General features: G+C 43.9%; 2 protein-coding genes and 1 pseudogene across 3 annotated transcripts; 2 read left to right on the top strand and 1 right to left on the bottom strand.

The window, feature by feature from the left end:
* Window positions 1-2,642: 2,642 nt before the first annotated feature.
* Window positions 2,643-17,927, bottom strand: LOC131193530 (zinc finger protein 850-like). Its single transcript, XM_058173786.1, has 3 exons — window positions 17,793-17,927; window positions 14,571-16,231; window positions 2,643-3,908 (listed from the first exon to the last, which is right to left on the bottom strand). The coding sequence occupies exons 2-3, from the start codon at window positions 15,766-15,768 to the stop codon at window positions 2,875-2,877; spliced, it is 2,232 nt and encodes a 743-aa protein (XP_058029769.1). The 5' UTR covers window positions 15,769-16,231; window positions 17,793-17,927; the 3' UTR covers window positions 2,643-2,874.
* An 8,368-nt stretch (window positions 17,928-26,295) lies between these two features.
* LOC131193536 (zinc finger protein 850-like) lies at window positions 26,296-42,852 on the top strand (annotated as a pseudogene).
* Window positions 35,504-50,989, top strand: LOC131193499 (zinc finger protein OZF-like). 2 transcript variants are annotated; one of them, XM_058173736.1, is made up of 3 exons: window positions 35,504-35,589; window positions 36,375-36,474; window positions 47,808-50,989. In XM_058173736.1, exon 3 carries the CDS (start codon window positions 48,392-48,394, stop codon window positions 49,697-49,699), a length of 1,308 nt encoding a protein of 435 aa, XP_058029719.1. In that variant the 5' UTR covers window positions 35,504-35,589; window positions 36,375-36,474; window positions 47,808-48,391; the 3' UTR covers window positions 49,700-50,989. The 2 variants fall into 2 exon arrangements, with proteins under 2 accessions (XP_058029719.1, XP_058029718.1); XM_058173735.1 differs by lacking the exons at window positions 35,504-35,589; window positions 36,375-36,474 and adding an exon at window positions 46,819-46,918.
* Window positions 50,990-60,933: the final 9,944 nt, after the last annotated feature.

Genomic DNA, 60,933 nt, shown 5'->3' with positions numbered 1-60,933 from the left:
CAGGCCTGGGGACCACCCACTTGCCCGTAGCTCTTACCTGCTGGCCTGCTTGCCTGGGACTCTTCCCACTTTCAAATCACATGAGGTCCTCACTTAATGACCCACAGGGTGCTAGAATAGCCATGGCCACTGGAACTGCCAGGATTGCCCTCACTATGTAGCAATTTAGTCCCATGCTGTCATTTTTTATAACCTCATTGCATAGCAATGGAAATTCTGGCACCAATTGCTGGCACAACCCGAGAAATACCCATATTTCTATTCCCAGCTCAAGAGAGGGCTGGAAGAGTCATTTTCCCCCTTCTGGACACTTGGCATCGTGTCCGGCTTGATACCTTCAACAGCAGTTTCTTATGCATAAGACAAACATGAAGGGTTTTCCTGCCAGATGAAACCCAAGGAGTTCGAGGCATTTCTGCAGATTAAAATCTTTTGTAAGTGCAGCTGAAGAGGGCAATGAAAGGCTGGCAGCCTGGGACTTCAACTCACCCTCTGCTTCTAGCTCTGACTTTGACACCCGGAGAAAGGGCTGTGAAAGAGGAGAAAGTCGCCTGGGCCCTTCTCAGACTGGGTTCATGTCAGAATATTCATGAACTGGGATAGACACAATGGCAACAGGTCAGCCATTGGGGACTGGCTAGAATAAGACATAGTAACAAAGTCAGCCAATGAATAGGCATGGCAACAGATCAGCCAATGGAAGCTGAATTGGAAACTGAAACTGGAAGGAGTCTGGGCATGGCTCTGCAGATCTGGATCTGTGCTGAGAACTAAACAAGTCTGGGCTTATCTGCTCTGCTGAATTGAACTATTCTCTCCTCTGCTGGTAACTCTCTACCACGTTGGAAGAATCTGCTGTTGGTATTATAAATTTACTTCATATGTTATTTATATAAAGAAGTTAATGAATCCTGCTGAATCAGTTTATCTGTGTGTGCTTTTTTTGGATTTGATTTTGCCACAAACTCTTGACAGTTCAGGGAACATCAGCAAAACGCCATTGGTTGCAATGCTCATGGACTTTTGGAGGGTTTGAGATAGACAGGATACGACCATTATGTCGACCAGCTTTTCAGGACTGGAAATAGGGGGGCACTTTATTACAGTGGTTCTACTTCTGCCTCCATGGCTGGTTCCATTGTGGGTAGAAGAGGCAAAGTCTTTTTCTCACAACCATTGCAGCATCCCCATTGTCACACAATCAAAATTCAGAAACGTGGCAACCGAGTCATACCGTACTTGTGATAGTTTCCCTGTCCTGGGATCATGTGATCACAATAGGGACTGAGCTGATGCGCAAACTGTGGGTCCTCCTAGACTCATGGCTCCTGCTTGAGAACATCATGACTGGGGGAGGGAGAGGGGTGAAATGCTCCCGGTTCAGACTGGATTGCCCAATCCAGTAGTGAAGGCGGTGGGTGGTTCGGAAAACTGGTAACAAAACTCCCTGCCACCCCCGCATGCCCAGCTGAGCCACGCGATCATCAGAGGTTTTTTTTTTAACTTTTAAAAGCATTTTTTCTTTGGCCGAAAAAATGCTTTTAAAAATAAAAAAAAAAAGCCTCTGATGATCGCGCAGCTCAGCTGGGATCGTCAGAATCCTTTAAAAGCATTTTTTCTACAACCTCTTCAGCCAAAGAGGTTTTAAACAAAAAAAGCTTTTAAAAGGCTCCTCTGGAGGGAGAAGGAAGGTGTAGGGTGGAGGGAGGAGTGGATGTAGATAAGAGAAGGATAAGAGAAGGAGAGGAAGGTTTGGAAAGTAAAAGAAGGTAGAAGAGGGAAGAGTGTTAAAAAGGGTGGTGGTGACTGGGCAAGCCCGACTAATTGTATATAACTGTACATTGGATGAATTATTTGATATGATTGTAAAAATAAAACTTTTTATAAAAAAAAAAAAAAAAGGCTCCTCTGGCGATCCCAGCGGAGTTGCCTGATCTCCAGAACCTTTTAAAAGCATTTTTTTACAACCTCTTCCGAAGAGGTTGTAGAAAAAATGCTTTTAAAAGTTAAAAAAAAAAAGTTGGCCACGCCCACCGTATCACATTACACCCACCCCCACCAAGCCACGCCCACAGGAACAAATTTTACATTTCACCCCTGGGGAGGGGCCTTGCACTACTGTCTGATGTATCAGATCTGGTGTACTATCTATCTGGTGTACCACTATCTGGTACACCAATTATGCCATTTCCTGGACCAGGGAACCCTTGCACAGTGGGTCACTCTTGCCTTGGTCACCTCCTGTTTGGATTCCTACCCTGGGCCATCCAGAAACTTCAACTGGCCCATAACGCAGCACCGCACAGAGTAATAGGTATCCCTAGATTGCCCAGCTAACATCTTTGTAGTGGAGCTGCATTGGATTCGTTTCTTTAAGGGGCAATTCAACATGCTCGTCATCCCCTTTTAAGCTCTGTATTTAGAAGGCAAGTACACTTTAATTGCAGAGGCTTTGCATTTTGCCACCTGCTACATACGAGGGTTTATTGGTTTCTGTAATAAGGTTTTATTGTTGTAAACGATGTGGAGTCATATGAGCTGGCTTGGCAGATATATTTTGTTACTGAATAAAAATACATAAATACATACGTATCCTTATCCCCATTTATTATATGCAGAAATAACTCAAGGTGGCAAACGTACCTAATCACCCTACCCCACCCCACCCCTCATGTTTGATACTGAGATCTGTTTCACTAAACAGAACCATGCAAGAAATTAAATGCCCAGCTTGGTTACAAATGAGAGACAAGAATCAAAATTGAAGATTCCTCTATATCCATCAAGTTTTGCCTCAACTGCAATTTCTTGTGTGTGATAAGGGAGCAATGTTGTACAAAACAATAATTGTCTGCAATCTGGGTAGTTGAATGATTACTCCCCTATGTGTAACCTTACATGATTTATAAGACTAGACTTAACATTGAAATCTTTCCCACAATCCGGACATTCATACGGTCTCTCTCCTGTGTGAGTCCTCTGGTGTATCACCAAATTGGAATTCCGACTGAAAGTTTTACCACATTCAAGACATTCAAATGGTTTTTCTCCTGTGTGAGTCCTCTGATGTCTCAGCAGATGGGAATTCTGACTGAAACTTTTCCTACAATCCGAACACTCATATGGTTTCTCTCCTGTGTGAGTCCTCGAATGTCTCACCAGGTTGGAATTCAGATTGAAACTTTTCTCACATTCAAGACACTCAAATGGTTTTTCTCCTGTGTGAGTCCTCTGATGATCCACCAGGCTAGAAATATAAAAGAAACCTTTCCCACAATCACAACACTTATATGGTTTCTCTCCTGTGTGAGCCCTCTGATGTTCCAACAGGTTGGAATTCCTACTGAAACTTTTCCCACAATCTGGACATTCATATGGTTTCTGTCGTTTGTGAATCCTCTGGTGCATGAACAGGCTAGAATTCCGAGAGAAACATTTCCCACAATCACAACACTTATATGGTTTCTCTCCTGTGTGAGTCCTCTGATGATCCACCAGGTTGTCATTCTGACTGAAACTTTTCCCACAATCTGGACATTCATACGGTTTTTCTCCTGTGTGAGTCCTCTGATGTTTCACCAGGTGGGAATTCTGATTGAAAGTTTTCCCACAATCCGGACACTCATATGGTTTCTCTCTTGTGTGAATCCTCCGATGTCTCATCAGGTTGGAATTCAGATTGAAACTTTTCTCACATTCGGGACACTCATATGGTTTCTCTCCCGTGTGAGTCCTCTGATGTTTCACCAAGCTGTCATTCTGACTGAAACTTTTCCCACAATCTGAACACACATATGGTTTCTCTCCTGTGTGAGTCCTCTGATGATCCACCAGGTGGGAATTCCGCTGGAAACTTTTCTCACAATTTGGACACTCATATGGTTTCTCTCCTGTGTGAGTCCTCTGGTGTTTCACTAGCTGAGAATTCCAAGTGAAAGTTTTCCCACAATCCGGACATCCAAAGTGTTTCTCCCCAGTGCGAGTCCTCTTGTGTCTCCCCATTTTGGCTGTCCAAGGAACCTTTTCCTTCCTGCTGACTGCCAGTTATTTCCACTTTTTCGTTATTCCGATCTTATCCCCCTTGACCTCTTAGGTAATGTTTGCTTCAGTTCCACATACTCTTATTTTTTCCAGACCAAAACTTTGTTCTTGTTGTTCTCTCCCTTGTCTCTCATCTGTTGAGGAAGGAGAAGAGTTTTTACACTTTCTTGTAACATTTTGCAATATTCGTGGTTTCGGGACTTGTTCTTAAACACTAGGGGGCGCTTAACACGTAACTTTGAACGTTCGCTAAGGAAACACTCATAACCTCGGGACTATCTGTAAAATTAGTCCTCCACTTACAACCGTTCTTTCAGTCATTGTTTGAAGTTATTAACAGCACTAAAAAAGTAACTTATAACCCGTTTTTTCCCACCTATGAGTCTTTCAACATCCCCATGGTCATGTGATGGAAATTCAGTCGCTTGGCAATTGACTCATATTTATGACTCATATTTATATTACACCGGGGTGAAATGCTCCCGGTTTGAACCGGCTCGCCCGATCCGCTAGCGATGGCGGCTGGTGGTTCGGAGAACCAGTAGCAAAAATCCCTACCCCACCCATGCCCAGCTCAGCTGCGTGATCATCAGAGGTTTTTTTTTTCTTTTAAAAACATTTTTTCTTCAGCAGAAAACATGCCTTTAAAAGTAAAAAAAAAAAGCCTTTGATGATCCCACGGCTCAGTCAGAGCCTTTAAACTCTTTTTTTTAACAACCACTTCGGGCCGTAAAAAAAAAAGGTTTTAAAAGGCTCCTCTGGCGATCCCAGCTGAGTTCCTCATCACCAGAACCTTAAAAAACATTTTTTCTACAAGCTCTTTTGTAGAAAAAAAAATTAACCACAGTTAAGATTGTCAGCTTGGAAGGTGCTTTTAATTTAGAGATAGAAAACCTGGTTACTAATAGTACTTTTTTTTTTTAAATTATGCGTACATTTTCAGCGGCTGACCTTCTTGTCCTGCGAGATTCCCCTCTCTCGCGGGTTTGGCCCTCTACATTATCGAGGGTCCACCTTGAGGATGGGTTTTGGAATCCCGAGAGGTGGCATGCCAAAAATAGGAGGCTTAGGGGATTTTTAATTAATTGTTTTAAATGATTTTTTAAGGGGAGTTTTAAGGGGAATTTTAAGGGGAGGGTGGGAACTGACAGGTTTGGGTTGGAGGGTGGGAGGGGAAACCCGTCGGGGAGGGAGCCAGTCCTTGCAATCGCTCGCGGCGATACTTTATTAGGTTCGGAGGTGAAGGGGGAGCCTCATTTTCCAATTCTAGAGGGTTGTTCCATCAGCACGGTAAGTGGGAGGGGCAGATATGGCGGAAGCAGGGGGCCGTATCATGTTCAGGGAGTGCACACTCGCTGTTTAAGAGCGATTGCGCGCTCCGGCCCTTCAGACTTTTCCCGTGTTCCGAGTGGTCAGTATCTCCAGGGCTTGGACCTTCGGCTGATGTTATGCAATGCAAGGTCTGTAGTGAACAAAGCCCCCCTGATTTATGATCTTATACGGGGAGGGGCTGCGGACCTTATGGGCATTTCGGAGACTTGGTTGGGCACTGAATGTTCCCCTTGTAGATATGTGCCCACCAGGTTTCCGAGCATTTCATCAGCTGAGGGCCCAAGGTAGGGGTGGAGAGGTGGCGGTTGTTATTAAGGAGAGTCTAGAGCCAAGGGAGGCCACTGTACCTCAGATAGCCGGTTGTGAATCCTTTTACGTGAAGTGGGGGCGTAGGATGCAGGTGGGCTTGTTGATCACGTACCTGGCTCCTTGCTGCGTGACAACAGCCCTGCCCGAGCTGCTTGAGGTGATAGCCGGGATGGCGGTTGATACCCCTAGGCTTATGGTCATGGAGGACTTCAACTTGCCATCGGCCGGCGTGTCATCAACGGCAGCCCGGGAGTTCATGGCCTCCATGACGGCCATGGACCTGACCCAACTAGTTGACGGCCCCACCCACGTTGGGGGAAGCACACTGGATCTGATTTTTGTCTCTGGACAGTGGCTGAATGATCTGGAAGTAGGAGAATTAGTCATCGAAACTTTGTCATGGTCAGATCATTCTCTCCTTCGTCTGGACTTTCGGACCGCCACTCAACACCGCAGGGAGACGGGGCCAATGCGTTGGTTCCGTCCCAGGCAACTGATGGACCCGGAGAGGTTCCTGATGGAGCTTGGGCCGCTCCCTGGTGATCTGGCCCATGGCTCGGCTGAGGAGCTTGTCGCGACCTGGGAACGGGCCGCGGCGGGCGCTTTGGACTGTCGTGCCTTTGAGGCCTCTGACCCAGCGTAGGTCTCAACCGGCTCCCTGGTTTTCCGAGGAGCTGAGGGAAATGAAACACCAGAAAAGACGCCTAGAGAGTGTTTGGAGAGCCAGCCGTTCTGAAGCTGACCGAACACTAGTTAGGTCTTATATTCAGACCTACCTAGTGGCATTGAGGGAGGCCAAGCGGGCCTATGTTTCTACCCTCATTGCGTCGGCAGATAACCGTCCGGCCTCCCTGTTTAGGGTGACTCGCTCTCTCCTTCATCAGGAGGTGCGCAATGATCCCTTACAGGGTTGTGCTGAGGATTTTAGTAAGTATCTGTACGATAAAATCGCTCAGCTCCGGGATGGTTTGGACCAAAATTGGGTAGTTTCAGGCGAGGTGACGGAGGCTAGTCTTGTTGAGACCATCTGGGAGGAGTTTGATCCTGTGGCTCCTGAGGACATGGACAGGCTGCTGGGGCGGCTGAATGCCACTACATGTTTATTGGACCCGTGTCCCTCCTGGTTGGTGCTGGCCACTCAGGAGGTTACACGAGGCTGGCTCCAGGGAATTGTTAACACTTCCTTGAGGGAGGGTGTTGTTCCCACCACCTTGAAAGAGGCGGTGGTGAGGCCCCTCCTCAAGAAGCTCTCCCTGGACCCAGCTGTTTTGGGAAAATACCGTCGAGTCTCCAACCTTCGCTTTGTGGCGAAGGTTGTTGAGAGTGTGGTGGCACGTCAGTTACCCCAGTACCTGGATGAATCTGTTCCAGTCCGGTTTCCGACCCGGGTACAGCACGGAGACAGCTTTGGTCACGTTGGTAGATGACCTCTGGAGGGCTCGGGACAGGGGTTATTCCTCTGCCCTGGTCCTCCTAGATCTCTCAGCAGCTTTTGATATCATCGACCATGGTATCCTGCTGCGATGGTTGGGGAGTTTAGGAGTGGGAGGCACCGTTTTTTGGTGCTTCTCGTCCTACCTCTCCGACCGATTGCAGACGGTGTTGGCAGGGGGGCAGAGATCGACCGCAAGGCGCCTCCTGTGAGAGGTGCCACAGGGGTCGGTTCTCTCGCCTCTCCTGTTCAACATCTATATGAAGCCGCGGGTGAGGTGGTTTTGGGGTGAGTTATCAACTGTACGCTGTACGCTGATGACACCCAGCTGTACATTTCCACCCCTGACCACCCCGATGAAGCTGTCGAAGTGCTGTCTCGGTGTCTGGAGGCCGTGTGGGTCTGGATGAGGAGAAACAGGCTCAAGCTCAACCCCTCCAAGACTGAGTGGCTGTGGATGCCGGCATCCCGGTACAGTCAGCTGCAACCGCTGCTGACTGTTGGGGGCGAATCATTGGCCCCAATGGAGAGGGTGCGCAATCTAGACGTTCTCCTGGATGGACGGTTGTCTTTCGAAGATCATTTGGCGACCGTCTCCAGGAGAGCTTTTTACTAGGTACGCCTGGTTCGCCAGTTGCGCCCCTTTCTAGACCGGGATTCCCTATGCACGGTCACTCATGCCCTCGTCTCTTCTCGCCTGGACTACTGCAATGCTCTCTACATGGGGCTTCCCTTGAGAAGCACCCGGAGGCTCCAGTTGGTCCAGAATGCAGCTGCGCGGGTGATAGAGGGAGCCACTCGTGGCTCTCATATAACATCTCTCCTGCGCAAGCTGCACTGGCTACCTGTGGTCTTCCGGGTGCACTTCAAGGTGCTGGTTATCACCTTTAAAGCGCTCCATGGCATAGGATCCGGATATCTTTGGGACCGCCTTCTGTTACCATATGCCTCCCACCGACCGGTGCGCTCCCATAGAGAGGGTCTCCTCAGGGTGCCGTCGGCCAAACAAAGTCAGCTGGCGACCCCCAGGGGGAGAGCCTTCTCTGTGGGGGCACCTACCCTCTGGAATGAGCTTCCTCCTGGACTCCGTCAACTTCCTGACCTCCGGACCTTTCGCCGCGAGCTGAAGACCTATTTATTCTTTCGAGCAGGACTCGCATAAAATGGGTTTTAAATTGGATTTTAAATGGGGTTTTATACTATGTATTTTATAATTTTAAATTATTAGCCATATCAAATAAGTCTTTTAATTGGGTTTATTGTATTGTACTGTATTGTATTTTATCTGGCTATTAACTGCCCTGAGTCCTTCAGGAGAAGGGCGGTATAAAAATATAATAATAATAATAATAATAATAATAATAATAATAATAATAATAATAATAATAATAATAATAATAATTTATTTATTTATTTTTTGCATTTTTATACCACCCTATCTCCCTAGGGACTCAGGGCGGTTTACAGCCAGAATAAAACATACATATAAATACAAGATAAAACAACAATTAAAAAACTTATTAAATAAGGCCGAATATTTAAAATAGAAATACAAATAATAAAACCCCATTAAAACCAAATTCAAAATTTAAAAATTCTAGTCCAGTCCTGCGCAAATAAATAGATGTGTCTTAAGCTCGCGGCGGAAGGTTCGAAGGTCAGGAAGTTGGTGAAGTCCTGGGGGAAGTTTGTTCCAGAGGGTGGGAGCCCCCACAGAAAAGGCCCTTCCCCTGGGTGTCGCCAGTTGGCACTGCCTGGCCGACGGCACCCTGAGGAGTCCCTCCCTGTGAGAGAATTATTATTATTACTTCTCCTTCTCCTGGGGTGGAGCACAGAGCAGGGCACACAGGCAGCCTGCCCTGTGGAGCACCAGCTGGCCTTGCCCAGTCTTCCCTACCAGGAAGGAAACCGCTGCCTCCCGCATGGCCCTTTCCATCCTTCCTGCAGCTGTAGCCCCTCTTGGGCCCTGCAAGGCCACCAATCTCTATGCGGGCCCTGTGCAGATGGGGAGCCAAGAATACAGTTGGGGCTGCAGTTAGGCCTGCAGTGCCCTGATGCTGGCGATGGCCATAATAGCCTCTTCCCTCATGCTTCTGCTCCCGTTCTATCGTTGGTAGCCCTGGCAGGGACACCCTTGGTTTGCTTTAGTCCTGCAATGGGAAAGAGGCAAGAAAACCTCTGACTAGGTGGCTCAGTGGCTAAGACACTGAGCTTGTCGATCAGAAAGGTCGGCAGTTCGGCGGTTCAGATCCCTAGTACAGGTCTCCTGCGTGAGTAGGGGGGTTGGATTAGATGACCTCCAAGGTCCCTTCCAACTCTGTTACTTATATTGGAAACCGTAAGTGTGAGAGGGACCTTGGAGTCGTAGTGGATGATCATTTGAATATGAGCCAGCAACATGCAGCAAAAGAAATAAAAAAAGCTAGTAGAATCCTGGGTTGTATAAACAGAGGTATAGAATCAAGATCATGTGAAATGTTAGTGCCGCTTTACAAGACCCTAGTAAGACCACACCTGGAAAACTGCAACCAATTTGGCTCACCACACTACTTAAAAGATGATGAGACTTTGGAAAAAGTTCAGAGAGGAGCAACTAAGATGATCAAAGAGCTAGAAACTAAACCATATAAAGAACGGATGCAGGTTTTGGATCTGGCTAGTCTAAAGAAAAGCAGAATTAGGGGTGATATCAGTATTTCTGTATTTGAGGGGCTGCAACAAAGAAGAGGGGGTCAAATTATTCTCCAAGGCACCAGGGGGCAGGACAAGAATTAATGGTTGGAAACTAATGAAAGAGAGAAGCAACCTGGAATTAAGGAGAAACTTCCGATCAGCGTCTATTCTATCCCCAATTCTATTCCTGTTCATGGAAGTAAAAGAAAGTAAAATCCCAGAAGAGACCAATGGCAGATCAGTCCCATAATGTTGCCAAGAAAAGAACATGCCTATAAAATACCCAAGGAATTCGTTTTAATTTGAAGGAGACTTTTTAAATCTTCCAACCAGCAGAAAATTGGGGGCATCAGTTTAAAGGACTGCAGCACCGGCGGAATAAGACCCGGGGTGGGAAGGAATATGTCAAAGCCTAGTTGTTACTCTGCCTTTACACAGCGGAGGAAACTAGGCGGCCCCAACTTATCCGACCTGACCACAACTCACCTTCCAGCTGCTGCTTGGACCCTGGGAAAAGCCACCCTCCACTCCGCCCATCGCCTCTGGGAAACGAAAGAGGAAGTTCCCCTCCCCATCTCCGCTTTTCTGGTCTAGAGCCTTTCTAGCAATATTCCGTGGTTTTAACTCTATCACTCCCGTTAGATGTGGGATCAGCCACCACCAATGTCGCTCTTAGAGTGGAGGATTTCCAGAGTGGTGTGGTGTTAGAGCTCCGTCTAGTGACAAAGGATGCTCATTCCGTCCCTATCTGATGCTTTTAAGATTTTTTTTTAATGAAGTGCCTTTTTCCACTGTTAAGCAACCACATCAGGGGTGAAATGTAAAATTTGTTACTACTGGTTCTGTGGGCGTGGCTTGGTGGGGGTGTGTAATGTGACTGGGTGGGCGTGGCCAACTTTTCTTTTCTTTTACTTTTAAAAGCATTTTTTCTACAACTTCTTTGGCCAGAGGTTGTAGAAAAAATGCTTTTAAAAGCTCTGACGATCCCAGCTGAGCCGCACGATCATCAGAGGCTTTTTTTTACTTTTAAAAGCATTTTTTCAGCCAAAGAAAAAATGCCTTTAAAAGCTCTGACGATCCCAGCTGAGCTGCATGATCATCAGAGGCTTTTTTTTTACTTTTAAAAGCATTTTTTTAGCCGAAGAAAAAATGCTTTTAAAAGTAAAAAACAACAACCAACCTCTGATAATCACGCGGCTGAGCCGGGCATTGGCGAGGCAGGGATTTTTGCTATTGGTTTTCTGAAATACCCGCCACCATTGCTACCGGATCAGGCAATCCAGTCCGAACCAGGAACATTTCACCCCTGGACTACATCCTTAATTTTTCTCCAGGACGATCTAGCCCTAGTATGTCCTTCAGGGTATCGCAGGGACGTCCTCATTGTCACTGCAACTGAGCCTGGAGCTTTCTTTGCAAGAACTTAACCAAGGGAAAGCATCCATGGGGGGAACATGATTGGCCATCAGGCAACAAGAAAGCGCACCTCCCTACAGGATCGGCGAAGACTATTCCAGCCAGTTCTCTGTCTTGGAGGTGCAGGAAAACTCCCCAAAACTAACTTTGCAACTGAGGGAAGCTTGAAAAGCGAAACTTGATCCTACTTAGCTTCGCAAGTTTACCAGGCACTGATTTAAATGTTTGCTAATTTCATCCCATTAATAAAAGAATAAAATATGGGACAAAACGCTGAATCTCCCCCACCCCATGTTGCTTCCAACCACATCTAGATGGGAGATACTATCACAGAAGGCCCGGACGAGAGCTTTGCATCGGAGGCAGACGTGGGGCCAGGGCCTTCTGGGAGTTATGCGCAGACTCCAGAGCCTCCAGAGTTGAACAGCAGAGAGGCAGAGGAACAGGAGGAGCCTGTGCCTAGTCCGCACATGTGCAGAGCTGCCAGAAGGGAAGAACAGCTAAAACAAAAGGGACCACTCGGGAGTAAGGCCTGGAGATGATTGGCCCCTCAAATAAGCCTTAAAAGAGGAGCAAAGACAGGTCGGCCCTTTGCAGGAAAGCGACATTGTTAATTCTGTTCCCAGTCAGCATCTCTGTTTGATTCTGGACACCGGGTGGCTTTGCCAAGTATTATTTATTTATTTTTATTTATTTTTATTTATTTGATTTTTATACTGCCCTTCTCCCGAAGGACTCAGGGCGGTGTACAGGCAAGATAAAACCAACAATACAATATACAGGTTAAAATACAATTTAAAAAACTTATTTAAATTAGCCTGAAAATTAAAATTTGCCATAAACTAAAAACCCCGTTTAAAAATTAATAAAATTTAACATTAAAAATTCCAATTTAAGCCAGCCCCGCGCGGATAAAGAGATGTGTCTTCAATTCGCGACGGAATGTCCGAAGGTCAGGTATTTGGCGTAAACCCGGGGGAAGCTCGTTCCAGAGTGTAGGAGCCCCCACAGAGAAGGCCCTTCCCCTGGGGGCCGCCAGCCGGCATTGTTTGGCGGACGGCACCCTGAGAAGTCCCTCTCTATGGGAGCGTACGGGTCGGTGGGAGGCATGAGGTAACAGCAGGCGGTCCCGTAAGTACCCAGGTCCTAAGCCATGGAGCACTTTAAAGGTCGTAACCAACACCTTAAAGTGCACTCGGAAGGCCACAGGCAGCCAGTGCAGTCTGCGCAGGAGCGGTGTTACATGGGAGCTACGCAGGTCTTTGGCAGCGTGTCAAGGGAGATAAAGGTTGGCGATTATCCCAAAGGACTTTTTGCAACTAATTGCGACTCGCTGTGAATGAAAGTAATTCACAGCTGTTGCAATAAAAGAGGTTTTTGGGACTACTCCTGTGTCTTAATGACTCAGTGAGCCTAGGTCACAACAACACTTTCCGCTAACTCTCACCTGCTGGCCTGCTTTCCTTGGATTCCTTCCCACATCCAAATCACATGAGGTCCTCACTTAATGACCCACTGGAACTGCCAGGATTGCCCTCACTAAACAATGTGGTCATGTGATGTCATTTTTTACAACCACATTGCGTAACAATGGAAATTCTGGCACCAATTGCTGTCACAACCGGAGAACTACCCATATTTGTTTTACAAACTCAAGAGAGGGCTGGAAGAGTCATTTCCCCCCTTCTGGTCAGTTGGCATGCTGGCCAGCTTTATACCTCCAACAGCAGTTTGCGTAAGAAACTCACGAGAGGTTTTTGTGGCGGCGGAGTTCAAAGCTTTGCTGAAGATGAAGATTTTTTCTAACTGACAGCTGAAGAGGGCACTGAAAGGCTGGCAGCCTGGGACTCCAGCTCACCCTCTGCTTGCAGCTCTGACTTTGCCCCTCGAAGAAAGGGCTGTGAAGGAGGAGAAAGGCACCTGGGCCCTTCTCAGTCTGGGTGCACATCACAAAAATGCCACTGGTTCCAATTCTCATGGACTTTGGGGGGTTTCAGATAGACGGGATGCAACCATTACGTCCCTCCTAGATCTCCCATCAGGTTTCATACCATCGATCAGGATATCCTTCTGGACCAGCTTCTCAGGACTGAAAATGGGAGGAACTTTATTACAGTGGCTCTATTTCTGCCTCCATGGCTGGTTCCAGTGTGGGTAGAAGAGGCCACGTCTGGGCCCTGAAATTTGGGAGGCCCCAGGGCTCAAGCCTGTTCCTGTTGCTTTTTAACATCTTTCACATGGAACGGCCGGGAAGGCTATCCAGCCTATAATACCGAATTATGTACAAGTAATCTGCCACTTATAAGATTTCATTTAGTGACCATGTGATGGCTAAGTATTGGGGATGGAATTGGGATATTCAAAGAAATGAGTGGTATAATGAAATTTGGAGTATGGCCACAAATGATAAATTAACAACAGAAATTAAATTTAAAAAAGGGATAATTAAAGTAAACAATTATAATGAAATACGGGGGGGTGGAATGCAAAGGGAATAAACCTACTCAAGAATATACGTTGTTTGGGAGTGGATAAAGGCACAATTGAAATATATTGTATATCTTTTAGTTGTTATAGAAGAAATATAACAAGTATAAGGAAAAAAATTCTCCAGAGGGCGTGTGCACTGGAATATTTGTATTTTTTTCCTCTTTTTTTTTTTTGTATTTAAGAGTTACAGTAGAACCTCTGGTCACGACCATAATTTGTTCCATAACTTTGGTCACAACCCAATTTGGTCGTGACCAAAATTAATGCAAAATTAATGCAGCGACCACACGTGGGTCACTGTTGTCTGTAAACAAACAGGAAATTTGGTGGTGGTCAGAAGCGTTCGTGACCAGAGGTTCTACTGTACATGTATTATGTCTGTATTATTTGTATGCAAAATAAAAAAGTCTTGGCCCTGAAATTTGGGATGCCCTCGGACTTAAGCCTGTTCCTGTTGCTTTTTCACATCTACATGGAAAGGCCAGGGAGGCCATGCACTCTATGATACTGAATTATGTAGAGGTAGCCTGGGACTTATAACATTTCATTTAGCAACCATGTGAAGTTAAAACAGCACTGAAAAAAATGACTTATGACCATTTTTATCATATCATTGCAGCATCCCCATTGTCACACGTTCAAAATTCAGAAATTCCATTCTATTCCAAAAAGAATCATACAAGAAATTAAATGATAAATTGCTCAGCTGGGATGCAAATGAGAGTCAAGAACCAAAATTCAAGATTCTTCTAGGCACATCAAATTTTGCCTCAAAGTGCAATTTCTTGTGTGTGATAAAGGAGGAATTTTGTACAAAACAATCTTTGTCTACAATCTGGGTAGTTGAATGGTTACTCCCCTATGTGTAATCTTACATGATTTATAAGGCTAGACCTATTACTGAAATCTTTCCCACAATCCGGACATTCATAGGGTTTCTCTCCTGTGTGAGTCCTCCGGTGTATCACCAAATGGGAATTCTGATTGAAACTTTTCCCACATTCAAGACACTCGTATGGTTTTTCTCCTGTGTGAGTCCTCCGATGTTCCACTAGGTGGGAATTCTGACTGAAACATTTCCTACAATCTGGACACTCATATGGTTTCTCTCCTGTATGAGTCCTCTGGTGAATCACCAGGTTGGAATTATCCTGGAAACTTTTCCCACAATCCAAACACTCATATGGTTTATCTCCTGTGTGAGTCCTCCGATGTCTCACCAGGTAGGAATTCCAACTGAAACATTTCCTACAATCTGGACACTCATATGGTTTCTCTCCCGTATGAGTCCTCTGGTGAATCACCAGGTTGGAATTATTCTGGAAACTTTTCCCACAATCCGAACACTTATATGGTTTTTCTACTGTGTGAGTCCTCCGATGTCTCACCAGGTGGAAATTCCGACTGAAACATTTCCTACAATCTGGACACTCATATGGTTTCTCTCCCATATGAGTCCTCTGGTGAATCACCAGGTTGAAATTATCCTGGAAACTTTTTCCACAATCCAAACACTTATATGGTTTTTCTATTGTGTGAGTCATCTGATGTCTCACCATGTGGGAATTCTGACTGAAACTTTTCCCACAATCTGGACACTCATATGGTTTCTCTCCTGTGTGAGTCCTCTGGTGAATCACCAGGTTGGAATTCTTACTGAAACTTTTTCCACATTCTGGACACTCATATGGTTTCACTCCCGTGTGAGTCCTCTGGTGAATTACCAGGTTGGAATTCTGACTGAAAGTTTTCTCACAATCTGGACACTTGTATGGTTTCTCTCCTGTGTGAGTCCTCTGGTGTTCCACCAGACTCGAATTCTGAGAGAAACCTTTCCCACAATCATAGCACTTATATGGTTTCTTTCCTGAATGAATCCTCTGATGAACCACCAGATGGGAATTCTGACTGAAACTTTTCCCACAATCTGAACACTCATATGGTTTCTCTCCTGTGTGAGTCCTTTTGTGTATCACCAGGTCAGAATTCTTAGTGAAACTTTTCGCACAAGAGGGACATTCAAAGAGTTTGTCCCCAGTTTGAGTCTTCTTGTGTCTCACCAGATTGGTCTGCATGCTAAATCTTTTGCCACACTGGAAGCACTAGTACATACTTCTCTTCGGTATGGGTGCTTCCATGAATCATGTGGAAGTTTTTTTCAGTAAAGCTTTCGCCATACTCCAAGTATTTGTATGGGTTTTCACTGGGTGGATCCTCTCGTCCATAATAGGCAGTCTGTAGGGGTTTTCCCCCACTGATATTCTTGGACTCTTGAGGAGGCCAAAAATATTTCTGATCTATTACTTGGAGTTTTTTTATTCAAGCCAGTCTTTCCTTCGTGAAAGACTTTCATTAATATCTGTCCATTTTGGCTGTCCAAGGAACCTTTTTGTTCCCACTGACTTCCAGTTATTTCCACTTTTTCTTTATTTGGATCTTCCCCCTTGACTTCTTAGGTAATGTTTGCTTCAGTTCCACATACCCTTATTTCTTCCAGGTCAAAACTTTGGTCTTGTTATTCTCTCCCTTGTTTCTCATCTGCTGAGGAAGGAGAAGAGTTTTTAAACTTTCTGAAGGATTCTCCCCTCAGAAGCTCCATTTCATCCTGCAACATGCCAGGAACAACCAGTGGAGAACTGAATGGAGCTCTGGAGGGGCTGATTCACATGCAAAATGCAGCTGGCAACATGCAGGACGAATGTTGCAGAGCCTCTGCAGTTGTTCCTAAGGGCAAACAACTGCCATGGTGCTGCAAGATTCGTGGTTTCGGGACTTGGTAAATGCTAGGGGGCACTTATTATGTAGCTTTGAACGTTCGCTAGGGGAATGCTCATAACCTGGGGACAACCAGTACAGGTAGTCCTCCACTTAAAACAGTTCTTTCAGTGACTGTTTGAAGTTATAACAGCACTAAACAAGTAACTTTTAACCAGGTTTTTTCACACCTACCAATGTTGCAGCATCCCCATGGTCATGTGATGAAAATTCAGTCGCTTGGCAATTGACTCATATTTATGACTCATATTTATCATATTTTTCAGAGTATAAGACACACTTTTTTCTCCTCTAAAAGTGGGTGAAAATTGTGGTGCGTCTTATACTGCGAATGTTGCCGAAGCCCCATCTACCCGCCAGCCTCCACCCTTTGGCCATTTTCAGTCTCTGCACATCGTGTTTTCGGCCTCCGTAAGCTCCATTTTAGTCCCATTCCAGGCTGTGGGGATCACCATAGCACATCGCTGCCAATTGCTGCCACCATGCGTCGTGTTTTGGCCTCACGTGTTGAATTTTCGGCCTCCACATGCCCCATTTTTGGCCTCCCCACTGCCTGGAACCAGCCAAAAACACAACACACAGAGGCCAAAATCAGGGCATGTAGAGGCTGAAAACGTGATGCGCAGAGCCAACAATGTGCTGTGGCGATCCCTGCAGCCTGGAATGGGTCTAAAATGGAGCGTGCGAAGGCTGAAAATGCAATGCTTTTAATTTTGTTTTAATTTGTATATTGTACTGTTTTTTAATCTGGCTGTACACCGCCCTGAGTCCTTCGGGAGAAGGGCGGTATAAAAATCTAAATAATAAATAAAATAAATAAATAATAAATAAAGGAACGCTCAGAGGTGGTGATAGGCTGTGGCTATCCCTGCAGCCTGGAACAGCTGATTGGAATTATTCCGGGAGGCCGGTCCACCAACCAATCAGCTGCTTGTGCTGAATCGGGCTGCAATAACCTGCTGAAGCTGACCAGGCTGTTTGCTGCAAGGATGCTAGCCAGAGGAATATCGATGGATGCTGGTAGGCAGAGGCAGATTTTTTTTTTCCTCCTCAAAATTAATGTGTGTCTTATACTCCAGAGCATCTTATACTCCGAAAAATACGGTATATTATACCCCAGTACCCTGGGGTAACATGACCCCCTTCCACAACCTTCTGACATGCAAAGTCAATGGGGAAGCCAGATAAACTTCGACAGTTCGATTGATTTAACTACTGCAGTGATTCATTTAACAATTACGCCAGGAAAGGCCGTAAAATGGGGCAAACTGACTTAATACGTTTCACTTATCAATAGAAGTTTTGATCATAAATTGAGGATTACCTGCAATGACATACAGAACAGAACCTTGAAGTGCCCACCCATGTTGCTTCCGAACACATCGACCGTATTTCCATGAAAACGAGACCCAACTAGAATATAAGCCTTAGCATAGTTTGTCCCTAATATAATCCCTCCCCCCAAAATAAGCCACAGGTAAGATCTTCAGCCCTGAAGGTGGGCGTGGGCATGGTCAATGCAGGAAGCGGCAACTGCATTGTCTTCATTTAATGCCTTTAATTTACAAATAGGAAACCTTGTTAGTAATACTACTTCTTCTCCTCCGCCAGGGCCCTTTCCATCCTCCCTGCAAATGCTACCCCCCTTGCGCCCTGAAAAGCCACCCATCTCCATGCAGGCCCCGTCCAGATGGGTAGCAATTGTTACTGTTTGGGTGGCGGTTAGGCCTGCAGAGCCCTGATGCTGGGGATAGCCAGAACAGCCCCTCCAGGACCTTGGAGTCCTAGTGGATGATCATTTGAATATGAGCCAGCAACATGCAGCAGAAGAAATAAAAAAAACTAGTAGAATCCTGGGTTGTATAAACAGAGGTATAGAATCAAGATCATGTGAAGTATTAGCGCTGCTTTACAAGACCTAGTAAGACCACACCTGGAACACTGCAACCAATTTGGCTCACCATACTACTTAAAAGATGATGAGACTTTGGAAAAAGTTCAGAGAAGAGCAGCTAAGATGATCAAAGAGCTAGAAACTAAACCATATAAAGAACGGATGCAGGTTTTGGGTCTGGCTAATCTAAAGAAAAGCAGAATTAGGGGCCATAAGATATCAGTATATGAGGGGCTGCCACAAAGAAGAGGGGGTCAAATTATTCTCCAAAGCACCAGAGGTCAGGACAAGAAATAATGGTTTGGAAATTAATGAAAGAGAGAAGCAACCTGGAATTAAAGAGAAACTTCCGATCAGAGTCTATTCTATTCCTATTCCTGTTCATGGAAGTAAAAGAAAGTAAAATCCCAGAAGAGACCAATGGCAGATCAGTCCCATAATGTTGCCAAGCAAAGAACATGCCTGTAAGATACCCAAGGAATTCGTTTTAATTTGAAGGAGACTTTTTAAATCTTCCAACCAGCAGAAAATTGGGGGCATCAGTTTTAAGGACTGCAGCACCGGCGGAATAAGATCCGGGGTGGGAAGGAATATGTCGAAGCCTAGTTGTTACTCTGCTTTTACACAGCGGAGGAAACCAGGCGGCCCCAACTTTTCCGACCTGACCACGACTCACCTTCCAGCTGCTGCTTGGACCCTGGGAAAAGCCACCCTCCACTCCGCCCATCGCCTCTGGGAGCCGAAAGAGGAAGTTCCCCTCCCCATCTCCTCATTTCTGGTCTAGAGCCTTTCTAGCAATATTCCGTGGTTTTAACTCTATCACTCCCGTAGGATGTCGGATCTCAGCCACCACCAATGCTGCTCTTCCAGCCTGGTGTGGTGTTAGAGCTCCATCTCGTGACAGAAGACTGAAAATACGCTCATTCTGTCCCTATATGATGCTTTTGAGATATTTTTTTTAAATGAAGTGTCATTTTCCACTGTTAAGGGACCACATCCATAATTTTTCTCCAGGACGATCTAGCCCCACTCTGTCCTTTGGGGTCTCTCAGGGATGTCCTCACTGTCACTTCAACTGAGCCTGGAGCTTCCTTTGCAAGAACTAAACCAAGGGAAAGCCTCCATTGAGAGAACAGTTATGCCATCAGGCAACAAGAAAGCGCACCTCCCTACAGGATCAGCGAAGACTATTCCAGTCAGTTCTCTGTCCTGGAGGTGCAGGAAAACTCCCCAAAACTACCTTTGCAATTGAGAGAAGCTTGAAGAGTGAAGCTTGATCCTACTTAGCTTCACAAGATTACCAAGATACAAGATACGTTTGCTAACTTCATCCCATTAATAAAAGAATAAAATATGGGACAAAATGCTGAATTTCCCCCACCCCACATTGCTTCCAACCACATCTAGATCAGGGGTGAAATGCTTCCGGTTCGGACAGGATCGGGTGATCCAGTAGCGATCATCACGGTTAGTTCGGCGATCCGGTAGCAATGGCGAAGCAAAGCTCCGCCCACCCATCTGGATGTCGTTTTTACCTTCTGTGCATGCGCAGGTTTTGCGCATGCACAGAAGGTCCCCTGGTGAAGAAGCGCTGCCCCTCTCAGCCCTTCTCAGCCGCTGCATCTCCACCAAGGCCGCCCGCCGTCAGCCTTACCAATGCGCTGGCTCCGTTGGGATGATGGGCATGCTGAATACACTGGCAGAGGATCTAGAAGATAAGGCTGACACAGAAGGGTGGGGGAGAGGTTGTTGAGAGTGTGGTGGCACATCAGTTACCCCAGTACCTGGATGAATCTGTCTATCTAGACCCGTTCCAGTCCGGCTTCCGACCCGGGTACAGCACGGAGACAGCTTTGGTCGCGTTGGTGGATGACCTCTGGAGGGCCCAGGATAGGGGTTATTCCTCTGCCCTGGTTCTCCTAGATCTCTCAGCTTTTGATACCATCGACCATGGTATCCTGCTGCGACGGTTGGAGGGACTGGGAGTGGGAGGCACCGTTTTTCGGTGGTTCTCATCCTATCTCTCTGACCGATCGCAGACGGTGTTGGCAGGGGGGCAGAGATCGACCTCGAGGCGCCTCCTTTGTGGGGTGCCACAGGGGTCGGTTCTCTTGCCTCTCCTGTTCAACATCTACATGAAGCCGCTGGGTGAGGTCATCAGTGGTTTTGGGGTGAGTTACCAACTGTACGCGGATGACACCCAGATGTACATTTCCACCCCTGACCACCCCAATGAAGCTGTCGAAGTGCTGTCTCGGTGTCTGGAGGCCGTGCGGGTCTGGATGGGGAGAAACAGGCTCAGACTCAACCCCTCCAAGATTGAGTGGCTGTGGATGCCGGCATCCCGGTACAGTCAGCTGCAACCGCTGCTGATTGTTGGGGGCGAGTCATTGGCCCCGATGGAGAGGGTGCGCAATCTGGGTGTTCTCCTGGATGGACGGTTGTCTTTTGAAGAACACTTGGCGATCGTCTCCAGGAGAGCTTTTTACCAGGTTCGCCTGGTCCGCCAGTTGTGCCCCTTTCTAGACTGGGATGCCTTATGCATGGTCACTCACGCCCTCGTCACTTCTCGCCTGGACTACTGCAATGCTCTCTACATGGGGCTCCTCTTGAGGGGCACCCGGAGACTACAGTTGGTTCAGAATGCGGCCGCGGGGGTGATAGAGGGAGCCACTTGTGGCTCCCATATAACACCGATCCTGCGCAGGCTGCACTGGCTACCTGTGGTTTTCCAAGTGCACTTCAAGGTGTTGGTTACCACCTTTAAAGCGCTCCATGGCATAGGACCGGGATATCTTCGGGACCGCCTTCTGTTACCACATGCCTCCCACCGGCCGGTACGCTCCCATAGAGAGGGTCTTCTCAGGGTGCCGTCAGCCAAACAGTGTAGGCTGGCGACCCCCAGGGGGAGAGCCTTCTCTGTGGGCGCACCTACCCTCTGGAACGAGCTTCCCCCAGGACTTCGACAACTTCCTGACCTCCGGACCTTTCGCCGCGAGCTGAAGACATATCTATTCTTTCGAGCAGGACTGGCTTAAATAGGGTTTTTAAATATGGATTTTATTTTGGTTTATTTTATTTATTTTTTATATATATATTTTGTATGGTATTTTAAATTTAGGCTATTTTGAATAATTTTTAAAAATGTGTTTTATTGTAATATATTGTATTATTTTATTTGCCTGTTTACCACCCTGAGTCCTTCGGGAGAAGGGCGGTATAAAAATAAAATTATTATTATTATTATTATTATTATTATTATTATTATTATTATTATTATTATTATTATTATTATTATTATTATTATTATTATTATTATAGGATGAGGTGTGCAAGGCTACTTGGAGGGACATTGCGAGGCTCGCTCGCCTTTTGAGTCCTGGCGCTGTTGTGTCTCGTTCGCCCCCCCCACTGCCGGGCCCCTCTCATCTCCTGCTATCTCAGCCAGAGACTGATAATACAGAAGAATGTCCTGGCATGCCTCCAGCCCCCAGCCCTGGCACCATGCCCGGACAAACCGAACAAACAAACCTCCCTCCGATAGCATGTGAGCCTGAAGCCAGCCACGAGCTGGGATTACCAACAGCTGGAGACGAAACAATGCAATGGATAGATCGACGCTTCCGGAGAATGGAGAGGTGACGTCAGCAAAAGGAAGGGAGGGGCAGGCCTGGATAAGTGCTGAGTCATGAAGCCACACCCCATGGCCTATATAAAGGATCTGCTTTCTGGCATTCTCTGAGTCAGGCAAAGTCTAATCTGGATTGCTGAAGTCACACCTTGGATTCCTGCCTGCCCTGAGGACTCTGATAGGACTTTGGCAGAGCTGCAGAGGCACGCTTGATACGGACTTCCCCGACCCGGCCATCAGAGGAGGAGTGGGACATGACAGGCGCACTCGGCTTCTGCGCAGCCTTTGAGTGACTGCCGCCCACTTGGCTTCCCTGCAGCCTGCATGCAGCCCATGATGGGAGATGCGCCACTTCTGGGCCAGGCTGCCTGCCCTCCTTGAGCACTTTCTTCCTTCTCCTGCAGCAGCCGCTGGAGCCGAGACTGCTGCTCTGCTGGGGTGTGTATGAATAGCCCCGGGAGGACAGGCAGATGTAAGTCCGATACTGGCAATTGGGAAGGGAGACCCACTGCCCTCAGCTGAAGAAGAGCCATCTTGGGGAAACTGGCGAGGCTCGCTTGCCTTTTGGACCTGGCGTGCTTGGTTTCCACAGGGCCTTTGAGTGACTGCCGCCTGCTTGCCTTTCCCTCCACTTCGGGTCCCGCTGCCTGCATCCATCCAATGATGGGGGACACACCTGGTGCCCCCCACCCCACTACTCCCCCAACTCCACCCCGCCAGCCATCCAACCAGCACACAGCTCCAGCTGCACCTCATCTGATGTCGTGTCCCACCCCCCACTCTGACGAACGAGTCAAGGAAGTCCGTGACAAACTTGGCAACGAAGCCTCTGCAGCTTGCCAAGTTCCTCCGAGGTTTATCAGGGCAGGCAGGAGTCCAAGTTGTGACTTCAGCGATAGGGTCTGGTATCAGCAAACTCGATAAGACTTTGCTTGACTCAAGGTTGGAATGCCAAAAGCAGGTCCTTTATATAGGCTGTGGGGTGTGGCTCCATGACTCAGCATTTATCCAGGCCTGCCCCACCCCTCCTTCTGCTGGCGTCACCTCTCAGATCTCCGGAAGCGAGGGTCCTCCTATGCTGAATTGTCTTCAGCTGGATCTGCTGTCACTAATTCCAGCACCTGGCTGGCTTCCTGCTCACACGCTGTAGGAGTGAAGTTTATCGGGCTTGTCCGTTCACTCCTGGAATCCTCTCTGGGCATGGGGCCAGGGCCGGGGGCTGGAGGCATGACAGGCCGTTCATCTTCATTATCAGACTCGGAGTCTGATAAAAGGCCCAGTTGGAGACGGGAGGGGCCAGGTTGAGGAGACGAGGGAGGACGAGTCACAACATCCGGGCTAGCAAGCTTCAATTAATCTTGTGCTGCCTGGGCTATCGAGTCCTGATTACTCATGGGCAAGTTGCCCTGAGTAATCCTGGGCAGCCTGGGTGGCGATGCTGCTCCCAATCAGACTTGGGGCCTCTGCGCAGGTGTGGAAGCGACCAGGGCCAACCTGAGCACCTGCTGTTTCCTGTCTGCCTCTCATCTGAGAGGCGGTAGTGGGCTGGCAGCAACAAGGAGATCTGCGGTCGCGGCAGCAGTCCTGGAAGCAGTGAGCAGGAGAGGGAGCCATCAGTGAGTGACAGGATGCAGGGCTAGCAAGTGGAGGCTTCTTGGGTGGCTGGAATGTGGGGCGGTTGGCTCCATCAGCTGTTGGTCCCATCAGAATGACAGCCCCAGCACAGTGGGGCTGACAAGAGAGAGAGAGAAGAAAGAAAGAGAAAGAAAGGAAGGAAAAAAGGGAGAGAGAGAAAGAAGAAAGAAAAAGAAAGGAAGGGAGAGAGAGAGAAAGAGAAGAAAGAAAGAGTGACGTGAGTGATGTCATGTAGGCCCCACCCACCCAGTCACACGCCCACCAAGCCACACCCACAGAACTGGTGGCAAAAAATTTTAGATTTCACCCCTGATCTAGAGATATTAACCCAGAAGGCCCAGATGAGGATTCTGCATTGGAGGCAGAGATGGGGCCAGGACCTTCTGGTAGTTATGCGCTGACTCTGGACCCTCCAGAGTCAGACAGCAGAGAGGCAGAGGAACAGGAGGAGCCTGTGCCTAGTGCGTGCATGCGCAGAGCTGCCAGAAGGCAAGAAGAGCCAAAACAAAAGGGACGACTTGGGAGTAAGACCTGGCGATGATTGGCCCCTCCCATAAGGTTTAAAAAGGAGCAAAGGCATGTGGGCCTTTTGCAGGAAAGCAACACTGTTAATTCTGTTCCCAATTGGCATCTCTGTTTGATTCTGGACTCCCTGTGGCTTTGCCAAGTAGGTCTTTGGCAGTGTGTCAAAGGAGATAAAGGCTGGTGATTATCCCAAAGGACTTTTTGCAACTAATTGCGACTCAGCTGTGAATGAAATTAATTCACAGCTGTTGCAATAAAAGAGGTTTTTGGGACTACTCGTGCGTCTTAATGACTCAGTGAGCCTCTACCTGCTGGCCTGCTTTTAAATCTGCTAAATGCCATTTCTTTCTGTCATTTCCTTAGTACAGAAATCTCATTAAGCCAAAGGGAGGGAGACATCTATACAGCAAGGTCTAGAAAACAGGCGCTCAAAAAGAAGCTGCCTGTATTTGGGGAACTAAACGAAGACCCTTTTCCAAGAAACATTTGAAGGCCTTGTATGAAGAATGGTAGTAAATCACACTTATTGCATGTCTATTCACACAGAAATACACAACGAAGAATTTGTTCATGTAAACAATCATGTGTAGTTCGGTGTGCAAAATGCCCCAGAAGTGCATTAACTCAATTTTTTTGATCCAGTTTTGGAAAGGTGGGGGACATTAACAGGTGAGATGGTGCCCAAATCCTATACAAGATTGAAAGCCTTCCTTTTGCCCTCGCTTGCCAGGAAAACAACCTGTCAATAACATGACATATTAAAAAAAATATGATTTTTTTAAAATCTCCCAAAACTCCCAGCAGAAAATCACAGGCAGCTGCTGCAAATCATGGAGCAAAAGGATAAAAACATTTGGGGAGAGAAAGAAGATGCAGCAGCATTCCACCTATTTCAGCTTTCTCCCTTCGCTGCTTCTACCTACAACATGGAGGAACCCAAAGGGCCCGACTTGCTCCTGGCTTCTCCTCCGACCTTCCCTCCATTCACCTCCCAGGAGCCGCTTCCACCACTGGTGGGTTTCAAATTTTTTTGCTACCGGTTCTGTGGGTGTGGCTTGGTGGGCATGGCGTGGCTTGGTTTTTGCAGTGAAGAAGTTGTAAGTTACATGATTTTTTTTTTCTGAAACCAAATTGTTTATTAGAGAGTAGGTTGTTTGTTTCTAGGTGGAGGGTAATGGATTGGTTGATGATGGATTCCATTACTTTGCAGGTGACGCAGCATAGAGAGATTGGTCTGTAATTTTCAACTAGGCCGGGGTCTCCTTTTTTGAAGACAGGAATGACCGTGGCTAGTGACCAAACTGGTCGTGAAGGCTTTTTCAAAGATTATGCTTAGGAGTTCTGCTATATTAGTGGAAAGCTTTTTTAAGAAGTATGCACATAGTTGTTAACTTTCTGAGCAGTTTGGCCAACTGGTTGTTGGAAGAAATTATTAGGGCAGAGAACCGGTTATTAAATTCCTTGAATCCCACCACTGCCCCCACCTTCTCCAAAAGGGCGCTTTCCTTTGGTTTAATTGCAATTTCTGGCAAGCGAAGCTTTGGGCGCAGCTCCAGGGACAATGGATGCCCTCTTGGAGGACCTGAAAGAAAAGGTTTGGGGATGGAGCCTCAGGGAGAAAAGCTACTGATAAGCTCAATGGGAGTCAAAGGGACGTACATAAGAGCACAAAAGTGCCTACCATTTCTGTCCTATTGTTCCCTTCATTATATCAAATTAATATAGTTGTTGCATGCTTTTGCTTATATATATATATATTTCTTTTATGATGTGTTGTTGTTTTATGTCGATGTTTGTGTATACTGTTGTGACAAAATGAAATTAAAAAAAATAGTATTTGATGGCACATAAGGAAGCAGGAAATCAATGAGAACATCTTCAAACGCCTCAGGGTAGAACGAGCATGTTCTTCCGCCTTATGTCGCTAGATGGCGCGCTACGGAGAGGCAATACTCCCGTCTACAAAAAAAAAAAAAAAAAGGGTACCATATAATAGGAAAGGGACTGGAAGGAGTTGAAATGATAGACAATTCGATTGCCAGAGAGGATGTGGAGGAGACGAGGTGAAGGGCAGAGGAGCTTCCCCTGGTGCCTCTTGTGCCGCTTGGAGGGTGGAAGCGGCTCCTGGGAGGTGAGTGGAGGGAAGGTTGGAGGGAAAGCCGGGAGCAAATCGGCCCTTTGGCTTCCTCCACTGGGTATGAAGCGGAGGAAGCAACCAGGCTACAACATAGCGGCTATTCTTTCCCTCCCTAAATGTTATTATCCTTATGCCGCAGAACTTAAAACTCCTGCTTAAAGAGAAAGAAGAGAGAGATTATTATACAATCTGGAATAAATGGTATGAATGGCTTGAGCCTAGAAATAAAGGGGGGGAAAATAAAGGAGAGAAATTAGAATATACAGAATGTATTAGAAACGTATAATATGCAAATAATAAATATATAAGAATCTAGAAAAGTAAAGCTATTTGTATTAGATAATTTAATGTAAATAAAGAAAAGGGGATAAGAAAGAAAATAAAATAACAAAATGTGATTTGGGGGGGAAAGGTATAAAAACGAAAGAAGACGACTAAGAAACGCTGTTTAGAATTAGGAAATATTTATATGTCGTGTGTTTGTCAGATTGTGTATCACATTAAAACAATAAAAAAATTTAAAAATAAAAATAAAACTCCTGCCTTTGATTTTATGCTGGGAGATTTAGGACACAAAATTTAAGACACTTCATTTTCCTATTTCTTAATCGCCCAGTTTCCTCGTCCTTCACGTAACATTTGATTCCTTAGGATGTTATTGACATGTTGTTTTGATGGAAAGTGAGGAGGTTCATGGGCAAAAGACATGTTTTACATCTTGCATAGGATTTAGGCATCATTTCATCCGTTAGTCCCTTACCGTTCTAAAATTAGATTTAAAAAATTTCAGCAAATGCATCTGGAACATTTTGCACCCTGAAATAAATATACATAGATTTTCTATATACCTAAACTCACAGGTTTTTATTTCTGCGTGAATATGCATGCATATTTGGGTGATCTATCCAAGCCAAAAAGATAATTTTATGAGATTAAACTACAATTTTGGTGTCTGTTTTTTCATGTAAATGTATAGGGTAATTTCTGCTGCTTTCTCATGTACTGTGCTACTATTAAACAATAATGAAACTTAACGCATTTAATATATAACTTATAGATAAAGAAGATGCCAAGAAGGGCACACTGGACAACGGAGAATGAGAAGCAGCATTAAAATGTAAAACAAGCCATCAGTCAAAATCTTTTCCACCTTCTCCACAAATTGTAAAAACTCTCCTTCTTCCTCAGCAGATGACAGAAAAGGGAGAGAATAAAAAGAAAAAAGTTTTTACTTGGAAAAAAATACAGTATCTACAACTCAAGAAAAGTCAAGGAGGATAGTTTCCAAATAAAGAAAAAGAAGGAAACACCAGGAAGTCAGTAGGAAGAAAAAATATCCCAAAAATCACAAATATTTTTGGCCTCCTCAAGAATCCAAGAATATCAGTGTTGGAAAAACCCCACAGACTTCCTATTATAAGAAAAACACAAATTGCTGATCACAGATCATTATGCATGAGAGGATCCACCCAGTGAAAAACAGTACAAATGTTTGCAGTGCAGTAAAAGTTTTACTCAGAAAAGCTTCCTCATAATTCATGGAATGATCCATACAGGAGAGAAAATCTAGCAGTGCTTCCAATGCGATGAAAAATTAAGCATGAGTACCAATGTGCTGAGATACAAGAGGATTTACACAGATGAGACACACTTTGAATGTCCTGATTGTGGGAAAAATTTCACACAGAACTCTGCTCTTGTGATACACCAGAGGACTCACACTCAAGAAAAACCATATAAGTGTTCCGACTGTGGAAAAAGTTTCAGTTGGATTTGCCGCCTGAAGATACACCAGAGGACTCACAAAGGAGAAAATCCATATCAGTGCCAAGATTGTGGGAAAGGTTTCAATTGGAATTCTCTACTGGTGGAACATCAGAGGACTCACACAGGAGAAAAACCCTATGAGTGTCCTGATTGTGGGAAAGATTTCAGTCGGAAATCTGACCTGGTGAAACATCAGAGGACTCACACAGGAGAGAAACCATATAAATGTCATGACTGTGGGGAAAGTTTCAGTCGTAATTCCTATCTAGTGAAACACCAGAGGACTCATACAGGAGAGAAACTGCATGAGTGTTCAGATTGTGGGAAAGATTTGAGTTGCAATTCCGACCTGGTGAAACATCAGAGGACTCACACAGGAGAGAAACCATATAACTGTCCTGATTGTGGGAAAAGTTTCACTCAGAATTCCTACCTGGTAAAACACCAGAGGACTCACACACAAGAGAAATCATATAAATGTTCAGATTGTGGAAAAGGTTTCAAGTGGAATTCTGATCTAGTGATACACCAAAGGAGTCACACAGGTGAAAAACCATATGAGTGTCCGCAGTGTGGGAAATGTTTCATTCAAAAATCCTACCTTGTGAGACATCAGAGGACTCATATAGGAGATAAACCATATAAGTGTCCAAATTGTAAGGAAAGTTTCACTCAGAATTGTGACCTGGTGATACACCAGAGGACTCACACACAAGAGAAACCCTATGAGTGTTCATATTGTAGGAAAGGTTTCAGTTGCAATTCTACCCTGATGAAACATCAGAGGACTCACACAGGAGAGAAACCATATAAATGTCATTGTGGGAAAAGTTTCAGTCAGAATTCCGCCCTGGTGAAACACCAGAGGACTCACACGGGGGAGAAACCGTATAAATGTCATGATTGTGGGAAAAGTTTCAGTCAGAAATGTCACCTGTTGGTACATCAGAGAACTCACACAGGGAACAAACAGTATCAGTGTGTGGATTGTGGTAAAAGTTTCACTCGGAATTCTAACCTGGTGATACACCAGAGGACTCATGGAGGAGAAAAATTATATGAGTGTTTGTTTTGTGGGAAATGTTTCAGTCAGACTTCCAACCTGCTGCAACACCAGAATACTCACACAGGAGAAGAACCATATGAGTGCCTGGATTGTGGGAAAAGATTCAGTTGGAATTTCCACCTGGTGATACACCAGAAGATTCACACAGGAGAGAAACTGTACGAATGTCCAGAATGTGGGAAAAGTTTCAGTTGCAAGTCTGAACTGGTGAAGCACCTGAAGACTCACAGAGGAGAGAGACTGTATGAGTGTTCAGATTGCGGGAAAAGTTTCACTCGGAATTCTAAGCTGTTGAGACACCTGAGAACTCACACGGGAGAGAAACCGTATGAGTGTCCATATTGTGGGAAAAGTTTCAGTCAGAAATCTAACCTAGTGGTACACCAGGGGACTCACACAGGAGAAAAACCATATCAGTGTCCAAACTGTGGGAAATGTTTCCAGCATAATTCCAGGCTGGTTGTACACCAGAGGACTCACACTGGAGAGAAACCCTATCAGTGTGCGGATTGTGGAAAATGTTTCCAGGAAAATTCCAAGCTGGTGATGCACCAGAGAACTCACACAGGAGAAAAACCATATGAGTGTCCAGATTGTGGGAAAGATTTCAGTACTAGGTCTAGCCTTATAAATCATGTAAGGATACACATAGGGGAGTAACCATTCAAGTTCCCAGACTGCAGACAAATATTATTTTGGACAAAATTGCTCCGTTATCACACACAAGAAATTGCACTTGAGGCAAAATTTGAAGTGTGTAGAGGAATCTTTAATTTGGTTAATTATCTCTCATTGCAAACCCAGCTGAACAATTTACCATTTAATTTCTTGTATGATTTTTCTTAGTGAAAAGATAGGATGGGACGGGACGGGAGGGGACAGGACGGGGTGAAATCTAAAAATTCTCCCTACCGGTTCTGTGGGCGGGGCTTAATTGGTGGGCGGGGCTTGGTGGTCGGATGGCTTGGTGGGCGTGGCCAATAACAATAAATAATAAAAATAAACAAAGTATAAAAAAACAATAAGAGGTACCAAAAACCAACTTTCACACTTTACACACACACAACACAACACAACTGACTCACACACAATGTAAAAGCAGCTGCACTTCATACTTCACACAGCCACAAAAAGTTCAAAAACCAACTTTCACACTTTATACACACACACAACTAACACACACAATATGCCACATACAGCTTTCTGAGATTTTGTGTGTTTGTGTAGTTAGAGTGAAACACTACAGAAACACACCAAATCTCAGAAAGCTGCACAAATATTTTATTTTATTATTTTATTTTATTTTATTTTATTGTGGACTTCAAATCCCAGAGTTCCTCAGCCAGCAAAGCCAGCCAGTTGATCACTGAGGAAATAGATTAGCTGAGCAATTGATTCTGTCTGGCTGAAACTGAATCCGCTTTCGGGCTGGAAAGAGAGCCATGCGTTCATCAGTAATCAGGTAAGTGCCTTAGAATCTCTACTCTTACTTGTAGAAAACATGTTTTCTACAAGTAAGAGTACAAATAAGGTTCTGCTGTTTTTTACTTTTAAAGGCCTGTTTCGGCTGAAGCAAAACCGGCTTTTAAAAGTAAAAAAAAAAAAAACCTCTGCAGATGGTGCGGCTCAGCAGAGGCAGGGTGGCGGGGCCAGGGATTTTTGCTACCGGTCCTCCAAACTAGCAGCCGCCATCCCTACCGGATCGCATGATCCGGTCCGATCCAGGAGCATTTCACCCCTGGGATAGGATAGGATAGGATAGGATAGGATAGGGATCTGTATTAGGTAACATTTGCTGCCTTCACTTATTTCTACATATAATAAAAGAGAATATAAATATGTATGTATTCATGTATTTTTATTCAGTAACAAAATGTATAAGACAGCCTAACTTGACGAATGTATTTTGTCTTTTTATGTACACTGAGAGCATATGCACCAAAGACAAATTCCTTGTGTGTCCAATCACACTTTGCCAGTAAAGAATTCTGTTCTGTTTTGTCCTGTCCTGTCCTATCCCTATCCCTATCCCTATCCCTATCCCTATCCCTATCCCTATCCCTATCCCTATCCCATCTCATATGACTCCACACGATTTACAGCAATAAAACTTTAATATAAAAACCAATAAATCCCATATAGTGCAAATGGCAAAATGCAAAGCCTCCACATTTAAAATGCACTTGTCCTGCAAGGTTGATGGCATTTGGGAATCCCAAAAAAGGGGATTCTTGCTTTTGTTCAATTGTGTTCATGCTTGGTGCCATTCTTCCTCAAAAGTGGTTATCTTTCACCTTGCAAGGAGTTAAATTGAAGAAGTTCACCACAGGATTAGCGGCATATAAATTCAATAAATATAAACAAACACCTGGTTCCAAATCAAGCTTCTGACATGCAGTCCTCTCTTACCCCCGTGCTTAGGGGAAAAGCTAGTTTTTTCTTTACAGAATATCAGGAGGATAAAAGCCTGCCAGACTTCAGGGCGAAAAGTGTTTCTGCAAAGGGTCTGCAACGGAAACGGCTCACTTCCTAGCTCCTATCAGATGGCAATATTTAAGGCAAGGGACTAAGTGTGTGTCTACCCTATCTGACCTGGTAGAACAGATGGATGCAAAAATAATAATGGGGCAATAATGACAGGTGCCCTGGTGGCTCAGTGGTTAGAATGCGGTCTTGCCAGCTGTTTCTGGTCACAGCCTGGAATTCAACCCAGAGGGGGCTCAAGGTTGACTCAGCCTTCCATCCTTCTGAGATTGGTAAAATGAGGACCCAGATTGTTTGGGGGAAATATGCTGACACTGTAAATTGAGACTGGTATGAAACACTGTCTGGTGGGTATATAATTCTAAGTGCTATTGCTATATTAAATGATTATATTTCAATCATAGCTAACATTTTCAATTGCACCTTAAAGAAATGAATCCAGTGCAGCTTGCATCAAAAAGATGTTACATGGACAACACAGTACTGGACAACCCATTACTGTGTCCACTGCAGCGTTGTGGACTAGTTGAAGTTTCTTGGTGGTCCAGTGCAGTGATTAAAACAAGAGGTGACCAAGGCACGAGTGACCCATTTGCAAGGCCTCCTGGTCCAGGAAAGGTCACAACTGGTGCAATAGATGAATCTGTGCAAAGACCCACCCCCCACCCCCATCACAATCTCAAGCAGGAGCCATGAGTCCAGGTGGACCCCCAGATTGTGCACCAGGTCAGTCGCCAAAGGTGATCATGCAACCCCAAGACACTATCACAAATATAGGTCAATTGCAGAGCCTCTGAATTTTGATGTGACAATGGTGATGCAATGGTTTTAAGTGTGAAAAATGATCATAAGTCACTTCTTTCAGTGCTGTTGCAACTTCAAATGATCACTAAATGAAATTTTATAAGTCCAGATCTATCTGTACATAATTGGGTGTCATAATATGGACGGTCTTCCCTAGTGATTTCATGTAGATGTTAAATAGGAACTGCAAAAGGCTTGATCCCCAGGGCACCTCAAATTGTGGGGGCCAAGATTGGCCTCAGTTCTCCTATCCATACTGACTGGAACCGGGCATGGATGGAGAAGTAGAATCACAGTAATGAAGTGCTTCCCAGTCCCAGTCCCAGTCCCAGTCCCCAAAGCTGATCCAGGAGAATATCATGGTCAATGATAATGAAACCTGGTGAGAGGTCTAGGAGGGACATAATAGTTGTAGCCCGTCTATTCCAAATCCTCCAGAGGTACATGAGAATTGCAACCAATGGCATTTTGGTGATGTGCCCCAGACTGAACCCAGAATGAGAAGGGCCCAAGCACCTTTCTCCTCCTTCACAGCCCTTTCTCCAGGTGGCAAAGTCAGAACTGCAAGCAGAGGGTGAGTTGAAGTCCCAGGCTGCCAACCTTTCATTGCCCTCTTCAGCTGCACTTACAAAAGATCTTAATCTGCAGCAATGCCTTGAAAAGGGCCGGAATAGCTCAGGCTGTTAGAGCCTGTTATTAGAACACAGTAGCCTGCAATTACTGCAGGTTCAAGCCCGGCCCAAGGTTGACTCAGCCTTCCATCCTTTATAAGGTAAGTAAAATGAGGACCCAGATTGTTGGGGGGGCAATAAGTTGACGTTGTAAAAAAATATACAAATAGAATGAGACTATTGCCTTATACACTGTAAGCCGCCCTGAGTCTTCGGAGAAGGGCGGGATATAAATGTAAACAAAAAAAAAAATTCCTTTGCTAGGAAAACCTCTCGTCATTTTCTTATGCATAGGAAACTGCTGTTGGAGGTATATAGCAGGCCAGGATGCCAACTGTCCAGATGGGGGGAAATGACTCTTTCAGACTAATCCTGAGGTTGGATAAGAAATATGGGTTGTTCTCGGGTTGCGATAGAAATTGGTGCCAGAATATCCCTTGCTAGGTAGGAATGGGGCACCGGGAGGAAATACCATGTTTCTTAGCTAAACATGGAAGTAAAAGAAAAGAATATCCCAGAAGAGACAAAAGGGCGAGCTTCACTTTTACGTTTCGCTAAGATGCAAGGCAAGTTTCCCTTGGATTCGTTTTTCCATAAGAAGCTCCAGGCTGAGTTGCAGTGATGATGAGGTAGTTTCTTCGAGACCCCAAATGACAGACTAGGGCTAGATCATTTTAGATAAAAGTTATGGATTATGGTTGTTATGAGTGGAAAATGGCACTTCGTTAAAAAAATCTTAGAAATGCCAGATAGTTGAAAGGTGAGCAGCAGGCGGAAGATGAGTTGTGAGGAGAAGCCTGGAGGCTTCAGTAGGTCCATTTGGTTTCCCCCCACTGAATAGAAGCAGTGAAGGAACAAGGCTGAAATATGCGTTTTGCTGCTGCATATTTCTTCTCTTCCCAAATGTTATTACATTTATGTTGCATAAACTTCTACTTGTAATTCTGCTATGAGATGGGAGAGACCAAAATTTAACGGTTACGAGACAAAAACATAAAGAAAGGTTGTGGAATATCGGTATGGCTACTCTAGAGAAAAGAAAGGCCAGGGGGGATATGAAAGCAGTATTCCAGTATTTGAAGGGCTGCCACAAAGAGGAAGGGATCAACTTATTTTCCAAACCACCGGAAAATGAGACAAGAAGCTATTGGTAGGAAAGAAATCAAGGAGAGAAGGAACCTGGAATTAAGGAGAAACTTCTAATAGAGATAACAATTAACCAGAGGAACAGCTTGACTTCAGAAGCTGTGGGTGGTTTTTAAAACCTCCACTGGAGGTTTTTAAGAAGAAACAGCCACTTGTCTGACATGGCAGGGGGTCTCTTGCTGGAGCAGGGGGTTGAGCTAGAAGACCTATAAAGACCCTTCTAGCTCTATTCTGAATTTTGAGATTTGGGAGATTTTTAAAAAAATCTTTATTTTTCATACTGATTAAGGACCCATCTCCCTTTGTCTTCTTGATTCCTTGGGACTTTATTGACATGTTGTTTTCCTGGCAAGCGAGGAGTTTCACGGGCAAAACAAAAAACCCAGCAGAGACATAGGGTGAAGCTTCATATTTACAGCTTCATTAAGTTGCAGAAGCAAGTTTCGAGGAGTTATCCTGCACGCCCCTTCCCACTCGAAGAAAAAGTGCCTGGAACGAAAGGAGGTTCACTTTCTCCTTTCCAATGTATACACCATCGCCTCCCCCCACCCACCCCCATTAGCCACACACAAAAGAAAGCTTCCTTTGGTTTAGTTGCCGTTTTTATTTATTTATTTATTTATTATTCGAATTTATATACCGCCCTATCTCCCAAAAGACTCAGGGCGGTTCACAGGCATATAAAACATCAATATACAAATTAAAATAATCATTAAAAAACTTATTCTAATGCCCAAATTATTAAAATGGAAATATAAATATTAAAACCAATTTAAAACCCCTATAAATTTAAAATCTAAGCCAGTCCTGCACAGATGAATAAATGTGTCTTGAGCTCGCGACGGAAGGTTCGGAGGTCCGGAAGTTGACGGAGTCCTGGGGGGAGTTCGTTTTTGGCAAAGGAAACTTCAGGATCAGGTCCAGAGACGAGGTGTTCCCTCCTAAGGGATCTGAAAGAAAAGTTTTGGGGTGGAGCATCAGGGAGGGAAGCTACCGATGAGCACAATGGGAGTCCAAGAGGACTTCATGAGACGTAAGGAAGCACGGAATCAATGAGAAGATCTTCAAAACGCCTTAGGGTAGAACGAGCATGTTCTTCCGCCTTATGTCGCTAGATGGCGCGCTATAGAGAGGCAATACTCCCGTCTACAAAGCAAGTACCGTGCAACGGCGGCAGAGCTATTCAAGAAAAGAGGGAGAGGCTGGGCTGGAACGAGTAGAAAACCATAGAGGCTTGTATTGCTAGAGAAGACGTGGAGGCGAAGAGCAGAGGAACTTCCTCTTCCTGCTCACCCAGTGCCGGATAATGGCGTCGGCCGAACCTCCTGTGCTGCTTGGAGGGTGGAAGCGGCTCCTGGGAGGTGAGTGGAGGGAAGGTCGGAGGAGAAGCCGGGAGGAAGTCGGGCCTTTTGGGTTCCTCCACGGCCTGGAAGCAGAGCGGCTGCTGCTGCATATTCTTTTACTCCCCAAATTTTATTCCCCTGAACGGTTTAAAACTTCTGCCTGTGATTTTCTGCTGGGAGATTTAGGACATTTTCTTTAGTTTTCCTATTTCTTAATCGCCCAGTTTCCTCATCCTTCACGTAACACTTGATTCCTTGTGATATTTTTTTTAAAATAAATTTTTACTAAACAAGTTTCAACCACATTTCCACTCATTACAGCATTCCAGTATCGGTATCACTCATATTTACCTAGTTTCCAATTTTATAGATTACTATTCTATATATGATATAATTAATTATCTACATTTAAATTATAACAGTATTTACAGATATATACAGTATTTTCCAGTGATGAAATCCAATTTTTTCTTTACTACCAGTTCGGTGAGCATGGCTTGGGGGTGGCAGGGGAAGGATATTGCAAAATCTCCATTCCCACCCCACTCTGGGGCCAGGGGCCACTCTCCAAAGTACTCAAAATTTCCGCTACTGGTTTTCCAAGCTGCTCAAAATTTCCACTACCAGTTCTCCAGAACCTTCAGAATCTGCTGGATTTCCTTTGTGGTATTTTCCCATTTCACCCCTGGTATTTTTCCATTACTCTTACGTAATCTTTATGTATGGACTTTACATCTGTTTTCTAGCCAATTGTATTATATATTCCAAATCTTATAGTATTCTGTTTCTTCTCTGTCTTTTAGTTTCACAGTTAACCTGTCCATCTCTGCACAATCAAGCACCTTTTTTTATTATCATTGCATCGGAAGGAGTGTTGTCGTGTTTCCAGTTTTGAGCAAAAAGGTAATTCTAGCTGCGATTATTACATGGGATATAATATCTTGGAGTTTTTTACGTACGTTTTCTCTTATTATGCCCAGTTAAAATAATTTCGGTTTCAACTCAATTTTTTTGTTTCATGATTTCTTCTAGCCATTTCTTTATTTTGATCCAATATTTCTTAGCTTTTGGGCAAGTCCACCACATATGGAAGAATGTTCCTTGTCCAACATTCCACCGATCTATTCGGATACATTTTGGCCAATCTTGCCAGGGGTAAATGACAATGATAAAACATTTTGTATAAGTTTTCTTTGTAGACTGCTGACATTGTTAATTTGTAATTTTTCCCAGTGTTCCAATTCAATACTATAACCAAAATTTTTAGCCCAAATTATCATGGTCTCTTAATCTTAAGAAATAATTATATGCTTTAGTAATGATTTTCTCCCCTCTCCCCTGTAGCATTTTATCCAATTCTTGTTCTTTATAGAAGCCATATCATTCTAGGTCTTTTTTGTATCTTGTGCGAATTTGCAAGTATGGCCATCAATCTATCTCTATTCCTTGGCCCTTTAACTCTTGATTAGACTTTAATTCCTCTTGCACATCCAATAGCTCTTTATATCTTGCTATCTTGTTTAAATCTAGTACATTGGGATATATCATTGCCTCCGTTGATAACCAGATTGGAATTTTAATATAATGATTTTTCTTGATTTTCTCCCAAACATATATCAGGACAACTCTCACTTGATGTCTCTGGAAATACGAATGGGATTTGTTTTTCCTTTCCCAAATGAATGTGTGTCAGCCAAGTTGCAGGTCATGACCCTCTATTGTCAGTATCCTTTTGTTTTTTAAATTTATCCACTCTTTAAGCCATGTCATGGCTTTCACATGGTAATAAAGTTCCCAATCTGGGAGTCCAAAGCCTCCCTTATTTCTACTGTCTTGTTGAAGCTTTAATTTTATTTGGGATTTCTTCCTTAACCAGATAAATTTTAATATTACTTTATTTAATTCTTCAAAGAATTTCCTTCTTAATTTTATTGGTTTTATCGATTCCTTGTGATATTATTGACATGTTTTGATGGAAAGTGAGGAGTTTCATGGGCAAAAGAGATGTTTTACAGTTTGCATAGGATTTGAGCACCATTTCATCTGTTAGTGTCTGCACCTTTCTAAATTGAGATTAAAAAAATTTGAGCAAATGCACTTTGGGAACATTTTGCACACTGAAATAAATATACATTGTCTACAAAGATAAATTCACAGGTCTTTATTTCTGCATGCATATTTGTCTGCTGTATCCAAGCCAAAAAGAGAATTTTATGAGATTAAATTACAATTTGGGTATTCGTTTTTTCATGCAAATGTATGGTTTTTTTTTTACTCCTTTCTCATGTATTGCACTAATTTTTAAACAATAATGAAACTTAACACATTAATATATATTTTACAGATAAAAAGGATGCCCAGGAACAATACTCTGAACAACAGAGAATGAGAAGCAGCATTAAAATTAAAACAAGCCATCAGTCAAAATCTTTTCCACCCCCTCTGCAAATTATAAAAATTCTCCTCCTTCCTCAGCAGATGAGAGACAAAGGAGAGAATAAAATTAAGAATTTTTTCACTTGGAAATAAATTCAGGATCTGGAACTCAGGAAAACATTACATGAAAAGTCAAGGAGGATAATTTCCAAATAAGGAAAAAGAGGGAAATACCTGGAAGTCAGTAGGAAGGAAAAGTGTCCCTTGGATAGCCAAAATGGACAGCCATTAATTAAAGCCTTTGAAGAAGGAAATAATGATTTGAATCAAAGAACCTCCAAGTAAGGGATCGCAAATATTTTTTGCTTCCTCAAGAATCCAAGAATATCAGTTTTGGGAAACCCCCACACAATGCTTATTGTGAAAAAACACAGCTTGCTGATCACAGGAGAGGATCCACCCGGTAAAAAATGATACAAATGTTTGGAGTGTGGCCAATGCTTTATTTGAAAAACTTCCTCATGATTCATTGAATGACCCAAACTGGAGGGAAAGTATCTGTGCTTCCAGGGCAATAAGAGGTTAACCATGAACACCAATGTGGTGAGACCTAAGAGGACTCAGACTGGGGAGACAAATTTTGAATGCCCTGTTTGTGGGAAAAGTTTCACACGGAATTCTGATCTGGTGATACACCAGATGTCTCACAGGGCAGAGAAACCATATAAGTGTTCCGAATGTGGAAAAAGTTTCAATTGGATCTGTCGTCTGAAGATGCACCGGAGGACTCACAAAGGAGAAAATACATATCAGTGCCAAGATTGTGGGAAAGGTTTCAATTGGAATTCTCTCCTGGTGGAACATCAGAGGATTCATACAGGAGAAAAACCCTATGAATGTCCTGATTGTGGGAAAGATTTCACTCGGAAATCTGATCTAGTGAAACATCAGAGGACTCACACAGGAGAGAAACCATACAAATGTCGTGACTGCGGGGAAAGTTTCAGTCAGAATTCCTACCTGATGAAACACCAGAGGACTCATACGGGAGAGAAACTGTATGAGTGTTCAGATTGTGGGAAAGATTTCAATTGCAATTCTGCCCTGGTGAAACACCAGAGGATTCACACAGGAGAGAAACCATATAACTGCTCTGATTGTGGGAAAAGTTTCACTCACAATTCTTACTTGGTGAAACACCAGAGGATTCACACAGGAGAGAAATCATATAACTGTCCTGATTGTGGGAAAAGTTTCACTCACAATTCTTACCTGGTGAAACACCAGAGATCTCACACAGGAGAGAAACCATATGAGTGCCTGCAGTGTGGGAAAAGTTTCATTCAAAATTCCAACCTTGTGCGACATCACAGGATTCACACTGGAGAGAAACCATATAAATGTCCAGATTGTGAGAAAAGTTTCGCTCAGAAATGTGACCTGGTAATACACCAGAGGACTCACACAGAAGAGAAAGGGTATGAGTGTTCAGATTGTGGGAAAGGTTTCAGTTGCAATTCCAACCTGGTGATACATCAGAGAACTCACACAGGAGAGAAACCTTATAAATGTCATTGTGGAAAAAATTTCACTCACAGTTCCTACCTGGTGAAACACCAAAGGACTCACACAAGAGAGAAACCATATAAATGTCATGATTGTGGGAAAAGTTTCAGTCAGAATTCCTACCTAATGAAACACCAGAAAACTCACATGGCAGAGAAACTGTATGTGTGTTCAGAGTGTGGGAAAAGTTTCAGTCAGAATTCCTACCTGGTGAAACACCAGAGGACTCATACGGGGGAGAAACCATATAAGTGTATTGACTGTGGTGAAAGTTTCCATCAGAAGTCTCACCTGGTGGTACACGAGGCAATTCACACTGAGGGCAAACGGTATCAGTGTGTGGATTGTGGTAAAGGTTTCCCTCGGAATTCTGATCTGGTAATACATCAAAGGACTCACACAGGAGAAAAATTATATGAGTGTCTGTTTTGTGGGAAAAGTTTCAGTCAAACTGCCAACTTGGTGCAACACCAGAATACTCACACAGGAGAAAAACCATATGAGTGCTTGGATTGTGGGAAAAGATTCAGTTGGAATTTCCACCTGGTGATACACCAGAAGACTCACACGGGAGAGAAACTGTACGAATGTCCAGAATGTCAGGAAAGTTTCAGTATTAAATCTGAATTGGTGAAGCACCAGAAGACTCATAGAGGAGAGAGACTGTACGAGTGTCCTGATTGTGGGAAAAGCTTCCCTCGAAAATCCAAGCTCTTGAGACACCAGAGAACTCACACGGGAGAGAAACCATATGAGTGTCTTTATTGTGGGAAAAGTTTCAGTCAGAATTCCAACCGGCTGATGCACCAGAAAACTCACACAGGAGAAAAACCATATCAGTGTTCAGATTGTGGGAAAAGTTTCAATCAGAATTCCTACTTGGTGAAACACCAGAGGATTCACAGCGGAGAAAAACCGTATAAGTGTCTTGAATGTGGGAAAACTTTCAGTCGGAATTCCCATTTGGTGATACATTGGAGGACTCACACAGGAGAGAAACCGTACGAATGTCCGGATTGTGGGAAAGATTTCAGTAGTAGAACTAGCCTTATAAATCATGTAAGGTTACACATAGGGGAGTAAACTTTCAAATGCCCACATTGTGGACAGTGTTTCGCGCAAAGTTCCTCCCTTATTACACAAAATGTGCTTTGTATAGAGCAGTGATGGCTAACGTTTTTGCCATCGCGTGCCAAAAGTGGGGGGAGGGCAGGGAGGATCACATGTGCACATGCTCACACCCATAATTCAATGCCCCCCCGTGCCCCACCCCTGCACATGCACGTCCAACCCCCTCCCCATCCTCCCCTCACTTTTGGCATGTGATGGACCGGTAGACCCTTTTTTTACTCTTCCCCGGGCTCCAGAGGCTTTCTAGGAGCCTGGGGAAGGCGAAAACAGCCTTCCCATCCACTCCTGGATGCCCTCCGGAGGCCGGAAACAGCCCGTTTCCCGGATTCTGGTGGGCCTGGAAGTCTTGAAAATAAGCTGGCCGGTGCGTGCATGCCCACTGGAGCAGAGCTAGGGCAATGCTCGCATGCCCACAGATATGGCTCCAGGTGCCACCTGTGGCAGGCGTGCCATAGGTTCACCATCATGGATATAGAGGAATGTTGAATCTCATTTCTTGTCTCTCATTGAAAGCCCAGCTAAACAATATTTAAACACTTGTTTCTTTTTAAGTGAAACTTGTCTTGGTATCAAAAATGAGTGAGGAATAGAATAGAATGAAATGATAAAGTTGGAAGGGACTTTTTTCCCCTAGTCCAACCCAGCAGTGGGTTGGTCATCTAGTCCAACCCATTGCTCCAGGAGGAGACCCTATACCATTTCTGACACATGGTTGAGTCTCTTCTTGAAAGCTACCAGTGATGAAGCCTCCACAACTTTCGAAGGCAACTTCTGTTCCATTGGTTGATTTTTCTCGCTGTAGAAAATTTCTCTTTATTTCTAGTTTGAATCTTTCCTTGATCAGTTTTTATCCATTCTTCCATGTCTGGCTTTGGGTGCTTTGGAAAATAGGTTGCTCCCCTCCCTCTGTGACGGCCCCTCACATATTGGAAGACTGCTATCATGTCACCGCTGGTCCTTCTTTTCACTAGACTAGCCATGCCCACTTCTTGTAACCATTCTTCATATGTTTTACCCTGGATCTGTAGGAAGTACTGTATTTTTCGGAGTATAATAATGACAACAACAACAACAACAAAGTTGGAAGGGACCTTGGAGGTCTTCTAATCCAACCCCCCGCCCAGGCAGGAAACCCTACGCCACTTCAGACAAATGGTTATCCAACATTTTCTTAAAAATTTCCAGTGTTGGAGCATTTACAACTTCTGCAGGCAAGTTGTTCCACTTATTAATTGTTCTGTCAGGAAATTTCTCCTTAGTTCTAAGTTGCTTCTCTCCTTGATCAGTTTCCACCCATTGCTTCTTGTTCTACCCTCAAGTGCTTTGGAGAATAGTTTCACTCCCTCTTCTTTGTGGCAACCCCTGAGATATTGGAACACTGCTAACATATCTCCCCTAGTCCTTCTATACCGAGTTCCTGCAACCGTTCTTCATATGTTTTAGCCTCCAGCCCCTAATCATCTTTGTTGCTCTTCTCTGCACTCTTTCTAGAGTCTCAACATCGTATAAGACACACCTTAGTTTTTGGGGAGAAAAATAAGAAAAAAGCTGATTGGCAGGTAGATCGGCCTCCAGGAATACCCCCAATCAGCTGTTCCCAGAGGTGAATATTAGCAACAGGTTCCTTGGCTCTGTGCCTTGCTTTTTTTTTTTTGCCTCTGAAAGCCTCTGAAACAGAGCTTCAGAAAAAAAGCCTCTGAAGCTCTGGAGGCTTTTTTTCTGACACTGGGGGCTTCTTTTCTGATGCTTTTTTCAGCCTCTGAAACCTCAGTTTGAGAAGCTGGGCGTGGCTACATTCGGAGTATAAGATACACCCAGATTTTCACCCTCTTTTTTGGGAGGGGGGGAAAGGTGCATCTTATACTCCGAAAAATACGGTGTGTTTGCTGCCTTGAGTTATTTCTATATATAATGAACAGGGTTATAAACTATGCATGTATGTATGTAATTTTACTTGGTAAGAAAATGTATATAGCAGCCCAATTTATATGACTCCACATGGTTTACAGCAATAAAACCTTAACAGAGAAACCAGTAAACCCCAGTTATAGCAAATGGCAAAATGCAAAGCCTCCACATTTAAAATGCATTTGTCCTGCAACTACAGGACACTTCTAGCAAGGTTGATGGCAATTTGATGGTCTGAGAATCCCAAAAAGGTAACTCTTGCTTTTGTTCAATTTATAAATTTACTTACCTTACTAATTATGTTTTTATGCTTTTGTTCAATTTATATGTTAAACAGGCCTCTGGCCTTACTAATTATGTTCGCGTCTGTTGCCATTCTTGCTGAAAATTGGTTATTTTTCACCTCACAAAGAGTTAAATTGGAGAAAGTTCACCTTAGGATTAGAGACATATAAATTTAATAAATACAAACACCTGGTTCCAAGTCAAGCTTCTGATGCAGGGTCTGCAATGGAAACGACTCACTATCCAGTTCGAATATTTAAGGGAAGGAGTGTGCCCATCCTATCTGACCTGGTAGAACAGATAGATGCAAAAATAATAACAGTGGGACAGTAGCGACTGGTGTCCTGGTGGCTCAGTGGTTACAATGCAGTATTGCCAGCTGACTCTGACCACAGCCTGGAGTTCGATCCTGACTTGGCTCGAGGTTGACTCAGCCTTCCATCCTTCTGAGATGAGGACCCAGATTGTTGGAGACCATATTCTGACACTAAGCCGAGTGGTATAAAGCACTCTGGGGTGGTATATAATTCGAAGTGCTATTGCTATAATAGCTTTAAAGGTGATGACCTGGTGATGACCAAGTTGAATTGCATGTTAACAGAAATGAATCCATTGCAGCTCGCACCATAAAGATGACAAATGGCAACCTGCCCCCCCCCCCATTACTGTGTGTGCTGCTGCATTCTGGAGCAGTTGAAGTTTCTGGGAGACCCAGAGTAGCAATCCAAACAGGAGGTAATTAAGACGTGAGTGACCCATGTGCAAGGACTCCCTTTCCAATAAAGGGCACAGTTGGTGCAATAGATAAATCTATGCAAAGCCCCTCCCCTGGTCAATTAGGAGCCGTGAGTCCAGGAGGACCCCAGGTGGTACACCAGCTCAGTCACAAAGAGTGATCACATGACTCCTGGACACGGAATCTGTCGCAAGTCAATTGCCGACCTTCTGAATTCAGATCCTGTAACTATGGGGAGGCTGCAATGGTTTTAAGTGTGAAAAATGGTCAAAAGTCACTTCTTTCAGTTCTATTGTAACTTCAAATGGTTGCTAAATGAAACGTTATAAGTCCAGGACTATGTGTACATAATTGAGTATCGGGATGGATGGCCTCACCTAGTGATTTCATGTATAGAAGGAGCAGTGAGAGGCTTGATCCCCAGGGCATCCCAAATTCCAGGGGCCAAGAGACTGCCTCTCTTCTACCCAAACTGACTAGAAGTGGACATGGAGATAGAAGTGCCTCCCATTTCCAGTCCCTGAAACAAGTGCAGAAAGATATCATGTTCATTGTTATTGAGAGTCTAGGAGGGACATAATAGTTGCAGCCCGTCTATCCCAAGCCCTCCAGAAGTCCATGAGAATTGCAACCAATGGCATTTCGGTGACATCCCTCGCCTTGAACCCAGACTGAGAAGGGCCCAATTGTCTTTCTCCTGCACAGCCTTTTCTGCGGGTGGCAAAGTCAGAGCTGGAAGCAGAGGGTGAGTTGAAGTCCCAGGCTGCCAACCTTTCATTGCCCTCTTCAGATACACTACAAAAGATCTCAATCTCAGCAATGCCTTAAACTCCTCTGCTAGGAAAAACTCTAATCATTTCCTTATGCATAGGAAGCTGCTGTTGGAGATACCGTATTTTTCACAGTGTATGATGCACCTTATACACTGAATGTAGCCCCACCCTTTGGCCTCTGCCTCCCAGCAATTTACCTCCTTGCAGCAAGAAGCAATAGCCTATTTCAGCTTCAGCCTAATTGGCATAAATTGATGATTCTGTTACTTGCTGCAAGGAGGTAAATTGCTGGGAGCAGTTTTTTTTTCTTGTGCTAATCAAGCTATGGTGAAAACGAAAATGAAAGTAAAGCAGGCTGTTTGCTGCACTAGGCAAAATTGCTGCGAGGCAGAGGCAGATTTCTTTTTCTTGTTTTCCTCACCAAAAAAGGTAGGTGCATCTTATAGTCCGGAGCATCTTATACTCTGAAAAATACAGTATATAGCTGGCCAGGATACCAACTGTCCAGATGGGGGGAAATGACTTTCACCCTGAGATTGGAAAAGAAACATGGAAACATCAGCTTGGAATGGGAATAGGCGTCAGAATTTCCATTGCTAGGTAGGGATGGGGCACCAAGAGGAAATACCATGCTGCTTAGCTAAAGAGGGAAGTAAAATAAAATAAAATCCCAGAAGAGGCAAAGGGGTGAACTTCACTTTTACAGCTTCGCTAAGATGCAAGGCAAGTTTCCCTTGGATTCGTTTTTCCATAAGAAGCTCCAAGCTGAATTGCAGAGACGACGAGGGCGTTTCTAGATCATTTTAGAGAAAAGTTATGGATTATGGTTGCTAAGCCTGGAAAATGGCACTTCATTAAAAAGTCTTAGAAATGCCAGATAATTGAAAGGTGAGCAGCAGGCGGAAGATGAGTTGTGAGGAGAAGCCTGGAGGCTTCAGTAGGTCCATTTGGTTTCCCCCCACTGAATAGAAGCAGTGAAGGAACAAGGCTGAAATATGTGTTCTGCTGCTGCATATTCCTTCTCTTCCCAAACGTTATTACATTTATGTTGCATAAACTTCTACTTGTAATTCTGCTGCGAGATGGGAGAGACCAAAATTTAACGGTTACGAGACAAAAACATAAAGGTTGCGGAATATCGGTATGGCTACTCTAGAGAAAAGAAGGGCCAGGGGGGATATGAAAGCAGTATTCCAGTATTTGAGGAGGGGGTCAGTTTATTTTCCAAACCACCGGAAGATGAGACAAGAAGCGATTGGTGGGAAAGAAATCAAGGAGAGAAGGAACCTGGAATTAAGGAGAAACTTCCTAAAAGTGAGGACAATTAACCAGAGGAACAGCTTGACTTCAGAAGTTGTGGGTGCTTCATCACTGGAGGTTTTTAAGAAGGAACAGCCACTTGTTTGAAATGGTAGGGGGTTGGGCTAAAAGAGCTATGAAGACCCTTCCAGTTCTATTCTGAATTTTGAGATTTGGGAGATTTATTTTTTTTTCATATTGCCTAACCGCCCATCTCCCTTAGTCGTCTTGATTCCTTGTGACTTTATTGACATGTTGTTTTCCTGACAAGTGAGGAATTTCATGGGCAAAAAACAAAACAAAACCCAGCAGAGACAAGGGGTCAAGCTTCATTAGCTTTGTTAAGTTGCAGAGGAACATTTCGAGCAGTTATCCTAGCCCCCCCACCCACCCATGAGGAAAAAGTGCCTTGATGCAAGGGCATCCTTTCTCCTTTCCAATTTGCACGTCATTTCTCGCACTCCCCTTATATACACATGGAAAGGAAACTTTCCTTTAGTTTAGTTGCCGTTTCTGGCAAACGACGCTTCGGGCGCAGCTCCAGGGACAATGGATGCCGTCTTGGGGGACCTGAAAGAAAAGGTTTGGGGATGGAGCCTCAGGGAGAAAAGCTACCGATGAGCTCAATGGGAGTCAAATAGAACTTGATAGCACATAAGGAAGCAAGAAAGCAATTAGAACAGGGGTCTCCAACCTTGGTCCCTTTAAGACTTGTGGACTTCAACTCCCAGAGTCCCTCAGCCAGCTTTGCTCTGGGAGTTGAAGTCCAGAACTCTGGGAGTTGAAGTTCACAAGTCTTAAAGGGACCAAGGTTGGAGACCCCTGAATTAGAACATCTTCAAACGCCTTAGGGCAGGGATCTCCAACCTTGGCATCTTTAAGACTTGTGGACTTCAACTCCCAGAGTTCCTCAGCCAGCAAAGCTGGTTGAGTAACTCTGGGAGTTGAAGTCCACAAGTCTTAAAGTTGCCAAGGTTGGAGACCCCTGCCTTAGGGTACCACGAGAATGTTCTTCCGCCTTATGTCGCTAGATGGCGCTCTACAGAGAAGCTGTACTCGCGCCAAGAAAGTAGGTGTGGTGCAGCAGCGGCCGAGTTATTCTAGGGAAGGGGGAGAGGCTGGGCTGGAATGAGTTGAAACGATAGAGTATTGGATTGCCAGAGGGGATGTGAAGAAGGGCAGAAGAATTTCCTCTTTCGGTTCATCCGCGGGAGGGTGATGGCGTCGGCGGAGCCTCTTGTGCTGCTTGGAGGGTGGAAGCGGCTCCTGGGAGGTGAGTGGAGGGAAGGTCGGAGGAGAAGCCCGGAGCAAGTCGGGCCCTTTGGGTTCCTCCACGATGTATGAAGCGGAGGAAGCAACGAGGCTGAAGCATCTGGGCTGCTGCTTCATCTTCTTTCCCTCCCCAAATTTTATTCCTCTGCACCAGGGGTCTCCAACCTTGGTCCCTTTAAGACTTGTGGACTTCAACTCCCAGAGTTCCTCAGCCAGCAAAGCAAAGCTGGCTGAGGAACTCTGGGAGTTATTTATTTATTTTATTTATTATTTAAATTTATAAATAATTGAAGTCCACAAGTCTTAATATAATAGTTGAAGTCCACAAGTCTTAAAGGGACCAAGGTTGGAGACCCCTGTTCTGCACAACTTAAAACTTCTGCCTGTGATTTTCTGCTGGGAGATTTAGGACACTTTCTTTAGTTTTCCTATTTCTTAATCACCCAGTTTCCTCCTCCTTCACATAACTCTTGATTCCTTGTGATATTATTGACATGTTGTTTTGATGGAAAGTGAGGAGTTTCATGGACAAAAGACATGTTTTACATCTTACATAGGATTTAGGCACCAGTTCATCCATTAGTGTCTGCACCTTTCTCAATTTCGATAAAATTTTGAGCGAATGCACTTTGGGAACATTTTGCACGCTGAAATAAATATACGTACATTGTCTACAAACATAAATTCATGGGTCTTTATGTCTGCATGAATATGCGTGCATATTTGTGTGATTTATCTAAGCCAAAAAAAGAATTTTATGAGATTGAACTACAATATTGATGTTTGTTTTTTCATGTAAATATATGGGGTTTTTTCTTTGCTGCTGTCTCATGTTCTGCACTAATGTTTAAACAGTAATGAAACTTAATTCATTAATATGTCTCTTACAGATAAAGAGGATGCCAAGAAGAGCACTTTGGACAACAGAGAATGAGAAGCATCATTACAATGTAAAACAAGCCGTCAGTCAAAATATTTCCCACTTCCTCAGCAAATGGTAAAAACTCTCCTCTTTCCTCAGCAGATGAGAGACAAGGGACAGAATAAAATCAAGAATTTTTTTGCTTGGAAATAAATACAGGATCTGGAACTCAAGAAAATATTAGATGAAAAGTCAAGGAGGATAATTTCCAAATCAGGAAAAAGAGGGAAATACCTGGAAGTCAGTGGGAAGAAAAAGGTCACTTGGATAGCCAAAATGGACAGGCATTAATTAAAGCCTTTAATAAAGAAAATAATGGCTTGAATCAAAGAACCTTCAAGTAAGGGATCACAAATATTTTTTGCTTCCTCAAGAATCCAAAAATATCAGTTTTGGAAAAAACCCTGATTATGCATGAGAGGATCCACCCAGAGAAAAACTATACAAATGTTTGGAGTGTGGCAAAAGCCTTTACTCAGAAAAGCTTCCTCATGATTTATTGAATGACCCATACCGGAGAGAAAGTGCTGCCAATACAACAAAATATTAAGCATGAACACCAATGTGATGAGACAGAAGATGACTGAGACTGGGGAGACAAACTTTGAATGCCCTGATTGCAGGGAAAGATTTACACAGAATTCTGATCTGGTGATACACCAGAGGACTCATACGCAAGAGAAACCATATAAGTGTTCCGACTGTGGAAAACGTTTCATTTGGATTTGTCACCTGAAGATACACCAGATGACTCACAAAGGGGAAAATCCATATCAGTGCCAAGATTGTGGGAAAGGTTTCAATTACAATTCTCTCCTGGTAGAACATCAGAGGACTCACACAGGAGAGAGACCATATGAGTGTCCTGATTGTGGGAAAGATTTCTCTCGGAAATTTAACCTGGTGAAGCATCAGAGGACTCACACAGGAGAGAAACCATATGAGTGTCCTGATTGTGGGAAAGATTTCTCTCAGAAATTTAACCTGGTGAAACATCAGAGGACTCACACAGGAGAGAGACCATATGAGTGTCCTGATTGTGGGAAAGATTTTCCTCAGAAATTTAACCTGGTGAATCATCAGAGGACTCACATAGAAGAGAAACCATATAAATGTCATGATTGTGGGAAAGGTTTCAGTCATAATTCCTATCTGATGAAACACCAGAGGACTCACACACAAGAGAAATCATATAAGTGTTCAGATTGTGGGAAAGGTTTCAGTCATAATTCCTATCTGGTGAAACACCAAATGACTCACACAGGAGAGAAACCATATAAATGTCATGATTGTGGCAAAAATTTCAGTCGGAATTCCTACCTGGTGAAACACTTGAAAACTCACAAGGCAGAGAAACAGTATGAGTGTCCAGAGTGTGGGAAATGTTTCAATCAGAATTCTTACCTAGTGAAACACCAGAGGACTCATAGAGGAGAGAAACTCTTTGAATGTCCTGATTGTGGGAAATGCTTCCCTCGGAATTCCAAGCTGTTAAGACACCAGAGAACTCACACTGGAGAGAAACCATATGAATGTCTGTATTGTGGAAAAACATTCAGTCAGAATTGCAACCGAATTATACATCAGAAAACTCACACAGGAGAAAAACCATATCAGTGTACAGATTGTGGGAAAAGTTTCAATCAGAATTCCTACTTGGTGAAACACCAGAGGATTCACAGCGGAGAAAAACCGTATAAGTGTCTTGAATGTGGGAAAAATTTCAGTCGGAATTCCCATTTGATGATACACCGGAGGAGTCACACAGGAGAAAAACCGTATGAATGTCCGGATTGTGGGGAAGATTTCCGTTATATGTCTACCCTTATAAATCATGTAAGGTTACACATAGGGGAGTAACCATTCGAATGCCCAGATTGTGGACAGTGTTCCTCCCTTACCACACAAGAAATTCCATGTGAGGCAAAATTTGATGTGTGTACAGGAATGTTGAATTTCATTTCTTGACTCTCATTGGAAGCCTCGTTGAACAATATTTAATTACTTGTGTGTTTATTTTTAGTGAAATTTGCCTTAGTATCAAAAATGAGTGGGGACTAGTCAAGTCTAGACTAGACTAGACTAGACTAGACTAGACTAGAATAGAATAGAATAGAATAGAATAGAATAGAATAGAATAGTAAAGTTGGAAGGGACTTTGTATGTCATCTAGTCCAACCCATTGCGCAAGAAGGAGACCCTATACCCAGGATGGTGAACCTATAGCATGTGTGCCACAGCTAGCATGCAGAACTCTCTCTGGGCATGCAAGCCGTCATGCAGCTCAGCTCCACCATGCATACGCATGTGCCTCCCACTGGTCAGCTGATTTTTGGGATGCGCGGGGGGCGAGATACATGTGGGAGATACACACGCAATTGGGGGATGTGGCACGCCCCCCAGGCCCCATTTTTGGTCCCAGGAGGCTGCAGGGAGGCCTACTAGGCTCAAAAGAGGGTGCAGGGGGGGGGAGCAGTGCATCCCCCGCATGGCCCGTTTTTGATCTTGGGAGGCTGCAGGGAGGCCTACTAGGCCCAAAATGGGACTTGGGGGGCGGGAGAAGCGTGGGGGTCACGTGCGCATGGGCAGGGGGGCTTGGGATGGTTGTGCGCGCATGCACAGGGGGCGTGGGCGTATGCGCATTGCCTTATGGGTGCTGGCACATGTGCGCACTGTCGACAAAAAGGTTAGCCATCACTGCCCTATACCATTTCTGACATGTGGCAGTCGAGTCTCTTCTCTCTTTTTTTGAATTTTTTTTTATTTTTCTAAACAGACATACATAAAACCAACTTCAATCAAAATACAAACAGCGTGTCGGTTGGTTGGTTACAAAACTTTTGTGCAATTTTGCCATATTCATAATATATAATTTATCTTATTTTACATTTTACCAATATACATCCAAATATTTTAATTGATTAATCTTTTGTTTAACTCTGAATGTTTCTTCCCTTGCCTCATATAAAATGTACTAGATTTTACATTATTTATATTTGTATCATTCATTTCCTTTTCTTCATTCAAACCAATGATATTACGTTATACTTTGTTTTATTTTAACATTTCTAACATTATAAATATCTCTGTCAAACTTCAACCTATTTTTATATCTAGCCATTGATAAAATAAATCCCATATCTTATAGTATTGTTTGTCTTCCTGTTCTCTCATTTCAAATGTCAGTTTACTCATTTCTGCACATTCCATTATTTTCTTGATAATTTCATCTTGCTTTGGTGAGTCTCTTCTTGAAAGCATTCAGTGCTGTAGCAACCACAACTACTGAAGGCAAGCTCTTCCATTGGAAAATAGGTTGCTCCCCTCCTGTCTGTGACAGCCCCTCACATATTGGAAGACTTCTATCATGTCACCGCTGGTCCTTCTCTCCTCACTAGACTAGCTATGCCTAGTTTTTGCAACCATTCTTCATAAGTTTTAACCTGCAGGCCTCTAATCTGATCTGAGCTTCCTTTCTCCGGCCCAGTGTGGTTGAGGGGAGTTGAGGGGAACTCCTTTGCTGGGCGAGCAAAAGCAAACATGGCTCTCTAGAAATTATATTTGCTGCCTTGAGTTATTTCTATATATAATAAAGGGGAATATAAACTATGTATGTATTTTTACTTATTAAGAAAATGTGCTTGCCCTGCAAATACAGGGCACTTTTAGCAAGGTTGATGGCAATTTGATTATCTGAGAATCCCAAAAAGGGGACTCTTGCTTTTGTTCAATTTATAAATTTACTTACCTTACTAATTATGTTTGTGCCTGGTGTGATTCTTGCTCAGAACTGGTTATTTTTTCACCTTGCAGGGGTTAAGATGGAGAAGTTCCCTTTAGGATTAGAGACATATAAATTTAATAAATACAAACACCTGGTTCCAAATGAAGCTTCTGATGCAGTGTCTGCAATGGAAATGAGTCACTATCCAATAGGAATATTTAAAGGAAGAGGCTAGCAGCGTGCCCACCCTATCTGATTTGATAGAAGAGATAGATGCAAAAATATTAAAGGTAGGACAATAATGACAAGTGCCCTGGTTGCTCAGTGGTTACAATGCAGTATTGCTGACTGATTCTGCCCACAGCCTGGAATTCGATCCTGATGGGCCTTGAGGTTTACTCAGCTTCTGTCCTTCCGAGATTGATGAAATGAGCCAAATTGTTGGGGACAATAAACTGAAAGTGCTATAAAGCAGGGGTCTCCAACCTTGGTCCCTTTAAGACTTGTAGACTTCAACTTCCAGAGTTCCTCAGCCAGCTTTGCTGGCTGAGGGACTCTGGGAGTTGAAGTCCACAAGTCTTAAAGGGACCAAGGTTGGAGACCCCTGCTATAAAGCACTGTGGGATGGTATCGGAGGTGGGTTTCAGCAGGTTCTGACCAGTTCTGGAGAACCGGTAGCGGAAATTTTGAGTATTTCGGAGAACTGGTGGTTAAAATTCTGACTGGCCCTGCCCCCATTTATTCTCTGCCTCCCGAGTCCCAGCTGATCAGGAGGAAATGGGGATTTTGCAGTATCCTTCCCCTGGATTGGGGAGGGAATGGAGATTTTACAGTATCCTTCCTCTGCCACACCCACCAAGCCATGCCACCCCCATCAAGCCACCTCCACAGTACCGGTAGTAAAAAAAATTGAAACCACTGGATGGTATATAATTCTAAGCGCTATTACTATAATAAATAACTTTAAAGTTGATGACCAGCATCTTCAGTTGCACTTGTAGAGAAACGAATCCAGCGGAGATCACACAACCAAAGTGTTACATGTGTAATCTAGGGACTCCCATTACTGTGTTTGTTGCTGCCTTCCGGACCAGTTGGAAGTTTCTGGGTGGTCCCAGTGCAGGGATCCAAACAGGTGAGCAAAGCATGAGAGCCCCATGTACAAGGCCTCCCTCTTGTCAAGCATCTCAATTTTGAACACATGACCATGGTCTTGTGAGTGTGGGAAATGGTCAAGTCACTTTTTTCAATGCCGTTGTAACTTCAGATGGTCACTAAATGAAGTGTTGGATGACCTCCCCTAGGCAGTTTCATGTAGATATTTTAAACCACATTCCTTACTGAGGACAAGCTTGACAGTTCCAGTTGCCACTACAACTCCTGGACCCCGTGGGTCATTAAGTAAGGACCTCTTGTGATAGTTATATGGGAAGAGGTAGGAGTTCCAGGCCAGCAGGTGAGAGCTACGGGGAAGTGGGTGGTCTCCAGGCCTGCTCCAGGCTGGGACAGGAATTGAGGCGACTGCTTAAACCAGGACTCTTTTAATCAGCTTTCTTCAAACGAGCGCCCTCCAAATGTTTTTCCGCAAGCTGCCTGAGAATATTCAATGCTGGAATCTTAACTCCTCTGGAAATTTGGAAGGCTGCTCAGAGGAATTCCGCCCTCTAGTAGAGATTTGGCCCTAGCAAGAATGCAGATGGAAAAAAAATATCTCCTGTCTAGATGGGTTTGGAAGCAATGTGGGTGGGAACTTCAAGGTTTTGCCCTGTATTTCATTCTGTTAATGGGATGAAGCTGGCAATCGTTTTAAGGCTGCACGTACAAACAAGACCTTTTATCAAGTTTTGTGATGCAGCACCTACCTAATCTTGGGAAGGTAAGTAGGGTGAAGCTTCACTCTTCAAGCTTCCCTCAGTTGCAAAGTTAGTTTCAGGGAGTTATCTTGCACCCCCAAGAGAGAGAACTGGCTGGAAGAGTCTTTGCAGATCCTCAAGGGAGGTGTCCATTCTTGTTGTTGTTTTATTTGAATTTATATCCCGCCCTTCTCCGAAGTCTCAGGGCGGCTTACATTGTGTTAAGCAATAGTCTTCATCCATTTGTATATTATATACAAAGTCAACTTTTATTGCCCCCAACAATCTGGGTCCTCATTTTACCTACCTTATAAAGGATGGAAGGCTGGGCCTGGTGGGACTTGAACTTGCAGTAATTGCAAGCAGCTGTGTTAATAACAGACTGCATTAGTCTGTTGAGCCACCAGAGGCCCTTGTTGCCTGATGGCACGTTGTTGGTTTTTTTTACATTTATATCCTGCCCTTCTCCGAAGACTCAGGGTGGCTTACAGTGTGTAAGGCAATAGTCTCATTCTATTTGTATATTTACAAAGTCAACTTATTGCCCCCCCAACAATCTGGGTCCTCATTTTACCTACCTTATAAAGGATGGAAGGCTGAGTCAATCTTGGACCTGGTGGGACTAGAACCTGCAGTAATTGCAGGCAGCTGTGTTTTAATAACAGGCTTCTTACAGCCTGAGCCACACCGCGGCCCCCCACGGATGCTTTCCTTCTGTTTAGCTCTTAATAATAATAATGACAACAGTAACAGAATTGGAAGGGACCTTCGAGGTCACCTAGTCCAACCCAATGCTCATGCAGGAGACATATTAGGGATTCGAACCGCCGACCTTTCTAATCGACAAGCTTGGCATCTTAGCCCCTGAGCCACCTAGACAGGCCAAATCTTTCAAATGAAGCTCCTGGTTCAGTTGGGGCGACAATCATATTTATACTTTTATACTTTTTATACTCATATGGTTGACAAATAAATAAATAAAAATATGATTTGGGAGGGGGAATTTTTTTTTTAACAGGCGTGCATAAGTGCACCTGCGTGCCTACCGTCCCTGTCCTAATATTCCTTTTTACTTACTCTTTTCATGTATCTAAATTATGTTTATACTTTTACCTGTTATCTTATATATGATTGACAAATAAATAAATAAATAAATCAGAGCACCCCTTACGAGACCTGATAGGACAGACTATTTATTTTATTTATTTTGTCAAGCATGTATTTTATGACAGATAAAGGTGTAAACATAATTATAAATACATGTAAAGGATATGAATAAAAGAAAACATTAGGACAGGGATGGTAGGCACACCTGTGCACTTATGCACGTCCCTTACAGACCTCTTAGGAATGGGGTAAGATCCTCAGTGGACAGTCTAAGGTTAAAGTTTTGGGGGTTTGGGGAAGAAACCTACAGAGTCAGGTAGTGCATTCCAGGCATTGACCACTCTGTTACTGAAGTCGTATTTTCTGCAGTCTAGTTTGGATCGGTTTACCATGAGTTTGTATTTATTGTGTGCTCTCTTGTGTTGTTTTGGTTGAAGCTGAAGTATTCATTGGCTGGTAGGACATTGTAGCAGATGATTTTATGTACTATGCTTAGGTCAGACAGAAGATGGTGAAGTTCTAAGTAAGTAAGTAAGACTAGGACTAGATGGTCCCGGGAAAAAGTTATGGATGTGATCAGTGGTGGGATTCAGCCGGTTCGCACCTATTCAGGAGAATCGGTTGTTAACTTCCTAAGCAGTTCAGAGAACCGGTTGTTGGAAGAAATCTTATTTTGTTTTTTCCACTTTACAGGGCTAATCCTGTAAGGAAGGCAGGAAGGAAACCTTCTGGTAGTGTTTCTAGCCTAATCTTTATTGCCCTGCTTACAGAAACTGCCTCTCTGGTTAACCCTTATTACATTGTAACAGCTAAGGTGAAGCACCCATCGATATGAGTGACGTTGATTTGGTCACGCCCACACAGTCACATGACCACTGAGCCACGCCTACCCAGCTGGTCATTAGGGCAGAGAACCGGTTATTAAATTATTTGAATCCCACCACTGGATGTGATGGCTAAGAGTGGAAAATCGCACTTCATTAAAAAAATTAAATAAAATAAAGTCTTTGAAACGCCAGCCACATGAGTGTATTTTCAGTCTCCCATCACTAGGAGGAGCACTAACACAAGGCCAGGGCCTAGAATACCGTCAATATAATCTGCATCGCTGGTGGCTTTGTTGGGACATCCAAACGGAGGAAGAGCAGCGGAGGTGAAATGCATTGAAACTATCGAGTATTGCTAGAAAAGATGTCGAGGGGGAAGATACGGGCAGAGGAACGACCTCTTCTGGCTCATCTACGGATGAGGATGGAGGCCTGAAAGCAGCGGTGGGATTCAAGTAATTTAACAACCGGTTCTCTGCCCTAATGATTTCTTCCAACAACCAGTTTGCCAAACTGCTCAGAAAGTTAACAACCGGTTCTCTTGAAGTGCTGCAAACTGGCTGAATCCCACCACTGCACCACTGAAAGGTGGCAGTCATGCTCTTCCCAGGGTGAAAGCAGCAGCTGGAAGATGAGTGGAAGGCAGGTCAGAAGGGGAAGCTGGGAGCAAGTTGGGCTCTTTGGGTTCTTCCATGGCCTGGAAGCAGAGAAGCAACTGGGCTGAGATATGTCGGTCACTACTGAATATTCTTTCTCTCCCCAAATGCTGTTACACTGATCCTGCATGATTTAAAACTTCTGCCTGTAATTTCCTTCTGGGAGATGGGAGAGATACACCAGAGGACTCACACAGGAGAGAAACCCTATGAATGTCCAGATTGTGGGAAAGATTTCAGTAGTAGGTCTGGCCTCATAAATCATGTAAGGTTACATATAGGCGAGTAACCACTTAAACATCCAGATTGCGGACGGTTATTCGCACAAGATTTCTCCCTTATCACACACAAGAAATTGCACATGAGGCAAAATTTGATGTGTATAGAGGAATCTTGTGTTTACATTTCTTGACTCTGATTGGAAAACACAGCTGAGTAATTAACCATTTAATTTCTAGCATGATTCTTTCCAGTGAAACATGTCTTAGTATCAAATACGAGGGAGGAATAGAATAGAATAAAGTTGGAAGGAACTTTATATGCAGCAGACCCAATATCATTTCTGACAAGTCACTGTCCAGTCTCTTCTTTAAAAACTTCCAGCGATGGAACACCCACAACTCCTGAAGGCTAAGTTCTTCCATTTGTTGATTGTTCTCACTGTGAGAAAATGTCTCATGATTTTTAGGTTGACTCTCTCCTTGATCAGTTTCTATCCACTATTCCTGGTGCTTTGGAACCAGAAGTAGATTGTCCCCTTCCCCTCACATCCAGGACATAAACTGTTTCAATTCCTACCCTCAAAATGACGCTATAGAGCACTGCACACCAGAACAACTAGACACAAGAACAGTTTTTTCCCGAAGGCCATCACTCTGCTAAACAAATAATTCCATCAACACTGTCAAACTATTTACTAAATCTGCACTACTATTAATCTTCTCATAGTTCCCATCACCAATCTCTTTCCACTTATGACTGTATGACTGTAACTTTGTTGCTGGCAATCCTTATGATTTATATCGATATATTGACCATCATTTGTGTTGTAAATGTTGTACCTTGATGAAGGTATCTTTTCTTTTATGTACACTGAGAGCATCTGCACCAAGACAAATTCCTTGTGTGTCCAATCACACTTGGCCAATAAAAAATTCTATTCTATTCTATTTTCTGTGAGACCCCTCCAAATGTTGGAACAGTGCTATCATTTTACCGTTGGTCCTTCTCTTCACTAGACTTGCCATGCCTAGTTATGCAAATGTTCTTCATATGTTTTAGCCTGCAGGCCTCTAATCTGATCTGCGCTTTGTTTCTCTGGCCCAGTGTGGTACTTCCCTTTCACAGAGTCCAGGGGAACTGCTTTGCTGGGTGAGAGAAAGCAAGCATGGATCTGAATTAGGTATGTTTGCTGCCTTGAGGTTTTTTTTATATAAAATAAAGTGGTATATAAACCTGTATGTACAGTATGTATTTTTATTTAGTAAGAAAATGAAGATTCACACAATTTTTGACAATTAAATCTTAATACGAAAACCAATTTTTGTGTCTTTTAATGACCCCGTAATGCCCTGTTAATACAGAAACCAATAAATCCCATATATTGCAAATGGCAAAATGCAAAGCTTTCACATTTAACATGTACTTGCCCTGCAAATACAGGGCACCTCTAGCATGGTTGATGGCATTTGGGCAATCTGGTTGAGTCTTGCTTTTGATTCTTGCTTTTGTTCAAATTAGAAGTTAACTAGGCCTCCTGGCCTTATTAATTATATTCATGCCCAGTGCCATTCCTTCTCCAAATGGGTAGTCTTTCTCCTTGCAAGGAATTACATTGGAGATGTTAACTGCAGGTTTAGCAGTATATAAATTGGATAATTAAAGAAATACATTGAACTTCGGTGCCTCAAGCAGATGGGCAGCCTCAGTGGGGCCAACAACAACAGAGTTGGAAGGGACCTTGGAGGCCTTCTAGTCCAACTCCCTGCCCAGGAAGGAAACCCTACACCATTTCAGACAAATGGTTATCCAACATTTTCTTAAATTTTTCCAGTGTTGGAGCTTTCACAACTTCTTCAGGGAAGTTGTTCAACTTATTAATTGTTCTAACTGTCAGGAAATTTCTCTTTAGTTCTAAGTTGCTTCTCTCCTTGATTAGTTTCCACCCATTGCTTCTTGTTCTACCTTCAGGTGCTTTGGAGAATAGTTTGACTCCCTCTTCTTTGTGGCAACCCCGGAGATATTGGAACATTGCTATCATGTCTCCCCTAATCCTTCCTTTCATTAAAATAGACGTACCGAGTTCCTGCAACCGTTCTTCATAAGTTTTAGCCTCCAGTCCCCTAATCCTCTTTGTTGCTCTTCTCTGCACTCTTTCTAGAGTCTCAACATCTTTTTTACATTGTGGTGACCAAAACTGGATGCAGTTTTCCAAGTGTGGCCTTACCAAGACATTATAAAGTGGCACTAACACTTCACGTGATCTTGATTCTATCCCTCTGTTTATGCAGCCCAGAACGGTGTTGTCTTTTTTGGCAGCTGCTGCACACTGCTGGCTCATATCAAAAAGGTTGTCCATTAGGACTCCAAGATCCCTCTCACAGGTACTACTATTGAGCAAGGTACCACATAAATGGTACCTGTGCATTTTGGTTTTTTGGCCTAAATGTAGAACCTTACTTTTTTCACTGTTGAATTTCATTTTGTTAGATAGTGCCCAATGTTCAAGTCTGTCAAGATCCTTTTGTAACTTGAGCCTATCTTCTGGAGTGTTGGCTATTCCTGCCAGCTTGGTGTCATCTGCAAATTTGATAAGTTCCCCATCTATCCTCTTGTCCAAGTCATTGATGAAGATGTTGAAGAGTACTGGGCCTAAAACAGAGTCTTGGGGTATTCCACTGCATACTTCCCTCCATGTGGATGTAGTTCGGTTGAGGACTACATGTTGAGTGTGGTTGGTCAGCCAGTTACGAATACATCTGGTGGTGGTGCTGTCTAACCCACATTTTTCTACTTTATCTAGTAGTAGGTTATGGTCTACTTTATCAAATGCTTTATTGAAGTCCAAGTAAATTATATCGACAGCATTCCTCCGGTCCACTAATTTTGTCACTTTGTCAAAGAATGCAATAAGATTAGTCTGGCATGATCTGTTTTTGACAAACCCATGTTGGCTTTTGGTTATTACTTTGTTTGCTTCTAGAAGATGTTGGGTGATTCGTTGCTTGATTATTTTTTCCAGAAACACTGGAACATTCACCCTGTTGGAAGAACATTTTTTTGTTATTTTTTACTTTTGTCTCAAGGCTTTGTTCATTGTGAGCCTTTCCACACTTCATCTTTACAGGCTCGGGCTATTTGCTGATATTCTGCCTTAGTTATTTGCCCCTCTTCCCACTTTTTATACTTGTCCTTTTTGTCTTTCAATTTGCTGGATAGTTCTTTATGTATCGATGCTGGTTACTTTTGAGATCTATTATTTTTCTTCTTCATTGGTATTGTGCTAGACTGCACTTTTATAATCTCACTTTTCAAAATTTCCCAAGCTTCTTGAGTTGTTCTCCCCTTGAGGATTCTCATCCATGGAATCCTTCTGAAGCTCTCTCTAAGTTTATTGAAATTAGCTCTCTTAAAGTCCAAGTCTCTAGTTTGACTTTGTTCTACTACTTGTTTTTGCATAATGTTGAATTCCAATATTGTGTGATCACTTGCCCCTAAGGTTCCTGTAGCTTGAACACCTTCTATCATTTCATCTCTTAGTGAGAATTAAGTCCAATATGGCTGATCCCCTTGTTCCCTTCTCTACTTTTTGGGAAACAAAGTTGTCTGCTAGGTTTGTTAGGAACCTCTTGGATCTTCTACTTGGTGCAGAGTTTATCTCCCAGTTGATGGGAATTAAAATCCCCCATCACTACTGTGATATGCTTCCTACATACCTTAGTTAGCTGACTAGCAAAAAGTTCATCTACTTTCCTCTGTTTGGTTGGGTGGCCTATAGTATAGACCTATGGCAATATCATTCCCCTCCCTTTAATATTGACCCAAATGCATTCAAGATAATTTTCGTCATTGTTGTGCTCTATTTCTGTAGAGATGTAGTTATTTCTTATATATAGTGCAACTCCACCTCCTCTTTTATTTGGTCTATTTCTTTTAAATAATTTCCCTTGGTTTAGTTCTTGCAAATGAAGCTCCTGGCTCAGTTGCAGTGATGTTGAGGGCAAGACCTGAAAGGATAGACTAGGGCAGGGGTTGGCAACCTTAAATACTCAAAGAGCCACAAAGGTCCTAACCAGAAGCCCCCGTTAAATTCCGGAGCCGACCAGAAGTCTGGTCCCCCCATCATAATCTCCTCCTAGTGCAGCGTCCTTTTTCATCTACCTATTCTAACTGAAAGCCCTATCAATTGTGGAGCCGACCAGCAACAGGGAGCCACAGCATAGGGATGAAAGAACCACATGCGGCTCCAGAGCTGCAGGTTGCTGATCCCTGGAGGACTAGATCGTCCTGGAGAAAAGTTATGGATGTTGTCGCTGAGAGTGGAACACGGCACTTTATTTAAAATAATCTTAGAACTGCCACAGACAGAATGAATGTGTTTCTAGCCTCAGGTCGGTAGGTAGAGCTCTAAAACAAGTCCAGTGCCTAGAAAACAGTCAATGTAATAGCAGTGGTGGTGGTAGCTGAGTTGTCACATCCAACTGGAGGGACAGCCACTCAAACCAGCAAGTATTGAGGAGAGGAGAAGGGCAGAGGAACTTCCAGCTCACCCATAGAAGGATGGAGCGTGTGGGTGGAGGGTGGCAGTCATGCTTTTCCCAGGGCCAAAGCAGCAGCTGGAAGTTGAGGTCAGGTCGGAGAAGACTCTAGGAGCAAGAAGGGAGCAAATGTGATGTCATGTAGCAAACATTATTCAGTGAGGGGAATC

Source organism: Ahaetulla prasina, chromosome 2, assembly GCF_028640845.1.
Source record: "Ahaetulla prasina isolate Xishuangbanna chromosome 2, ASM2864084v1, whole genome shotgun sequence".
Classification (NCBI taxonomy): domain Eukaryota; kingdom Metazoa; phylum Chordata; class Lepidosauria; order Squamata; family Colubridae; genus Ahaetulla; species Ahaetulla prasina.
The sequence above is the reverse complement of the archived record's forward strand: the minus strand, read 5'-3'. Positions and strand labels throughout refer to the sequence as shown.

Bases quoted from the DNA above. Each gene is read 5' to 3' on its own strand.
- LOC131193530 (XM_058173786.1), bottom strand. From the start codon at position 15,768: ATGCAGACCAATCTGGTGAGACACAAGAAGACTCAAACTGGGGACAAA. The intron at 3,909-14,570 runs ATGTAAGATTAC...AGCTAGTGAAAC, and splicing joins TAGGTCTAGCCTTATAAATC to ACCAGAGGACTCACACAGGA.
- LOC131193499 (XM_058173736.1), top strand. From the start codon at position 48,392: ATGAACACCAATGTGATGAGACAGAAGATGACTGAGACTGGGGAGACA.